Source organism: Camelus bactrianus, chromosome 11 (assembly GCF_048773025.1).
Source record: "Camelus bactrianus isolate YW-2024 breed Bactrian camel chromosome 11, ASM4877302v1, whole genome shotgun sequence".
Lineage (NCBI taxonomy): Eukaryota > Metazoa > Chordata > Mammalia > Artiodactyla > Camelidae > Camelus > Camelus bactrianus.
Window position 1 is genome coordinate 63,057,009 of NC_133549.1, and position 72,089 is coordinate 63,129,097.

The 72,089-nt window shown below is 33.7% G+C and overlaps 1 long non-coding RNA gene across 3 annotated transcripts; it reads right to left on the bottom strand.

Annotated features, from left to right (window-relative positions):
* Positions 1-29,717: 29,717 nt before the first annotated feature.
* On the bottom strand, positions 29,718-53,373 carry LOC141579143 (uncharacterized). Of its 3 annotated transcripts, XR_012510273.1 has the most exons (4): positions 49,518-53,373; positions 37,952-38,202; positions 36,344-36,409; positions 29,718-32,300 (listed from the first exon to the last, which is right to left on the bottom strand). It is a non-coding gene; the product is annotated as an uncharacterized LOC141579143 (long non-coding RNA). The 3 variants fall into 3 exon arrangements; XR_012510272.1 differs by having other exon boundaries at positions 29,718-36,409; XR_012510271.1 differs by lacking the exons at positions 29,718-32,300; positions 36,344-36,409 and having other exon boundaries at positions 37,434-38,202.
* Positions 53,374-72,089: the final 18,716 nt, after the last annotated feature.

A 72,089-nucleotide genomic window follows, 5' to 3' on the forward strand; every position in this document is an offset into this window, starting at 1 on the left:
ACATGTTCTGCATGATACCATTTTTGGAACTTTTTTGAGATATGCTTTTTGCCTTACTGCAAAATAAATTTTCATAAGTTTGTTTATGGGCAAGGTAATACTTGGGCAAAGATAACTCCATTTGACAATCACAGACCAATGGTTCTAATACGAAATATAACCTACCCTTCTCTGCTCTCTGATTTCATGCTCTGAAAGCAACCCTGTGTGTGCGTTTCCTTCCTCAGCAGATATGACTATGGGGAGTTACCAGTCCTGCTGCCATAAGTATTCCAACCTGTTTGGTAGTATTGCTTTTGTCCTTGCAACCGATAAATTGAACTTGTAGTTTATATGTCAGTCTCTTGTGAATCTTATGATTTGCAGCCAATAGAAACTTACCTCAGAGATCAAATCCATTTTCTGGAGTGGCAAATTCAAGGATCAAAACCCTTGAGTCTCAAGCAATTTTGTGTCCCTAGAAAGTTTCATCTTTTTGTCACTGTGCCACACTATTGGTCAGAGAATTCCTTCCTTGAAAACTGCAGGAACAGTGATACTAGCCCTACACACTGTGGCTCTATGGCACATTCTCCGGAAAAAAATGTGTAATTAATGAAGTGGCATATATGAGCCGAACAAATAAAAGTCCTCAAGATGTAATACACATTGTTCAGTCTTTATTCTTATAAGACATTGGCTGCAATGTGGATTAATACACAGGGGAGGAAATGTATCCTCTTTCTTTACTTTTTATTTTTTACTTTCCTTTTTTGTTGTCTGTTATTTTCCTCATTCATTTATTCTCATTTTAATTGGCCTTCCTTGTTGATAATTGAGAAAAGTGAGATTTAAGATTGGGTTATGAAGGAAAAGCAGTAGAAAATAATCATATGCTGTTTAAAAAATTATAATGTATCACACTAATTCTTCAGATAAAGAATGTTGAAACCTGAGAAATAATTTAATGTCATTCAAAGATAATTGGTGGGAACTAAGATAATTTCTAATTAATAATTGACAGTTAAATAGAAGCAGATAAAGTAAAAAAAGTGAACTAACTCTGAAATAAGATTGATTATTTTTCTAAAGAAGCATATTTTGACTTCCAAAGACTAAATTCTGTCAGAATTTTTCATCTTTGATTAAACCTACAATTGAATTCTCTTGTAGATTTAAGGAGAATGATTACATAAATATAATGCTGGTTCTTGATGAATCTACTTTTCAAATTCCTTGCTCTACACTAATTGTCTTATGTTTGCCTAAGGATTATATTTGGATGTTATCACAGTAGTCTTGCTTATTCTGGTATTCATACATCGTCCATTTATTCATATATATTAATGCTATGAATCAAATAAACTGTGTCATTGCTATAGGCAAAATTATATGAATAAAGGAAATCTCAAAGGAGGCTTTCTCAAATCACATTATTATTCAGTGTCTGTCTCATCCTCCATTTTTCTGTAGGTAAATATTAAAAATGTAACTTTGAAGGTAATTCCTTACCTCATAGGATTGTTTTCCCAACAATTCTCAGGTCAGATGTTACAGAATTCACATTTTCTAATCTCTCCTTTTTTGCTAATTTCTTTATATTTACATATTTCCTTTGTGAAATACTGCATACAACATGGGATTATCATTTAGTATGCCTAGACTAAATTTTTGGTGATTACTCAGTCATTTTATTCATTAAGTACTATTATATAGTCTTGTTGATGACAATACTGTTTAATTGTTCAGTTGTTACTAGTGACCAACTATATAATGTGTTATATTCATTATTACATGTTCACTTATACATAAAGTTAATAAATCATATGTGGTGATATTTAAATTTGGAAGACCAATTTTACTTATCATGAGATCTAAGCATGTAGTCAACAATGTTGTTAACTGAGATAAAGTAAGCATAATGATTATAAACTTAAGTATTTAAACAGGTAATCATTCTCCAGAACTAATATTGTCAAATTCACTGTTGATAGTAATAATGCACACGTCAGACTCATATAGTGTATCTATATATACATATGGAGAAAGAGATACAGATAGATAATTATTGGCTGATCTATTATTCATACATTTTTCTAATCTATAAATTTTGTTTGTGATGCCAAAGTCAATACTTACAGAACTTTCATGGTCATTAATGGCCATGCGCAAAGTAGTAAAAATATGTCACCTAAGTTACAAGCTCCCAGCTGAGGTCAAACAAGGTGGTGCTCTGCCTTAGTTTTACAGCTTTCATGTTGTAAACAAATGTTTTTCTCATGGTTTGCTTAGTGCCACACTTTTCACATTTTTGTGCTTTTTTTAATTGATGGTTTTACTGTTTAAAATGGCCCACAAGCATAGTGCTAAAGTACTCTCCAGTGTTCTGAGCACAAGAAGCTGTTACGTGCCTTCTGGAGAAATACTTGTGTTAGGTAAACTTAGTTCAAGTATGAGGTATAGAGCCAAGTTGGCTGTGAGCCAGATGATGAGCATAAACATAATTTATTTAAAGAAAACTTTCAGTTGGAGCAGAGCTAAGAATAAATGGTACAACAAAATTGCCTACTTGCTTAGGCATAGTGCATTAACTCTTCCAGACCACTAAGAGACCTCTTAGTAAATTACTGTTCTGAAAAACTCCAATTGTGGGATAATACAGCTCTGCTGATTAGAATGGTCCAATAAATACATAGGCCTGAATCCTAGGACTCTATTGGGAAGTGTTGGTCACTTAATAGAACATGAAATGATACCATTTTCCAGGGTATTACTTACTAACATAATCAGATTTTTCACATTTTCAGGGCAATGTGAGAGCAGGTAAGAATTGAGGAGGGAACAAGGTATAATCGTATCTTCAAAATTGAAAATATTTTATTTAAACTCCTTTATAAAATTCCTAATATACTAGGAAACACCTAAGTGAGATGCCCCTTTAGGGTATTATTAGCAATGGCAGATAAGGAGGCTGGTTTTGCATCTTACAGTTTTTTTGATGCTATAAAACACCCTTCATGTTGGCATACATATTTTTTTCTTCTCTGAGAACATGGATTTCTTTGGTCCAATGCCTGTTTTTATTTTTTGTGGTTTTTCTGGAGTAAAATACACATAACAAAAGTTACCATTTGTTATATTTAGTACCTTCACAATAGTGTGTAACAATTACCTCTCTTGACTTTGAAAACATTTTAATCATCCCAAAAGGAAATCTCAGACCCATTATGTAGTCATTCTACTTTCCTCCCTCTTACTAGCTCCTGGAAACCACTAATTTGCTTTCTATTTCCATGATAGTCTATTCTGGATATTTCTTAGAAATGAAATCATTTAATATGTGGCCTTTTGTGTCTGGCTTTTTTTCACTTAGTATATTTTCAAGATTCATCCAAATAGTAGCATGTATGAGTACTTCATTCCTTTGTATTGCCAGATAATATTCCATTGTATTTATTATTTCGTCAATTGATGAACACTTGGGTGGTTTCCACTTTTGGAAATTGAGAATAGTGTTGCTATGAACACTTCTGTGTAAGTTTTTGTTTGAGTACTTGTTTACTGTTCTTTTAGATATATATATATACCCAGGAGTGGAATCATACGGTTATATAGTAATTCTATGTTTAACTTTTGAAGAACTGCTAAACTATATTCTACACTGCTTGTACCATTTTGAATTCTATCAGCAAAGCACAAGAGTTTGAATTTCTCCATAATTTTGGTAAACACTTTTTCTTTTACAAAAAGCAATTCTAATGGGTATAAATTGACATCCCATTGTGGTTTGATTTGTATTTCCCTAATGACTAATGATTTTCATGTGCTTGTTTGTTACTTATACATCTTCTTGGGAGAAACATTTATTTATATCCTTCATCCATTTTTAAAATTGGGTTGCTTTTCTTTTTGTTATAGAGTTGTAATATAGAGTTCTAGAGTTGGGTTGCTTTTCTTTTTGTTATAGAGTTGTTATAGAGTTCTTTTTATCTTCTGGATACTGATTCCTTATCATATATATGATTTGCAAATATATTCTCCCATTCTGTATCTTTTCACTCTGTTTATAGTGTCCTTTAGTGCTTAGAATTTTTTAATTTTATTAGAGCTAAATATATTTCTTTTTATTTTCTTGTTTGTATTTTTGGTGTCATGTATAATTAGCCATTACCAATTCCAAAGTTACGAATATTTACCCCTACTGTTTTCTTCAAAAAGTTTTAGGATTTTAGCTATCATATTCAAGGCTTTGATCTATTTTGAGTTAACTTTTGCATATGGTTTGAAGTAAGGATCCAACTTCATTCTCTTGCATGTGTACATTCATTAGTCCCAGCACTACTTGTTGAAAAGACAGTTCCTTTCTCAGTAAATGGTCTTTGCACCCTTGCCAAAAATTATTGATCATAAATGTACGGGTTTGTTTCTGTACTGGCACTTCTTTTCTGTTGATCTATAATTAAATCCTTATGCAAATATCAAACTGTTATAATTATTATAGCTTTATAGAAACTTTTGAAATTGGAAAGTGTGAGTCCACTGACATGGTCCTTTTCAAAATTGTTTTAGCTATTTGGGGACCTGTGCAATTCCATACAAATTTTATAATAGGCTTTTCCATCATCACACCAAAAAAAAGCTGTTGGGATTTTGATGGAGAATGCGTTGAAAACATAGAAAGCTTTGAGTGATAGCACCATTTTAACAATAGTATATCTTCCAATTCATAAGCACAGATGTCTTTTCATTTATGTATTCTCATTTCTTTCAATAATATTTTGTAATTTTCAGTGTACATGTTTTGTACCTCCATAGATAAAATTATTCTAAGTGTTTTATCCTGTTTGATGCTATTATAAAAGAATTGCTTTCACTGTGTATAGAAGTACATCTAAATTTTTCATGTGAGCTTGATGAATTCTTCTATTAGCTCTAATAGTTTTTTGGTGTATTCTTTAAGGTTTTCTATAAATAAGGCCATGTCTTTTGAAAATAGGAAATTTTTACTTTTTCCTTTCCAACTTGGATACTGTTTATTTCTTTTTCTTGCCTGATTTCTCTCACTAGAACTTCAAGTAGAGTACTGAGAAACAGTGGTGAAAGTGCAGTGCTTGGCTTGGTCCTGATATTAAGGCACCACTTTCAGTCTTTTCCCATTTAGTAGTATGTTAGCTCTGGGTTGTTAACAAATGCTGTTTATCATGTCAGGAAAACTCCTGTATATTTCTACTCTCCTCTGTTTTTATCATGAAAGGATGCTGGATTTTGTTAAATGCTTTCTGTGTCAATTGAGAAAATTATGTCAGTTTTCCCTTCATTCTGTTAATATGGTGTATTACATTTATTGATTTTCATGTCTTGAAACACTCTTGCATTCTTGAGATAAATCCCATTTGGCCATAATGAAAAATCCTTTTAATATTTTGCATTTGGCTTACTACTATTTTGTTGAGAATTTTTGCATCTATCTTCAGATATGGTCTGTTATTTCCTTTTCTTATGGTATATCTGGCTTGGTGTCAGAATAATTTTGACCTTATAGACTGATTTAGGGAATGTTTCCTCCCTTTCAATTGTAAGAAGAATTTTGAGAAGCATGAATGTTAATTCTTTTTAAAATCTCCAGCAGAAGTCACCAGTGAAGAAATCTAGTCCTGATCTTTTTTTTGTCAGGAGGTTTTGATTAATGAATCTATGCTTTTATAAGTCTGTTAGGATTTTCTGATTATTCTTGAGTTAGTATTTGTATGTCTCTAGGAATTTTCCCATTTCATTTAATTTTTCTAATTTGTTAGCATACAGTTGTTTTTGGTATTCTTTTAAATTTTTTTTTGTTTTTGTAAGACCAATAGTAATATTTTCACTTTCATTTCCAATTTTAGTTACTTCTATCTCCCCCACCCCTTTTTTAATAATCAATCTACTTAAATGTTTGTCAATTTTGTTTCTCTTTCCTAAGAACCAACTTTTAGTTTCATTGCTTCTATTGTTTTTTTATTGTCTGTTTCATTTATCTTCACTCTAATCTTTATTATATCCTTCCTTCTGCTAGCTTTTGATTTAGTTTGTTCTTTTTCTAGTTCTTTAAGACATAGAGTCAAGTTATTGATTTTCCATCTTTCTTCTTTTTTAATGTGAGCATTTATAGCTATAAATTTCCTTCTGAGCACTCCTCAGAGGTGCTGAAGAGTGGTTGAGGGAAAGTATTCTACAGTCTTATGATTAAATCTCAGTCTTCAAGAGGCTTTTTCCAGGGGCTGTGACCTTCACAAGTTTCTCTTACCTTTTCTTTTCTTTTCTTTTTTTTTTTTTCCTCTTCCCTCCATCTTAAGTGAAACAAGAAGGTTAGAGCTGGGTGATTTTGACACCTGTCATCTCTGTGTTTGACTCCATATTTTGTTGATTCAAAAGATCTTCACAGATTCACTTACGGCTCTCTTGAAACTGACTCCTTGTTTTAGACTGAGTGCCCCGAATTTTACTTGATACATGTTGGACAGGCAGAAAAACATCCAGAGAAGACCAGTGTCCAATAAATTTGGGAAAAGAGAATTTTGGAAGATAGGAAATATGAGCTTTGACAAATATAATGGAAATATAAAGAAAATCTTGTGCAAGAGGCTGGGTCACTCACACAGTCTCTCTCTCTCTCTCACACACACACACACACACATACACACACACAAAATGTTTTTGAGGACCTTCTAGAGAGTATAGCTGAGATACACAGATGGTATTATTGCTGTTTAGTTTGATTTAATATGTGTCTGTTTTCTTAATGTTTTTAGACTTGAAGTAATTAATTTTCTCCCTTTTGAATGTGTATATATCCACAGTATTCACTAATTTATCTTATTTCTTTAAAAATAAAAACAGTAAAAGAAAAATAATGTCTCAAAAAAGAAAGTTAAAAAATAAACAAAATATCCTATCATAATTCAGGGTAAATGGTAATTTTGCTTTTATTTTAAAGTTTTGTAAAAATTACTTGTGAAGATATCTTTGCATTGAAAAGTGACTTTAATTTTTTTCAAAAGCAGCATCATTTCAACTGAGAACATACTATGGAAACCTGCATAAACACAGTCAAAATGCACTTTATGGAAATTTTTATTCAAATATCAACATCGGAAAACATTAAATTACACTTCTCTTTAGAGTTGGCATATTTCTAAGCCTTTACAGAGACCCATAAATGTAATCTCACAATGTATGTCAAAAATTGAAATTTTAGTAGTAAAAGGAATTTTAGAAAACACCATGATCTATTATTATAAATCTAAATTTGTTCAGCCCTTATTTGACATTTATGTTCATCAATGACTAGGTTCAAACTCAAACTACAAAAAATATCCCTGAATTCCAGGACATAAAAAGAAGCAAAGTTCTGTAGCTATTCTCATAAGGATGCTAGGATGACAGGTAAAGATAGGTTATAACTGATGCTAATTGGTGCTCCTGACTGCTATGGCATGTCTTCTTTATAATGATGTGCAGAATAGCTTTGTACTTTCAAAATATTAAAGACATGTTTTGTATGAAATGAACCCACTGATATCTATAACTGAATGACATGTCTTAGCAGCAAATAGAATTAGCATTTGGAAAAATACATTATTGCTTTTGAAAAATATTCAGATAATATAGAAATTCTGTAGATTATATGTAATTTACTCTTTTAAAGTGAATTTTTATTACAGTGTTAATTAAAAGATAAGCATAAATGGTAAAGCCTATTGTATCTGAAGTATGACTATTCAGTCACAACTATTCTCTACGATGTGTGTAGTTCCTTCAAGTTTTCTTTTTGTAGTTATAGGTAAACATTTGAAATATTAAATATGATTTTAGTGCTGCTTTTTTCTCCTATTATCTTCAACTAATAAGCATTTTACCAGTGCATTCCAATAACATTACCCAATCAGAATGAATATTTTCAGTGGTGGCATACAATACTGTAAGTGGATTCATCGTCATATACTTAACTTCTCCCCTATGTTTGGAAATGCAGGTTATTTCCAAATTCTGCTGTTATTAAAAAATGCTCCATTTGATATCTTAGTGCTTATAGATATTTCTAATTCATAATTATTTCTAGAATAAACAGCTGTAAAATTTCTGGGATAGACACAAACATTTTAAGTGTCTTGATACACAGATACATGTTGCCAAACTGCTTTATAAAAAGATAAATCCCCTTGCCACTCTCAAAATAAGATTTTAAGAATACATACCAGCCTAGGTAACTTTTTTTATTGAAGTACAGTCAATTACAATGTGTCAATTTCTGGTATGTAGCACAATGTCCCAATCATGCATATACATACATATGTTTGTTTTCATATTCTTTTTCATTAAAGGTTATTACAGGATATTAAACATAGTTTCCTGTGCTATACAGAAGAAACTTTTTTTAAATCAATTTTTATTTATAGTGGCTAACATTTGTAAATCTCAAACTCCCAAATGTATTCCTTCCCACCCCCTTTTCCTGCTAACCATAAAATTGTTTACTATGTCTGCAAGTGTGTTTCTGCTTTGTAGATGAGTTCATAATGTCCTTTTATTTTCTTTCTTTTTTTTTAGATTCCACATATGAGTGATATCACGTGGTATTTTTCTTTCTCTTTCTGGCTTACTTCACTTAGAATGATGATCTCTATGTCCATCCATGTTGCTGCAAATGGCATTATTTTATTATCTTCTTGGCTTAGTCTTATCCCATTGTATAAATACACCACAACTTCTTTATCCAGTCATCTGTCGATGGATATTTAGGTTGCTTCCATGTCTTGGCTATTGTATATAGTGCTGCTATGAACATTGGGGTGCATTTATCTTTTTGAATTAGAGTTCCCTCTGGATATATACTCAGAGGTGGGATTGCTGGATCATAGGGTAACTCTATTTTTAGTTTTTTGAGGAATCTCCATACTGTTTTCCATAATGGCTGCACCAAACTACATTCGCATCAGTGATATAGGAGGGTTCCCTTTTCTCCACACCCTCTCCTGCAATTATCATTCATGGACTTTTGAATGATTACCAATCTGACTGGTGTGAGGTGATACCTCATTGTAGGTTTGATTTGCATTTCTCTGATAATTAGTGATATGGAGCATTTTTTCATATGCTATTAGCCATTTTGTTTCAAACTATTTCTCTCCTTACTAAGGAGGCATACAATTTTTATACATTTTATACATATAATATATGTATCCCAAAGGTCAGTACATTGTCTTTATTCACTTTTTAATTATGGTCACAATGTTGCATCTTATTGCTATGTACATGTTTCTTATTTAATAAAATATAAATGTATGTCATAATGGCAATAAATATATCCCCTATTTTTGATCTCTGGCTTTTGGTTACTATTTTATATATGCAAGTTTTAAATTTAACAAAGTTACAATCTGTCTATCCTGTTACTTGAATAAAAATTAATCTACTCAAAATAATCATATTTTTATCCATTTAAAATACTTTGGTATGTGTTGTAAGATAGGACTCTGTATCATTTTTCCAAGTAGTTAACTAATTGTCTCTACACTACTTAATATAAATTTTATTCCTCCATTTGTGCTTTCTCTTTTATCATAAAATAAGCTGACATGTAATAAGTCCTAATCCTGGCTGTCAACTCTGTTTTATTTCTCTGTTCCTCTAATTTTATGTTGTTTCATACTATTAAAATTAGGTCTAAGGTGGCTAGTGCCCTCTCATTGATATTCTATATTAGATTTCTTTTTGTTAGTTTTGTTTGCTTATTTTTCCTGATAAGTATCAAAATTATTTGGTCAAAATCCCCAAATAAATTCTACATTTTTTAGTAGAATTAAATTAAATTTATTAATGAATAGGAGTTAAATTTGTCCAAGTGTAGCTTCTAATAAATTAAGAAAGCTAATATGAATATATCACTGAATTACAAGGATTAGTGATCAAAACCAATTTGGTCAATATTTCTTCATTGCTGTTCTCCAGAATCTATAAATATTACTGCTAATCTATATAATTCAGCATTTCTTATTTATCAAGTGTTACCACTCAGTCCCTGAGAATATTTCAATATATAGAATTTCACCAGTCATCCCATGATTTCACTAGTCATGCTGCTGGACACAGATGTAGTACTGAATGTTCAGGCATACTGAGAACCTTGTAAAAACATTAATGAGCAAAGTGCAAGGTACACAGTACAAGGCTTACTTTTTCTGTCATAAGAATGTTATATATTTTCCCATATTTTGGCAATCATGGGAGGAGGCAAATGGACTGTAAAAATTTGGAAGGGGAGGAAAGACTCTTTTCTTTTTTTTTCTAAACATCATTAAGAATGTCAATTTCTGAGCTAGCTGGGAGAACTTCTTCCTTTAGTTGCATTAGTGTATATATATCAAGATCCTTCTCCAAAAAGTAAGATCTGAATTCTACACACTATTCAAGCCCCTCAAAAGTAGCCTTGATATTATTGAAAACTTTATCTTCTTAATATTTACGTGTATTTTTTCCATGAGAGATATTATGCATGCATTCTCCTTTATGCCAGAAAAAAATAAAAAGGGCAGTTGAGATAGCTTTCTGTTTTATTTATTTAATTATAGTCCATTTGATTTCACATAAGATATGAGAATTCTTGAATGAGTTAAAATAATTTAGGAGGAAAAATTAGGTAGAAATGAGAGTCAGGAAAAATAAAAAAAGAATAAGTGACCAAAAGTGAGAAGCTGTATAAAATTTTCATATATATAAAGTTATAGAGAATTGAAGTTGAACTGCAAATCTGGCTTAAATAAAATAGATGCACTTTCAGCTAGGTGACTCATTTTTTTCATCAGGCCCACGCATACTGATTTCTCAGAGGAAAAACATGATTTCCCAGACTTTTGTTAAGGAAAAAGTTTCAGACATGGATCTCATAGTGGAGGCAAAACTGATGATGTGAAAAGTGTTGGCAGCTATAATCCTTACACGAATGGAGTAACAGAGGTGTATAGGTGGTTGGTTGTTACAACAGTCCTCAATACTGGTCAGTGTGATGGTGCTAAAGTGTAGGTCTGTTATCACCCTTAAGGGTAAGGAGCGGAACAGCGTGGCCAGAGCACCCAGCTTTCTGGTCATTTGGCTTGATTGAAGAAAATAACAAAAGAATATAGAGTAGATGAATTATGAATTGCCTTATATATTTAACAATTCTTTCAACCTGATCTTAAACAAAAAAATGAACATCAAACATTTTGAAATCACAATCTTTGGCCTGGTTCTTGTTGTTCATTAAAAGGAATGTATATACTTTACAAGTTATCTGGGTGAATAGCATGGCCCATGTCCTCTGGTGAAAGTAGACAGTAGCTGTTGAGTGAGGGTCTGTTCATCCTATTCCTGAAGAGGAGGGCTGAGGATTTTTTCCTTCAAAGAATGAGCTCGTTCCCCGACTTGTTCCAGTTAGAGTTGATCTTGTTTATTGGAACTCCATTCTGATTACATTTTCTGATTGATTAATTGGTTCTAATATCGACAACATGTTTCTATTTTAAATACTTTTCATTAGACAAATATTTTATCCCAATATTAAATTACCAGTGGGTATTTTGTTTTCCTCTTAATTTGTTTTCTGAAAATGTTACCTGAACCGATTGTGACCTACCCCAAAGTCTCACCTATAACCCACTCTTCAGCATCTTATGACTGAGGTCTTTACTTAAATGTCACTTCCTGAGACAGAAGTTCCTGGGCCCCCTTTTCCAGTGTATCAACCCACAATCTCTCTATACCATCACTGGCTTTTATATTCTTGACAGCACTTTAATATTTATCCTCCAATAGAATGCAAAACATGTGAGAGCAAGAGCTTTTAGAATCCAAAACAGACTCTAACACACAATAGTGTATCAATGAGTATTTGGAGTATTTGTAGGATCAATGAATCAGAGAAAGCTGAATGAGTACATGAATAAAATGGTTAATGTAAACAAAATGTTGCTGACTTCTTAATTATAATAATGAATGATAATTGCAAGTAAACGTATTTTAGCACTCTAAAATATTACCTGTTTTCTCTAATAATTGTAAGATATGAGTATTGGATTTTATTACAATTTTAAGAATAAGATTGATGCATCACTTATTTTATCTGACCTTTGAAAATCATATATTTTACTAGTATATATCCCAATTTTCCTTGCATATTTTGGTAAACTCTACTTAGAGGATCATCTTTAAGTAACTCTTCATTGTATATGTTATTATTTCAGCAAGGTTTTTCACAACTACACTTTTCACAATTTTTAATTAGTTTATATTAAACATAAACAGATTAATTTAGTTTTTGCCTTTCAGAAATATTAAAATTTTCCTTTCTTGACCACTTTTTCTTTTATTTTGGGTGTGAGCTATAAAATGGTCCAAGCAAAGAATGATCTGTTATATTTAGGCAATCAAAATGTTATCCCTTAATTTAGACAATTTGACTGACATCACAGTTAATATTAGATGATATATATAAAATATTTTTCAAAATACCTGTTTTAAAATTGATATTTAAATTTATAGAGAGCAATTTTAAATCAAATGAAAATTAACTTCATAGCTGAAGAAATATTGTGTGTGATTTTTTGTAGGTGTGTGTGTGTGCTTGAGTGTCTGTTATATGACTTACCTTTCAATGCATTCAAGTAAAATTTGGAATGTCTATAACTAAAAGAAAATTAAAATAATAGATATTGAGACACAACTAGCACAACTGTATAATTTCTGTAAGATTATACGTAGATCCCTCAACCTGGGATGCATATTTCTTTGTGCTAGATGCAGTCTTATTTCTTCATGTATCTGTGATAACACCAAGAGAGCCTTTAGACAGATGACACGTAAATTATAACTGAAAGAAACCAGCCACTCTGCTTTTGTATTGAAGGGTGACATAGCCCTTAGGTTTCAGTGTAAATAATTTATTTTGGTACGTTCCACAGGATCTATTTTATTTTTCAAGCATCTCAATCTCTTGTACTATTGTAATGCCAATAAGTTGCACTAAATATTATGACAAAATTAAAAAAACCCTTTCTTTGAACATTGCAATTTGGAAATAATCTTTCATTACACACTTGGTGTATCAGTTAAAAGTGCCAACTGAGAAAGTTTTAAATGGCAGTAACTTCTCTCCCATCTACTGAACCTAATAATACACATATGGAAAGCACAGGGAATTAAAATGATGTGAAAAATACTGGAAATTTGCCTGCCTGCTGCTACTTCTCTCTGTAGCATTGGAAAGAAGGTTAACCTCTTTGCTTCCATTTCCTCTTTCACTTATGTGATGTGAGAGGGAGATAGCTGCTATTTGTAAAGAGCTTTGAAGCTGAAAACTAGTGTGCAACTAAAGTGCTTCAATTAGATTTCAAATGATGTAAACACAGCCTACTGTAAAACATCTCCCCAAACACCTGCTCTCTCTTTTCAAATCAATGTGTTTTTCTTCAGGGCATGAGTTTATTTGAATTCCTTTTTTAAATATATGCTTCATACACCAATTTTTAGAATTCTGTTCTACCAAATAAATTCATTCACATCTTGTATATCTATGTTTTGAAATGACTAAACTTTTCTCTCTCGTATAATTTGTCTCCCCAAAGAATAAATGAGTAAAAAGTGTAGACTCTATGAAACAACTGACTAAACTAATAATGAGCTAAAAATTCAGATGTTGTTTAGTCCTAACTAAGTTGCCTTTTACATGTGAGGAGATCTAATAAATAGAAGAAATTTATGCAGTATAATCTTTGAACTGTGAAATAATCACTAAATGTAAAATACGTTATAACAATTACTGATTAAAATTCTCGAAAATTAGTATTTCACTTTCTTCTTTATGAAGTACATTAGCTTTTTGGCATTTTCAAGTTTCCAATATTAAAGTTTCAAAGTGAATTCAAGTTTGTAGGATGTTTGTGGTATTTTAAGGCAACTTCTCTTGCCCACTGTGAGGCTTTTGTGAGCAAATGGGAAAAGATTTCTGCATTTTAGAAGAGTACATATTTACTAGTGTTTTATTTAATTTATAACAGCTTCTATTTTAGTGGAAAAAGTAGCTCAATTTGTATCTACTTAGTAGTACATAAATTGATGTCAATATTTGTAGATGTTATACTAGCAAAACTCACAGTTCTAGTTCATCCTGTAGAATCTGTTAAAACTATAACTTCTTTTTTGAAAAAAAAATTTACCTGAATCATTATGTCAAAATGTCCTACTAAAAATGTTTCTAGAATTTAATCCCCATTTTTTGGGTTCTTCATGTATGTCTTAATCTTCCCAGAAGAAGGCCTTCTGATTCTTGCCTTCTTGCCTTGTCAGTATTGACTCTGCAACACAATCCTTGAGACATTGTCACCTTGCTTCTCAGAGCTGTCCCTCATTAGTGACTGTTGCTAGCCCTCACACTATTTTTGATTGTTTCAGGGGTAATGAGAGTGTGAGTTTGTGGTGAGATTGTGCACTACTCTCCCCATTACCTAAAAAACTGTTGTAGACCTAACTTCCTATAAAACAAATTTGGATATGCAATTAACATGACCTTACAAAGGATTTGAGGGTAAACAGAAACACACCACACACACACACAAAATACAACCTAAAGTTGCTGCATAAACCCTCATCCCTTTAAGAGGTCTTACTTTTATTTACCTGTGGTGCTCCTTACATGTGACTCCTAGGCCTGGAAATCTGGATAAATTGGCCCAGGGTCCTAGATAGAGGTAAGATTTTTATTTTAAGCAGATTTTAAAGGCTTGCTTCCAAAAGTCCTTATTTTTTTTTCCCCTTAAATTTTTTCAAAAATGGTTGGCACCAGGATCATACATTCCATGAAGGCAAATCTCCATCCTCCCATGATGCATACTTGCTGTATGGCTCTGACAGAATATCATAACATACTCCAAAGTTGAAACTCCACATGGTCTGGATTATTCACTAGCCTATAGCAACCATCGTATAGCAGTTTGAAGATTTGGATATAGTGTTTTATGTTTTCAAGGTGGAAATTACAAATAAAAAATTGCATCATGTGTACACTATAGACATCTGTGAATAGTGGAAGAACATAAAAGTATGCAAAGTAGGATCAACTTCAGGGTTACTGCTGTTTTCATACTAAAACACTGATTTATCTGTCCTCAATGTCTGCAGCCATCAGATAGCTGATAATTTACTAATTCTTACTAGATACGTACAATACTGTTTTCGCCATTTAGAAAATCTTGATAACGTAGCTTTATGGATATTTAACCTAAATAATAAAACTATGTGAGTGTTTTTTAAAAGCTTAATAGGAGTTTCAAGGTATTGGTGTTAATGATTTCATTCAAGAAACCTAGAAGGACATGTGTGCGTGTTCTGTGTGTATGTGTGTGTATGTGTGTGCACGTAGAACACATGCTAAGCAAGTATATGTCAGGACAAGAAAGATCCATACACTTTAACTTCCTAAAGAAAGGCTGAAATTTCTTTGTGTAATTTGTGTATTGTACGTAACAATAGATGTCAGAAAGATACTTCAATTAACATTCTTATCTAAAAATCTTTGAATGATACTTTTTTTTTTTACGAAACGCTGGAAGGTTGCTACAGCTCATAGAGAAATACAGTATTTTCCAACAAAATGTGAAACTGCAGGTGTAAGTGGTCAGCTTCTAGATCAGAGTATAATTGAAAACCATTTTTTCTCTCAATTCTTAAGAGGCTTCTTCAAAACTGTTGTGTGCAAGACAGTCACTGTGTTTGAAAGATTAAAAACACAGCCTCCTCTTTGAAAGAAAGCTCAGTATGGTGGGGGGACTGGTGGGAGAACAACACTGAGATTAGGCATAAACCTGAATAACTATATGTATAATATGTAAAACATTCCAAAGTATTAGAAAGTTTTTGCGTGAAGAAATTACTACTTTCTGTTGTTGGGACTCAAGAAAGGATTAAGGGAATATTTGGATTGTGAGTTCGGGGCACTATTTGAAAGGAGTTATATTTAAATGAGGTGAGGTGAATTAGATTTAAAAGATGGGGCTGAGAATGGAGTTTAATTTTTATCTTTTACTCTAGAGATAATTACAACAAAAATAATTATATCTACAACTCCTGGAGTTGAACTAAGTGCTAAGGGTTAAGCTCAGCAATTGGGAGGCATTATTTCATATAGTTATAACTAATTCCTTAGAGGAAGGCTTTGCTTGCTATTATACCCATTTAATAGCTGAGGGACCTGAAATTTAAAGAAACTGAATAATGTCCTCAAGGACTCGCAACTAGTGAGCGGTGGACTTGAGTTCCAGAAGCAAAACAAAATCTTTGTAAATTTAAAAACCATGCTCTAAATTAAAACTGTACCATTTCCTCAGATAATCAGGGCCCGTACATGGCTTTGGTTATTGAAACAACATAGGCCAGCTTGGTCCCAAACAGCAGATTCAGAGGAAGGAAATGGAAAGATAAAAGTTCGTAAGTAGGATATACTGGATCTGACTGCCGTAAAGTGTTTTTAACACGGATGAGCTCAAATATGTACCCCCAATAAAAATGATAGTTATAAAACAGACTATGTGAAGGATGGATTTTCAGTCAATAACATTAACTAGCTTTATGTAATTATGTATAATGCTTTAAGGCTTTATCTATTGATGCTATGATACTGTAACAAGATATTTAAAATTATTGTATCTCAAATTTTTAATTTTATATTTTGTATGCTTTATAATGCACATGAAATATTAGCTCAGTCATGTAAAGGAACTGAGTACTCCAAGTTATTTTACCAATAGACAGAATATAATCAAAATAATTCGAAGATCACTGATTAAGGAGTCTAACAAAAACAAGGGTCCACATCTAAAAGTTAAAACAAAAATATGACCATAGTAATTAATTTAAAGAACTTTTCTACTTTCTTTCAGCAGAGTAATATTTTAGTATTTGCCTTCACTTCTATCTCCAAGAGCAGATTTCTTTTTCTCAGTAGCTTACTAGGAGACCTATTTCTCATATATAGATTTGCAGTAATTTAACTTTCTTCCCCATGACAGATTAAAGCAAAATGCATTTCTGTCAAACTCATGCAAAACACTTTACTTCCTTCTCCTTTTATTTTTCCCATTATCTTTCAAACGAGTTGATTCTTGAATTCCAATCATATATACTGTATCATTATTTTAAATGTTTATTTTAAAATGTGATGCAAAATAAATATTCTTCCACTGAGTGGCCTTGGAACCCTTGTTGAAAATCAAATGACCATGGAAATACAGATTTATCTTTGGACCCTCCGTTTTATTCAATTGATCTATATGTCTAGCTACATGACAGTACCACACTGTTTTGATTGCATACCTCTGCAGTAACTTTCAAAATCAGGAAATGTGAGTCCTCTAACTGTTCTTTTTTTTTTTTTAATATTGCTTTAGTTATGCAGGTTTCCTTGCATTTTTAAAAGAATTTTAATATCAACTTGTCAATTTCTGAAAAGAGGCAAGATTTTGATGGGTTATGTTGACTCTATGGATCAATTTAAAGAATATTGCCATATTAACAATATCAAATATTTCAATCCATAAATGTGGGAGGTTTTCCCCATAGTTTGATCTTTAATTTCTTTCAACAATATTTTGCAGTTTTCACAGTACAAATTTATATTTCTTCTGTTACACTTGTCCCTAAGTATTTTATTCTGTTTGATACTACAAGTTGAATTTTAAAATTTTATTTTCAGATTGTTTATGGCTAATATAGATATACAATTATTATTTTTTGTGCACTGATCTTCTACTCTGCAACTTCACAGAGCTTACTTTTTTCTAATAGTTTTCTTACTACATTCTTCAGGCTTTTTGTATGCAACATAATCTTATCTGCAAGTAATTGTTTAACTCCTTCCTATCCAATTTATATGCCTTTTATTTACTTTTCTTGCCAGATTGCTCTGGCTGGAAACTCCGGTATAATGTTGAATTGAAGTAGTGAACAGATGTTGTAAAAACAGAAATCCTTGTCTTCTTTTTGATTGCAGAGGGAAAAGATTTGCTCTTTCACATTAGGTATAGTATTAGCTCTATATTTTAATAAATGACCATTATCATATTGATGCCCTTGATCTGATATATAAATATGCATTTTATTCCTAATTTGTTCAGTGTTTTAATCATAAAAAAGTGTTTGATTGTTTTCAAGTTTTTTTCTGCCTTTGAGATCATCGTGTGCTTTTTGTACTTTTATCTGCTTGTGCCATGTGTTACATTCATTATTTTTATCTGTTAAAATAACCTTGCATTCTTGGGATAAATCCCACTTGCTCATGGTGTATAATCCTTTTAAATGTTTCTGAGTTTGGTATTTTGCTAAGAACTTTTGTATCTATGTTTTTATATAAGTTGTTGTTATTTTTTTTTCCCCATGATGTGTTTGTTTGGTATTGATATAAAGAAAATACTGGACTCAGAGAATGAACTGATGTAGATTTCTATCTCTTCCTTTTTTTTTGAGGAAGAGTGTGTAAAAAAAAAAAAAATCATGTGAATCTTACTTAAATATTTTGTAGAATTCACCAGTGAAGCCATTTGGTCCTTTTCTTTTGGAACTTTACTTTGTGGGATGTTTTTCATTACTAATTTAATCTCTTTCCTTGTAATAGATCCATTCAGATCTTCACTTCCCTTTTGTGTCAGTTTCCATAATTTATCTCTGTAGAAATTTGCCCATTTCATCTAAATTATCTACTTTTGACATATGTTCATAGTATTCCCTTATGATTTTTCTGTTTCTGTAAGGTTGATAGTGATGTCCTCTCTTTCATTCCCAATTTTGGTATTTTGAGCCTTCTCTTTTTTCTCTAGGTCAATCTAACTAAAAGTTTGTTAATTTGTAGATCTTGTCAAAGATTGAATTTTTTGTTTCATTGATTTTCTCGCATGATTTTCAACTCTAATTATCACTCCGGTGTTTGTTATTCCCTTCCTTCTGCTTATTTTATATTTAGTTTACTCTTCTATCTTCAATGTATTAAAATGGAAGGTTAGGGGATTGATTTTGGATCTTCTTTTTAATATAGGCATTTATACTTACAAATTCCTTTCTAAGCACTGCTTTAGCTGCGTACCATATGTTTATTATGTTTATCTTCATTTTTATTCATCTCAAAGTATTTTCTAACATGTTTTGTGATTTCTTCCTTGACTTATTTGTTACTTGGGAGTATGTTGATTGCTTTCCACATATTTGCAAATTTCCCAAAGTTCTTTCTGTGACTCATACCTGGTTTCATTCCACGGTGGTCAGAGAACATCCTTTATATGATGTCAATCCTTTTAAATTTATTATTTTTTATGGTCTAACATACAGTCTATCCTGGAGAATGTTCCATATGCACTTGAAAAAAAAGTATATTATGCTGTTGCTGTGTTGAGTGTTATAAGAAGGCTTGCTAGGTCTTGCTAGTTTACAATGCTGTTCAAGTATTTCATTTATTTCTATGTAGTTTCTATTCATTATTGAAAGTGGGGTATTGAAATCTTGAGCAATTATTATTGAATTATATATATCTCAACTAGATTCTGTCAATTTTTGCTTCATGTAATTTCAGGCTTTGTTGTAGGTGCTTGATTATAATTGTTTATAATTTAAAATTATTAATTGTTTATGTTTCTAATTATAAATATTATTACATTTGTATTTGTTAAATATTCCTTTTGTATTAACTTATTTACTACTCAAATGTCCTTCTTTATCTCTAGTACTATTATATGTTTAAAAGTCATTTTGCCTGATATTAGCAATGCCACTTCACCTCACTTACGGTTGTTGTTTCCATAGTGTATGTTTATCCATCCTTTTTTTTTAGCTTGCTTGTATTTTTGATAGCAATCATGTCTTTTGTAGACAACATATTGAACTTTGTGTTTGTGTGTTTTTTAAATTCAGTCTCTCTTTTCTTTGATTTGATTGTTTAATCCATTCACATTTATTACTATTATTGAAATAGTTGAATTTTCACCTGCTGTTTTATTTAATTGTATCTTATTTCTTTTTGTTCCTTTGTTGCTCTTTTATGTTGTTTTTCTTTTGTGTTGCTTCACTGGAGTGTTTTTTAGTGTACTTATTTTAATTACTTAGTATTTACCAATATATTTAAAACAATTTTTAGTGATAGTTCTGAAGCTAACAGTATACAACTCAGTTTGTCAGAACCTCCTTCATATTTATACCTCCTTCATTCCAATGAGATATAGAAACATTATTCATATAGTTCTGTTACCTCATTCACATTTTTGTGTTATTACAGTTATGTATATGACATCTATTTATAATACAAGCCAACAATATATAGTTATAATTACTTTCTATAGTTTTATGTGTTTTAAAGAAGCTGAAAAAAGAAAGAATAGAAGGTTTATGCTTATGGGTTTAGTTGTATTAACCTTTGTATTTAGAATTCTGGATTCTCTTCACTTACTTCTATATCAGTTTTAAGGTCCAGGCTTTGGGTATTACACAACTGCAATGTCGACTATGATCTTCTCTTGATATCTTTCTCATGTTTTATTCTGTGGTGAAGAATAGCAACATGTGCCTTTTTTTTCTCCCTTATGAATAAAAATATTACTGAGAATTTATAATTTAGAGCACAATACACATTTTATAACACATTGATTTATCTTTTGACCAGAGACAACATGTTTTATCAAGGTTCCTATAACAGTTTATTCATGTTACTCTTTAATAATTCATCGGAGGAAATTCTATGCCCATGATTTTTTAACACTACATCTCTTGTATAGAGTCTGGGTCTTCTCATCAGAATTAATTCTACAAATTTCTAATTGGATTGGATGTTACTTGGATTTATTGTTTCTAACCTTTAGTCTCACTTGGAATTCTGATAATGCAACTACCCCCTCTAATGGGACACAGGAAAATGTAGCTGGAAAAAGAATAGGGCAGCTTTAATACTCCCAGAAACAAACCTGGAAAAGATTATATAATACTAGCATGTTTACATTAAAATGACATGTTACTAAAAAAAATTAGAAACTTCAGCAAATCAGAGCAACATGAAATTGTTGAATAGCAGGTGGTTCAGCCATTATGCTAGTGAGATCCATTTCCTTTGCTAACTGCTCTGAATACATTTCTTCTGCAAAGAGGAAACAGTAGGATACTGATTGCCTCTCATCCTTTCTGGCCTTGTATCGTACGTTCAAAAGAAAACTGTCCTTTTAACTATAATTTATAATGCATTGTGTAATTTACTGCTACAGTGAACATGCAGAAAGTATCTGTTTAATTTGGAATTTGGGGACTGCTGAGCTTGGACCAATTAGTGTGGTGAAACAGAAATCTTTTACTTTTGCTGAAACTCCACATTCCACACTCAATACTTGAGCAAACATTTCTGGTATGTCAGCTTAACCATATGTCATTTCCTTTGTAAGTTGAATTCTATTATTCACAGTTTTGATTTCCGTTTATGAAAACAAGCTCTTTGTAATGACTCATATATATCTCCACTTGTGCTTCAGGTATTCCATAATAATAATAAGCCATTTCCTTCTTTTACAGAAGATAAAAAATTTAGTAACATTGAACAATGGTTTTGGCTTCTTAACATTCTAAGCTAATAAATGATGGGGGTGCTATATGTTTGTGTGTGTGTATCTCTCTCCCTTTATGTGCATGCATATATATGTGTATATTATATGAAAATACTTGTATTAATATTTTTGTGTGATCTGTGAGTAATCACTAATCCTATTTTAAGCTGACCTACTCTTTAATATATGTGGCTGAATACCTAAGGGATGTTGCTTAGGATTTATCTTAATTATTTCTACTCAATTAATCTATGAAGCCACAGAATTTAGGTCACCAGTAACTTAACAAAGCCATGAAAAAAACATTATATGGGCACCTACTAATTACCTGAACCCTAAGCATCAAGATCTAGTCAAACAATACTGGAAACCACAAGATCCCAAATCATTAGGTAAATCAAGGTTGATATTAAGTACTGTTGTTTCCCATTTATCTCCCAGGAAGTCAAGGCCCCTACGTATACTTCTAAAAGTTGTATTAGGGAGTTCTAGTCATATCATAGTTTGTGAACTTCGACCACCTTCGGTTTAACTCCAGCTGTGACTCTGCTCTCAGGAGAGCCACTGGACCAGCTTCAGGCAGAGTTAATTCCACTTCTCTGAGGGGATCTGTTGTCCATAGAATAGAGACATTCGGTCTTCTCTCCTTTCCTGTTTTCATCTCCTCTTCTGATGCTTTCCTGCTCTACCTTCATGTGCATCATTTCCCAATCATCAGACACCTCTCCTGATGGGCCTTTATTTCACTATTTTTTGTCACCATCATAACAGGTTGGGATATCAGGAGATGTCTTACCCAGGAAGCAACAGTTTTTCAGTCTGTTTTCAGCTGTTTTCTTTGAGATATTTGGCTAATTTAACATTTGGCTCCATTCCCAGCTGGTTAGTGAAGATAAGTCTCTCCTATTCCTGGTAAATTTTTCACTTGTTAACCAGTGTTATCTACCTTGCTCTCAGTTCTATGAATGTTCATTGTTTTACTCAAATTGAGCAAACTATAGATGCATGTAATTTAAATATACCTTCTAACAACCATAGAGGGTAGATATTAATATCCCAATTTTATAAATATAGAAACTAAATTTTATAATTCACTCAAAGTCAAGTTACTGATAAATGATGGAATTCTAGCCCTGTTCTATCTTATTTCACTATCTAAACTCTTTCTTCTAGTTAACAGTTCCTCAATATTTGAATTAGTGTCCTTAATGCTCCCTTTTCCATCTCCCTGACTCTTATACTTTTGATCTTGTTGGTAAGCTTGCATAGTAATATCTAGATTTAACTTTTTTTTTTCTTTGTGAGATATGTATTTTCATTATTTTTCTTCTAACTTGTGTATAAATACCACAGTTTGTTTGTTAAGAGTGCTGGATTACAAAAACTCAAGAGTCAGTAACATCTGAAACATTTTTGTTTTAATTAATAAGATTTGGAACAGTACCACAATAGGTGAGCATACAAAAAGGAGTAATGTTATGACACTGATTTTCATTAGGAGATATCATTCCAGGAGCTAGATCTGACTGGCTCGCTGATACATTCTGCTTGCAGATCAGTGTTGCCCAGCTTGATGAAAAGTCCACTTTAAGCCCCAAGTCCCTGAATGCTAAATTGCATCCTGTTTCTTACAGTTTAAAGAATTTTTAGTTAAGGATATTGGCATTTCACAGCAATGAGAGATCTGAAATCTTTACAAATAAAATATACCCCACATGACAAAATCATTTACATAAGGATTGGGAAGCACCTCTGCTTTGACAGTTAATTTTACCCTGTTTGTTAGAAGAGATTTCCCAGGAAAAAAAGAATCTTCAGAGCAATAGCTGAGTTCAGATCTCATTTAGAGTGTGCATGATCACCCCCGTATTCGTTGTAGCATTATTCTCAATAACCAAGATATGGAAACAGCCTAATGTCCTTTGATGGATAAATGGACATCTCTCTCTCTCTCTCTCTATATATATATATATATAAAAATAATATATTATATTTTATATAATATAAAAGTTTATATATATAAATATAAATAAATATATTAAAATAAATATATAATCATTTATATAGTATATATAATAATATATATAAATACTGTGTATATAAATAATAATATATGTTATATATAAATAATAATAAATATATATATATATATAAAATGGAATATCATTCAGCTATATAAAATAAGAAAATCCTGCTATTTGTAATAATGTGGTTGAATTTGGAGGGCATTATGCTAAGTGAAGTAAGCCAGACAGAGAAAGACAGACACTGTATAATCTCATTCTTACTTGGGACCTATTTTTTGAAAAAAAAAAAAAAAAAAAAAAAAAAAGCAAATTTCATAGAAATAGAGAATAGAGAGGTGGTTGCCACATGCTGGTGGAAGAGGAAATGGAGGGAGGATTTGTAGGTCTCACAAAGTAGAAGCTTTCTGTATATGAAGTTCTGGGTATCAAATGCACAGCATGGTGACTATAGTTAATGGTATGATATTATATACTTGAAAGATGCTGAGAACAGATCTTAAGCATTCTCATGACACAAAACAGTAGGAGTTAACTCTGTGAGGTGATAAGATTATTAGATTATCTTGATATTGGTAATTATTCCACAGCATATGCATATATCAATTCAACACATTGTATACTTTAAATACATTCAATTATATTTGTCAAGTTTTCCTCAATAAAAGTGGAAAAAAAGAAGAAAAAAGAAGAGAAGAAATAGACATAAGTAAGCTGGTATAACTGAAAACCAAAGAAAATAGCCCACACAACTTATGTCAATTAGTTTGAATGTCAATGTGATAAATATTTGGGGGAAAATAAATATTACTGTTACTCACTCAAGAAATGTCAGGAAAAAAATCAAGTTAATTGAAAACTCAATTAAAGATCTCTCTGTAATATTCAAGGAGCATGCAGTTAATACACTTTTTAATTTGTCTCAGTGCAGAAAAATATTGGAAAACTTCGATATAATTTTATCACTAAATTATGTTTATAATACAATGATTAATGTTAGCCCCCAGAAGAAGTATATTGGGGGGCCCACAACTGGTGTATTACATTAAGAATATGCAGATTATGATCTGCTGAATGAGGAGGCACAAGCCACCCACACATGGTTGGGAGGTAGCCCCCTGAGCATCTAGGCTCCCACTTTAGGGGAGTAAAATCTATAGAATCAATTGAATTGAAGTCACATTTTTAAGTACACCCATACAAAGGAAATTGTCACAAAGTCCCACAAGCAAGGAGACTCAATGAGCTGAGGCTTTCCTCCCAGATCAGAAATAAGCAGAAGATAAAGAGCAGAGTAGCAAGCAATAATGGTCGGGGCAGAGGTCACCAACTCTTCCCAGGCTTACTTCTAAGTGGTTACTCCTTTAAACAGTGCCCAGGAAAAGAAAAGCAAGAATTTATGGCGGGCATTCTTAACTCATGTCCTTATCTAAATGTCCAGACTCTGGGAGTGAGCAGGGTTATCAGATAGTAAAATATCTAGGCAGCAACTCAGCAAAACCAAAGATATTTCCCTTAAAAGTTGTTTCTTTCATCACAAAAAGTTTGTACCAATTTCATTTACTAAATTGAATTTTAAAAAATCATAAATAAAATATTAACAAATAACAGTCAACCATTCTTTAATACTTTATACTATTTTAGAAGGCATTACCCCCCTAAGAGTTGCAAGGATGGAACAAATTAAGAATTATTTGTAAAATTTACCACATTGTCAAATGTAGTTATTTGAATAGGGAGTGACTATGGGAACGCGTGGGAGAAGGAGGATGTAATGAGGTATTCACGAGTAGTACCAAATGACAGACTGCATGGACAAGAAATATGTAGGTGTCATTTTACCAGCCGACACCCCTGTGGCTAGGAGTAGGCTTTACCTTTGTTTCATTCAGCCTTTGTTTCAGGCTTTACCTTTGTTACTAAGAACCTACCCCAAATTTTAACATGAAACTAATTTATTATTTATCATGATTCTGCCATGTGTGCCTGGCTCAGCTGGGTAGTTTATCTGGGTAGTTTATGGAATCTGTTTGGGGATAGACCTTCCAGGATGGCTGTATTAGTTCTCTAGAGCTGCTATAACAAAATGCCACAGACTGGGTGGCTTGAACAACATAAATTTGTTTTTTCACTATTCTGGAGGCTAGAAGTACAAGATAAAGATGCCAGCAGATTTGGTTTCACCTGAGACCTCTCTCTTAGGTGTGCAGACAAGTCACCTTCCCTCTGTGTCCTCATAGAGCTTTTTCTTCCTGCTTATGCATTTCTTCCAGTTTCATTGGATTGCAGTCTTACTCTTATGAACTCATTTAAGCTTAATTGCCTTTTTAAAGGCCATTTTCTAAATATAGTCATGCTGCACGGTTGAGGGTAGTTAGAGCTTCAACAAATTATTTCAGGGGTGGTGGTGGAGCACACGATTCAGTCCATAACAGTGACTTTCTTATCTGTAATCCTCACTTTGGATGGTTGGAACATCTGGAGGCTGGCTGGACACTCTTCTTTCTCCAAAAAGTTTCTCACTGTGGCAAGCTTGGGATTTCTACAGCTTGATGGTCTCAGGGTAGTAAGACATCCTATATGGGGCTGGTTTTCAAGAACAGGAGCTTTCGGGGTCTCTTTCTTGAAGGTTAGGCCAGAAACTGATACAGTATTATTTCTGTCACATTGTGACAATCAAGGTAAGTCACAGTTGAGCCCAGATTCAGAGTGGTAAGAGGGGAGAAATGGTGCAAGGGCTTGCACACATAAGGAAGGAATGAATTGCTTTTTAATATTTTTTATTTATTTTTGACAAATAAATATAATATCTTTAAGGTATACAATGTGATGTTTTGATATATGCATACATTGCAAAATGATAACCACAAGCAAACTAATTAACATATCCATCACATCCTGTAGTTATCTTTTTTTTTTAAGGGGGGTAATAACATGTGAGATCTACTCTCAACAAATTTCAAGTATACAATACAGTATTTTTAACTAATCACCATGCTGTGCTATAGCCCTCCAGAACTCATTCATCTTACAGCTGGAAGTTTGTACTCTCTGATTAACATCTCCCCTTTCCCCTCTACACCCAGGAAGGATTTTATGATTTCTTTCTCTAGAGGCTTTCTATCACAAACCTAAAAAGAATTAGTGTTCCCAGTGTCAATCAACCTATGAAGATTAATCCTGGTGCGGGGAATAAATTTCATGAAAGGGACATTGTACAAACTCAAGAGAGAAGCCTCTTTCTCCTGGGCAATAGAATAAATGTAGTTTAGATTCCAAGCCCTCTAGATGCCCAAAGCAGTTCTAGGGCTGCTAGAAAGAGTTGGCTAAAATTACGTAAGAGACTCCAGGCTTGGTCAGAAGTTTAACTTTACTCTTGTGCTGTAATTCCCATTCATCGTTCACACTCTTTCATTAAACTCTGATTACAGTTACACACTGATATTGGCTCTGCTCTCTGGAAATAGGAGATGGTCTGTGTCTGTCATTGAGATGAAATAATACAAAGGGCATTGATTGCTCTTTGCCCAAAGACTAGGGAGGAAGTATTAAGGATGATCAGTAACAGGAGACAGCCCAACCAAGGAATTGCAACAAGGCAAGTATCTATAATAGAGACAGTAACAAGGCAACATCAAGTGACAGTTCCTATTCTCATGAGAAGCAGAAACCTAGGAAATAATGTTGATGAATGCTTGTGCCATGGTGATTGGATACAGGAAGACATCGTACAAGCCCCCTTTCTCATCTCAGTCACTCGTGTGTTCTAGTGTATCTGGTTCCATTCATGTATCTGGTCTCATTTACATCTCTCATATCTTCTAGTGCACGTAGGGTAAAAAGAAATCATAGAATAATATAAGAAGCCCTACGTATTTTTGAGTCCATGGTTGGACATAATATTAATGAAAAATTCTTCACAAAACAGAATATGTTTCTTTTCTGATTAAGACACCTTCCCTCAGATTATTAGTGTAATCCAATAGCCAACAAAATTTAAAAACCATAGTATTCCTATCTTATTTCTCAATTCCCATCATACCTAACCCTCGGTCACATCACTGGCCATTCCCTGAGAGAACTTTATTCTTTCATATTTTCATTCCTTTGTCTGTTGTCTTTCTCTGACCCTGGACTCTCCTGTCTTTTCTGTGTTCACTCAGAAATCATGTACTGAGATTCAGTGTAAGCCTAACTCCTCAATGAAACATTTCCTGATAATTCTTAGCTCCTGACAAATCTGCCTTACTATATTGTGAACTACTTGATTGCATGGGTCACATCTTACATACATCTCCCAGGAAAAATAACAGTAAATATCTTTAAATGATGGAAAGAATGATATAATATCACACTCAGATTTTTAAATGTAGAGCTCCTCACTGGCTCTCAATACTGTGAAATTCTGATTTTGAAGAAACTTGGCAAAACCACAAATTAATCTCCATATGCTCTTCTTGGGATTCATATGCATATTGAATCCCAGTGGAAAACCTCAGTATTCATAGGTTCTTAAAATAAATGTGAAAAGTAATTCTAATAATAATCTTTCATGGTGTGTGTTTTGGTCAAATAAAAGAAACCATAGCAAATATGCTGTAGAAATGCTGTGGTTCAAAATGTCACTTTAGATCTTTTCCTAGGCAAAGATAAATATGATTCTAACAGTGTTTGGACAGTAACTGTGTTTTTATTGATGTAGGTTGACATTTTCCTTTTATAAACTAAAAACTAATACTTTCAGGGACTGAAAAGACATGTAAGTGATATAGTAGTGGAGTTATATTAATATATAAGAAAAGAGACATGTATAACATCATCTAAAAGCGCAGAGTTTTCATAATGTTTTCCTCTTGATGTGCGGCCGTAAAAGGATTTTTAATGTTCATAGTATAACAAGCTATTTTTCCTCTTGACAGTAAAGAAAAATAATAAAATATTTGATTCTTCTTTTGAGTGTTATTTCTGATACAAGTGATCAGGTAGATATCAATGTATTTCTCTATATAATCAGATTGCTTCATTGCAATCATCAGAAATTGACTTTGCTTAAACATAGGAGAAACATTTTGGAAGAATATCAGGTTTTACAGAATGACATTATAGGCTGGATAATCAGGAGTAGAAAAGGAAGAGACTTCACCACCACTGTCTATGTTATTGCCACTGACACAGTTTAGACATTGATGTGAATAATTTCTCAACTTTCCTATACCTTTGGCTCAATTCTGAGGACTCCAGGTCTCCAGTTGACCCTGCCTGATGGGGAGCAGGATTAGAAACATCGTGCCTCTTTTTCACTTCTTGTAGGAAGTGGGACCTAGGTAAGGAAGATTTCCCAAAACATAGAAAAGAGTACTGGGAAATTGGAAGCCTTCATGTGTACAAATATCCAGTACACATCTTTACTACCTCAGGAGATAGAACACATTGCACGTCTTGGCACTTTTCAGTGCTCATATTTGGCACTCTCCATGCTAATCTAGTATAAAAAGTGAAGATTGTGAGAAGACTCATTCTTTTATGTTTGAACTTAATTTGCATAATATACATCAATGTGTTTTGGGAATAAAATAAAAATATGCTGTTGAAGAGTATGGGATCTTCATTTATACTAATCTGACTGTTTGTACAGGATGAGAATTGACAATTACAGAGCCGACATAATAAAAAATCAACAGAAGTTAAGATTTTTACTTAGTGTACCCAAACTGAGTCATTTATAGACTAGGCGGGGACTCCAGAGATTATGTCATTTGTTTGATGAGAGATTAAAACCCTGCACACTGCGACCCTGTGTGAACTATTATTCGTAGTGTGATAATAGCAAAATAAATGCCAATGGTTAAAATTTAGAACATAAAGACCCTTCTTATGGAACTACTGAAGGTAAATCAAGTCACCAAGAATACTATCATGTGGTGTCAATAGAATGGAGACTATTAAGGAGCATGAAGATTCTATCAGAGTACCTTCACTGGAGTTCCAGTGGCATGATAATTCTTGAAATGGTGAACAACAGTCACAGATATTACGTATCACAAATTCTTATTTTTTAATTTTATTTTTTATTGACGTGTAGTTGATTTACAATGTATGTTTCAGTGTATAGCAAAGTCACTCCATTATACATATACATATACATACATATATTTTCAGATTCTTTTACATTATAGCTTATTACAAGAAATTCAATATAGTTCCCTATCCTAAACAGTAGGCCCATGTTGTTTATCTATTTTATATATAGTGTTATGTATCTGTTAATCCTAAACTCCTTATTTATCCCTTCCCCTCATCTCCCCTTTGGTAGCCATAGTTTATTTTCTATGTCCATGAGTCTATTTCTGGTTTGTAAATAAAATTTTATCTTTTTTTAGATTCCACATATAAGTGACATATGATATTTGCCTTTCTCTGTCACCACTTCTATTAAAAAGCCATTAGTCTAGATTGGCAAGAACTATTTAAACTTAGAATAGAAGAAATTACAAACAGAGGTATAGGCATATTAAAATATACACTTGAAACTGATATATTTCAAAGTAAACATCATGCCAAAATTAAAGACAAATAATGTGGTACTTAAATATTTTAATAAATATGACAAAGGATTAATATTCTTAATGCATTAAAAATAATTACAAATTGATAACCTTTGAGATCTCAGTATAAAGATGGCTATAGGACATAATTAAAGTCAAGAAAGAAGATGCTTAAATAGCTTACACATTCCCCAATATTTTTGTAATAAAATAAATGCAATTAAAATCATATTTCACTTAGAAAAGTGTCAATTTTTAAATGATAATATACATTGTTCAAAAAGTACCATAATTAAAAGGGTACTTTTGCTCACTCTTATAGGATCCTAAGGTATAATAAGTTTTTTGAAGGGCAATATGGCTTTAGGTATCAAAGTAACTATGCATAAACTTGAGCTCAATAAATTATAAGGGTTAGACTTAAATCACAATGTAAAAATTACTGTTTATAGCTGCATTATCTCTCTTAATGAAAAAACAAAAACTAAATGGTTAACAAGAAATAAGTGAAATAAACTATATTCAGATAAAATATTTCCTCAGTTTCTGTTATGGGACAGTATCAGTTTAAAAAAAACCAACTCTTTGAACTACTCATGCCAAGTGTTACTAAGGCAATCTTCTAAATGAATAATTAAAGTACATTTTTAAATTGATAAACATTTGATAGTTTGGAAATGTTCCCACAGTTTCTGGGGAGTTAATTATTATGCCTATTTGAACAAATATTTCTTTTGATAAATGAAACAGTTTATTTTCAGTATTAAAACTAAAACCCTATTCCTTTAATCTTCCTAGACAAAACAGAATTAAACAAGTGAAGTACTCTAACTGTTGCTGAAGACAGTCAAAAATCCACAGTCAAAAATTTCTGCACTATGATTCAAAATATGAAAATGCTGGATCCCTTATTGCAAGGGAAGAAGTACTTTGGTCATTAAACTTTCCCTGGGAATGGGTTTTCAAAAACTGTAGAATCAATGACTAACAGAGGTCATTTTGCCTAAATGCAGTGTTTAGATTAGAAGTTTTATTATTAATAGAAACAAAGTGAAGTTTGAACAATGATATATTTTATGGTCATCATAGATTTATTTGATTAAATCACATCAAGCTTTGTCTTAATCTTTGGGAGGCAGAATTGGGCATGTTTTCTATCTGAAGTGGACAAGAAAAGATTAGAAAGAGTGCTCCCAAGTCCAATATGATGACTTGAGGTGAGTTGGTTAGCCAGTAATTCACATACCTCTCTACAAACTTACAATAAATCAAAGATCTGGGAAAAAAGGATTCTGATACTACATAAGAGCCAGTTAGGAATGTCTTCATTTCTAAGTAAAGGATCCATGTCTCTCTGGGCTGCATGTGACTTTTCCATGATAGATTTGATGGGACCATGATTTTGATGTGTCCTTTACGACTATGAGCCAGAGAATTCAAATATGCTCAGAAACAACATCAGTGCATCTATTAAATGAATCAAGAAATAAGTGATAATAATGTGAACTGTATTCTCTTTGAGTTTTAAAGAAAGTGAAAATGGCATTTGATATTTTGTGAGAAAACTGCTTAAAAGAAGTTTGAATGCTAAAAATGCTTGAACATATCATTTAGAAGCAAGAGAAAAAACGTTTTCACAAAAACTGTATGAAAAATGATTCAGGGTAAAAAAAATTACACTGATTTTAAGAGGCTGAGGGTCAGCTATGGATCTTATTTATCGTAGGACAGATGAAAGCAGGGTTCAGTTCTTCCTTGGGATTGGCTTCCTAAATGTGCATTCTGTGCCCAACCTGACGTGGTCCTCAAAGCCTTTGTCTCTTCCATTATTCATTTATCTTCTTGCAATATTTATCGTTTATTTTTTTCTCTTCTGTTAATGACTTTTAAGCTTGGAAATCATAGAAGTTCACAATGAGAGTTAAATGTTTAATGTTTAATCAAATGCTTTGTCTCTAAGACTTCACTTTTTTCATTGGTAACCTTTCTGACGTGAAAGTAAATATTAAAATATGCATATTTTTTATTTCAATAGAAAGTCAGTGGAACTTTTATAGTGAAGGCCTTTTAGAATCCAGAAGTGTGATGTTGTCTTTCTCAGAAATCTTCAATTTCATAACCTAGTAGTTTAATGTAAATAATTATTGGAACTTTCTGAAACCATGGGTGACTTTTTTGTTCCATTAGTGGTGTTGATTTTTCTTTTTTTAATTTTTAAAGTCAGATTTACTGAGATGTAATTTTATACAGTAAAATACAATCATTTTAATAATACCAATTTTGACAAATTTATATTCCTGCATAATGACCATCTCAGTCAAGACACAATATCTCCATCTATTCAAAATATTTGCTTGTACCCCTCCCAGGCAATCATCTCTTCCCAACAATGGCTCCAGGCAACACTGACCATCCTTTTGTTACTATACATTCAATTTGTATTTTCTAGAGTTTCAGGTGAATGGAATTATACAGTAGATACTTTTTGGAGTCTGACTTCTTCCTCTCATAGTGTTTGTAATATTTACAATCCTCTTGTGTTCCTCAGCAATTTGTTTCCAGTTATTTCAAGAAGTAATCTATTCTTTGACTATAACACAATTGTTTATCCATTTAACTCTGGGTGGATTTGAGCTATTTATAGTTTGGGACTATAACTTATAAACTGCTAGGATCAATCACGTGAAGTCTTTGTGTTGATGCATGACTTCATTTCTCCTGGAAACACATCTAGGAGTGAAATTACTGGGTCATTTGATACGTATGGGTTTAAATTCATAAGAAACTCCAAACTGGTTTCCAAAGTCATTGTATAATTTTGTATTTCTACGAGCAATATATAAGAATTCCAGTTACTTGTGTTACCAACAAGGGGTTCTTGGTCTCTTTCATCAACGAACCCTGATAAGAGGCCAGACAAGAAATTCAGGCAAGGCTTTATTGGGCTGCAGCAGAAGAAAAAGGTTTCCTTGCTTATGTCTTAAGTCGAGGCAAGCTAGTCCCTTAAATGGGGTGAAGGTAGGGATGGGTCCAGGGGTCAGGCCGGAGGGGTGGCTTAGGTGGTCTGCTCACCCTGTTGGTGGTGTCATGTGCAGGGTCATGCGTAGTGTTCTGCTTCTGTTCCAGTCCTGGTACTCTGCTTTTGCTCCTAGCACCTCAGAAACAGCAGTTGGGTTTTTGGTATTTTTGTACCTTGTTCCTGACTGGCTCCAGTTGTGTGTGCATGCAGTTATTTTTAGTCCCTTGTAGTTTCTTTGTATCCTGTCACTCAGTCCCAGCGAAAACATTACAGCCGAGGGTCCCATGTCCCAGGTCCCCAGCCTATCTCACTATATCCTTGTCCAAACCTGGTCTTGCCAGTTCTTATAAACTTAGAAAATCTAATGGGTATGTAGTACTCTCTGTGATTTAGTTTGAACTTCCATAGTGGTTAGGTATCTTTTCACATGCTTATCTATATATCTTCTTTCATGAAGTGTCTAGTTCTTTAAACAATTTGTCCATATTTTTAATTAAACATTAACAATTTGCGTTAGTTTCAAGTGTACAGCAAAGTGATTCCGTTATATACTTTCATTATAGATTATTATAAGATATTGACAATAGTTCCCTGTGCTATACAGTACATCCTTGTTGCTCATCTATTTTATGTATGGTAGCATGTATCTGTTAATCCCATACTCCTAATTTGTCCCTTCCTGCCCTCCTCTCCCCTTTGGTAACCATAAGTTTGTTTTCTATATCTGTGAGTTTGTTTCTGTTTTGTATATAGACTTATTTGTATCATTTTTTAGATTCCACATATAAGTGATATCATATAGTATTTTTATTTCTCTGTTTGACTTACTTCACTAAGTATAATATTCTTTAGGTCTATCCATGTTACTGTAAATGGCAATACCTCCATTTTTGTGGCTGAGTAATATTTCATTGTATATATAAACCACATCTTCTTAAGCCAACTGTCTGTTGATGGGAACTTGGGTTGTGAAGGCACAGCATATTTAATACAAAAATGTGTATTCTGCTATTTATAACAACTGACAGAAAATAAAAGAATAGTGTAATTGAGCACAATTTAGTCTAATCTGTATGCTAATAGTAATAAATCTTAAGGAGCAAAGATTGTTTTTCCCTTAGTAGATGGAAAGAAATACCAAGACATATAATGAAAGCTAGATAATATAAAATATGATGTTTTTTATCATTTATTCATTTCTATTGTTTTTGAAAATTTCTTGCATTCGCTATACAAGGAAGAAGTAAGTGCTTAGAAAGAAAGGGACCTCAAGCTTGAAGAATTAGCATAATACAGAAGTAAGTCTGAGGTAAGAACCATGAAATAAGATTCAGATCAGGGAATAGAACAATTCTAACTAAAATACACTCTGAAGAATAAATGTAATAAAAGCAATTTTAATCTGTGATCCTTTTTGAAGCTTAAGTCCGCATTCAGTCTCTTACTACTGGAAAAAAGGAGGGGGTAAGAAAGTACAAAGGAAGAGATTACTGGAAACTGCAGATTTAGTTGATGAGAATGTGGCATGAGGAGCCATGCACAGGAGCTTTCCAAAATTTCAACCATATTGTGTATGTGTGCGAGTATATGTTTGTATAACTCATACTTTATTAAGTTCAAGATAATTGTGACTTGCAGGATTGCTAAGGGTCTGAGAAGGAGAAAATGTGTCTGAGAACACCTACCCTAAGATCTGACATAGATGATTAATATTAAAAGCCAGTTTCTGGTGTTGGTTTCATTAGTGTTGGCAGCAAAACTTTTCCCTGTAATTGAACAGTTTTCTCTTTTATGTGTTTAAAAAGCTGGAAAAACAGAACCTACAAGATAGCATTAAGGGGGAAAAAAGGATGATAGAGCAGCTTGCCCCCAAGAAATCCTTAAATCTCAAAAAAAAGGATGATTGTTGTTTTTTGTTGCTGCTGCTGTTGTGTGTGTGTTACAGGGAAACAGCATATGTATCAGCAGGGGATAGTTAGGTTGGGCAGGGGCCCTGAGGGGATGAGTGATGTTAGAGCATTTTATTTTTATTGTCTGGAAATTTTGTCTCTGGGATGGAGCTTCAAAAGTGGAACCCCATCCCTTCAGGGTTTTCTCCTTATAGCTATCCTGAAGAAAACCTTTATTTAAGGATGTTTTTGCCATGCTGGGTTAAAAGAACTGCAGAAGGCTCCACATAGGTGACAGGGAGATTAAACAGGAGGATAATATGGTCCAAAAACACTGTTAACAAGAAAACCCAGCCCCAGAAGAATCACATGAAGTGTTTTACAGTCCTTTTTATTTTTAGTTTTTAGGTAAAAAGATGGATAGGTAAGCATCTAATGAGGCTTTAATTAAATGGGTGGAAGGGGGGGAGATGTATAAGAAAGAAAATGTAATCAGTCTGGTGTGTATCTCAATTGTGAATACTACAAATGATTATGTGTTTCATAATAATGAAAATATATAACATAATTTACCCCCAAATTTTGACATAAACACATTGGAAGAACACCTAACATGTGGCTTTAAATGTGGAGGGAGTTTTTTTTTACAAGAGTTCTAAACCCTCGTTTTACTTACTGGAAAGTCAATAGGTACTATGTATAATTGAAAATCAACACATTGTATTATTATAAGTATGTAATTTAAACATATAGTGGCAAATACCTCCCAAAATAGAAATGTGTTTCTCTCTGTGGATAAGAATAGGGGATTGGAGGGTGGTAGATGAGGACTGCTGACTTGAATTATGTCTTATCATACAGTGAATTTAAACAATAAAAACATATTTTTAATCAAGAAAGAAAGAAATGATAAATATAATTTTTAAAAATTGTCTAGATTTTATCATAAACTTAGAATAATGTTTGGACACTGTGACTAAATAATTAAATTACTTCAAAGGTAAAATCTCTACTTGTCTATATCTTAAGTAAGACAGTGGGAAGAAAGACAAAGAATAGGAAAGAATAAAGACCACGTTGCATTTGTGTGTATGAATGTGATGCCTCTAGCACTTACTTCTGACAGCACACATGTAGCTAAATATGCACGCATACATCTAAAGACACGAGGCATTTCTAATGCCGTGTGCATATGTAACATATTCACATAAAACTTAATTGGTGTGCTGTTCGACAAGTGAGTATCAGATTTTACCTTATGTGTTTCCACGTCCAGGCTTCAAGACCTTATTGTGCCATTTATTCCTTTAAGCAATTCCTACTGAGAGAAATATGCAGTTTGATTCGGTAGTGAACAGCATAAAGAGCTTAAATGGCATGTATTCAGAACTTTTTAGCCTATGTACAGAAACCTTCTTGTAGAACAATGTTTCTTAGATATTCTTCAGAAAAATAATATCACAGGGTGCTCCTTCAGAAGAGTAATTCCATGACAAATACTTTTGGAAACAACCTATTATATTCCATTTAGAATTTTGATCAATATAGCCATAATGTTCCTTTCAGTTTGACTAAACTTTAGACAGGTCTCTTCCTGACTGTAGTCCCGCAACTTCCTTTTTCTTAGAACGTCTACTATAGAAAACTTGCAATTGTAAGTTATTTTCTGTCCCTTTGAGATATAAATCTTTTCTCAGTCTCTTACCAGTTTTACAACCAGTAATGGCTAACTCAATCATCTGGGACCTATCCCTGTGGAATGACGTAATCATCAGAAAGAGAGCCCCAGTCTCCCTGTCTCTGTGAAGGGTAAGAACCTGAGTTACATAAGTACCATTAACAAACACAGATGGCCCGATCACAGTCTGCAAGCTCCCCTCTAAAGTCCTCTAGGACTTTTCCATTAGCTCACCTCAGTACTTCAAAACTCCTACTTTTTGTTTCAACAGAACTGAATTTGGTCTCTCCCCTATTTCAGTAGTCTTGAATAGTCTTCCTTGCCTGTTTAACTCCATCTGTTGCAATATTTCAAAAATACATTTTATTTTAAATGATTTCAGAAATACTGCAGGAAAGAAACCAACCTACTTAAGGTCCCTAACCTAATGTTCCCAATTCATATCACAATGAAAACTCTTCTTATTACTTAATATGTATTCCACTCTACCAGTAGTTTTCCAAGTGTGGACCTTTTGAATCAGAAACTCTGGGGATAGGGCCCAGTAACCTGTGGGTTAACAAGCCTACCAGGTAATGCTAATGCATGCACATTAAACCAACACCCTCCAACACATATGCTGGGAAATTCCATCTTAGGTAACAGCAATAAAGAAACAAAGACCAGCTAAGAAAGACCATTTCTCTATTTATTGATTTATCACATCTTAATAGTTGAAATTAAGGCTTAGACAAATTTCTGTCCTAAGACTTGGATTGCAGAGCAAACAAATGTATTTATAATTTACTTATGACTACAGGCTTAGTTTGGGTTTCCTGTTAGCGGTCCTCTCTGCCACACACCCTTCTATCCCGCTCCACGCAATATATAAATAAGTTTTTATTTGTTATTATTCTAGAACTAATATGAAAGATTTATGATCAAGAATCTGGAGGTTTATTTGCACACATTATTGTCAATGCTGGGAAGTTTTCTCTTGTCATATTTTCTGACATTCTATAAAAATACAAAGCACTTCTCCAGCACCTACTGCCTTCTTTCTTCTTTAAACCTTCATATAACTTTCTGTTTGAAAACATTTATTTTACATTTCTAGTTCAGCTTATATCACTGCTTATCTTTGTATATCTATTTATATTCCCCTGTCGGAATCAATGTAATTAATTTTTATGAATTCTGAATTACCTGTATTTTGCAGTCCTCTTCATTTGCCACCAATCAACTGAAGACTCATGGAATTTGACCATTTTTTTTCTTTTTTCTTTTCTTTTTTTTTTTTTTTTTTTTGAGGATGATATTGAAGATGCTCATATTGTTAGGTCAGCAATCATATGTCTAACTGCCATTACTAAACCAAACATTGTTTCTTGTGCTTAATGTATTTATTTCCAAATGCAAATATAAATTGCATGTTACAGTCAGAAGTCGCATGGAGTCTGCAGAGAAAGCAAAACTCTGAATTAGAGGTGATAGCCCTTACAGAAGCTTATCTTGTTTTTTGTTTATTTTAGCTGTGGAGAAATGTCACTAACTACCCATATTACACAAGGCTGATTTTCTCCCCTTTTTACAAACACATTTTTAACTTATGTATTTAGTCAATAGTTTTATCATTGAGCCTGGAAATGCCAAGGCTGTAAAAGTGGGAAGCTATAATGCTTACGGACCAAGGCACACAAGTTATAGTCATGAAGAAAGATAAAGTCCACCCTTTATAATGACATTTGTGAATTTGTACATGTGCAAAAGTGTAATAAGCCTGAGCAATTCTTCCAGATACACATATTTAATCTTCAAAGACATATATATATATATGTTTGTATGTATGTATATATGTGTGGGTGTTTGTGTATGTGTGTATATATATATATATATACTGTATATTTCCATGCATTTTCATTAATTAATATTGATCACTTTTTTTGCATTGTCCCATCATGTATCTGCTGAAATCTACAGACTCCAGTTGGTTTTGTTAGAGCATTTTGTTGTTGTTGTTACCAATTTGTCACCACATTACAGGTGAGAACAACACCAAATAGAACTGTCAATGAATGAAATTTGAATTTTGTATCCCACTGGAAAGGACTGTTGGTTGAAAAAGGCTACTCATTCCCATTTTCCCAAAAAAATTAATGAGAGGAAATGGATATCAAGTGCTTATGGTTTTTTCTGGATTCTTCACCTAGAAAATATTTAGTCAACAAGCAAAGCATTTGTCATAGATTGCTTAGGGTAAATTTTGCTCTGAGGCAGAGAACTGTCTACGTGAGACCCATTAGAATTCTTGACATAGCCTCTGTCTTGAGAAACATCTTTGAACTTAAAGGCTGAAGATCTTATTTATAACTATAAGTCTACTTCATATTTGTGTATATATATCTTCTCTGCTTTTCTACTTCTCTTTGTGTTTTGAAGGTGCCCTGTGCACCATTTAAAAAACTATTGGGGGCCCCACCTAGGTTAATGAAGTAGTGGAACCAAATATGCTGATGTCGTGGAGACACTGATTGGCAGTGACTGTGTTAGCAAAACACTTTTCTCTCTCCTCTAAGTTCTCTATAATAACATTGGCTGTTCTATTAGTCACATAACTGCGTGGAGGAAAAACCTTCTCAGTTTCTAATTGCACTTGTTTACTGTAAATTACTCCTATGAAAATATTCCCATGTATTTGCCTGTGCAACTGTGCATGTAATTGCATTTTGGCAAGAGTGCAAAAATACATACGTTTTGAAAATGAAGTCTAAGGGGTGCTTTTACAAAAGATGACATTTTTAGCTTGACTCTTAGTTGAAATTTCTTTTGTACTCATAAAACTGACAAGCTGACAGTCTTGTCATCTCAGCTTCTCCAGCCACAAGATAGGTACCAAACAGATGCTTCTAGGTTTTTTCTGACATTGAACCTTTTCTGGACATGCTGCATTTAAGGATAAAGAGAAATTTCTTGTAAAACCTCACATCTTGCTGTGGGCCTGCTTCTGTACCTCTCACAGCCAATCAACCCAGGAGTCATATGCAAATATATTCTAAAAAGTACCACTGATGCTGTAACAGGGAGGTGAACTGGAGATATTTTCCAGAATAATGGTAGAAAGCTGAGCAGGAGGATGGCTGTCTGCATCTGCTTATCAATAACCTATCAAAAGGTGGCAACCCAGGCAATCAGCTCACTCCTGAGCAGATGACAGCTGTCTGGAGTTTCATGCCATAATTACTGAAAAAGAAAATTTCTAAAGTAAAAAAGTAGGTTTGATAAATACATAGTCACCACAAGACTGCAGAAAAATTACCTTTTTTTTTTTATAACTACAGTATCATAAATATGCCATACACGTTCTTTCTCAGAATAAGAAGTACTTATTATGAGGGTGCTGGGACTTTGTATAATCTTTATTTTCCCAGATAGAGATCATTAGGAATTTCACAGATTAAGACAGTGATCTGGCAATAATAAATGGAAATAGTAGTGGAAGGAGAAAACTGGAATAAGTCATGGTGTTTCTCTTTTTCTGCCTTAAGTTTCATTCTGCTTTTGGCACTATTGACCTCCCCCTCTACAATCTAATCCCAAATTTCCTTGGCAAATGTTTCTGCTACAGTGTCCTGATCTAGGCAAGTATACTGTAAATATAACTTTATTCTAAATATGCCCCTCCTTCTGCTCTAGGTGACTTTCTTTATTTTGCACTCTCATTTTAGAAGCCCTTCCTGTTGCATGACTGTCAAGCATGACTGCGCAGAGAGCGCTCCTGCTCGGGGCTTGCTGCACGCTCTGTTTCTGTTTGTACTTTATGGAATGAGTGTCTTTCACTCTATCTAACTATCTGTAAGTAAATGGCTCAGGCCTTTCAGGAAGTGGGTCCCAGACTTAAGCTTCTTTACCTTCTCTATTATGCTTTGTACAAAGAGAAGTATCCATATGTCTTAGTAAAGTGTTCTATAATAGGTTTACAGGCAGTGAGATTTAATAGCTAACTATTAGGAGAGATTTCTCTATCTGATTAAAACTCATGACCACTCATCACTATCAATGAGGGATTCTAACAAAGGCTACACTTGCTGACATTTAAAAAAGTGAGGCAAGTGTGATAAAAAGATTGGGGACAACTGGTTTAGTATAAAGAATATTGACATCATGGGTCAATTTGAGGGACTGGCAACTAGAGCAGTAGTTATAAAATGGGACAATCAGTGTCAAAATCAAAATAGGGATTATTTAAAAAAATTTTTTTATTGAGGTATTGTCAGTTCACAATGTTGTATCAATTTCTGGTGTACAGCACAATTCATCAGTCATACATGAATATACATATATTCATTTTCATGTTCTTTTTCACCATAAGCTACTACAAGATACTGAATATATTTCCCTGTGTTATACAGTATAAACTTGTTTATCTATTTTATATATACCAGTCAGTATCTACAAATCTCAAACTCCCAGTTTATCCTTTCCCAGCCGCCTCACCCCTGGCAACCACAAGTCCGTATTCTATGTCTGTGAGTCTGTTTCTGTTTTGTAAATAAGTTCATTTGTCTTTTTTTTTTTTTTTTTAGATTCAACATATAAATGAGTGATATGATACGGTGTTTTTCTTTCTCTTTCTGGCTTACTTCACTTAGAATGATGATCTCTAGGTCCACCCATGTTGCTGCAAATGGCATTATTTTGTCATTTTTATGGCTGAGCAGTATTCCATTGTATAAATATACCACAACTTCTTTATCCAGTCATCTGTCAATGGACATTTAGGTTGTTTTCATGTTTTGGCTATTGTAAATAGTGCTGCTGTGAACACTGGGGTACATGTATCATTTTGAATTAGAGTTCCCTCTGGATATATGCCCAGGAGTGGGATTGCTGGGTCATATGGTAAGTCTATTTTAGTCTTCTAAGGAATCTCCATACTGTTTTCCACAATGGCTGCACCAAACTAAAATAGGTATTATTTTAATGCACATTTTTTTCCTCCTTGAAAAAATATGAAAAAATATTTGAACATTTAGGAAGAAGAATATCAGAGGTGAGGGGAGTAGACATGTGTAGTTATCCAACTTTCATCCTAATGATTCACTGTAGAAAGACATTTCAGGACAATGGAGGAAATATGAATATGAACTGAGTATCAGATGATATTAAGGCACTATTGTAACTTCGGGATATCATAATGATACTGTAGTTATGAGAGATGCCCTTTTATTCTAAGACAGTGACTCTCAATCATCTCTGCTCATTAGATCACCTGGGAAACTTTAGAGCGAATAGTGCACAAGTCCCTTCCCAAAAGCAAATAAATCAGAGTGACCGACTGTGGGGCTTGGATATTTTTGTTTTTAATTCTCAGATGATTCTCATGTGCATCAAGGGTAGAGAATGATGTCTCTAGGATGTGAAAATGGAATTTTCTTGATTAAGCTTAGGAAGCAGTAGACTGAGAGATCCTTCAGATATTCCCCTTTTCTTCTTTCTTCTTCACTGGGCAGATACCATTAAAGCCCAGAAGGTTATTCCAGATGCCATGTGACACACAGGCCTCCATTTGGTATGAGATATGTGTGTGTTGTTGGGGGAGGGAGTATGGATGGAGAGCAGAAGGTGGTGTCCTTCTATACTGCCTTGTGTTTCAGGGAAGGGAGGAGAGCTCTCAACTGTAAGTATGACTTCACTTATGGATCACTCTACCTAAGCCTCACACAGCTGGATAGCCGAACTAGAAAACACTGATCAATCTGTTTTATTTCTCTGAGGATGTAAATATGATGTTTATTTTTATATTTACTTATATCTTATATCATTTATTTTCTATAATTAATATGGTAAATATGATGTCTTCCTCTGGGCTAACAAGGGCAGGTTTATTTGCACTTCATTGTAAAAAATTCTATTTTTCTGAACTAAGGTTCCTCAGCTGTGATGAAACTCACTGTGAGTACATTCATCTAGGCCCCTCTGTGTGACTCCTGAACTTGGTGGCAAGAGGGATAGATGGGAACATCAGTTTACGGGTTTTTGCTTTGAGTAATAAATTCTTTTGTCTCTGATCCAAGTGTCTCATGTCTTCTGAAAGTATCCATAAAACTGTGGTAGGCTAAGTTTATAGCTTATAAGTAGTGTAAAATTTTAGACCCTTCATGGTTCTTGACAGTCAGCATAACTAGTTTAATATCCTTATCTACTAATTCTAAAGCTGGTGTCAGTTCTAGGCTGGTTTTCATTGATTCATTGTTTCATTTGGGGTTGCAACTGCTTTATTCTTAGTGTCTCTGGTAACTTTTGGTTGACCGTCAGGCATTGTAATCGTTATCTCATTGGGTGCCAAATAATTGTATATCCCTGTACATACTGAGCTTTGTTCTGGGATGCTGCTAAGTTACTTGAGATATATATTTTTAAATCAGTAATTACAAAAGATATTCATGCGCCAAAAAATTACTTAGATACTTAAGTAAAAAAATAACCATATGAATCATACCATTTAAATAACAATTCAAATATATAAAAGACAAAATACCCAAGAATTATACAGTATGTGTTTTCAGTTTGGGGCAGTTGCAGCCGACTGATTACACCCAGGGCAAGAAGGAAGTGAAACTTAAATGGCTGCAATAAATGAAGCCCATTTGGGCTAAAATGAGAGCCAGATGTCCCATCTCCTTTGAGCCTAAGAACATTAGCAAGTGTCTTAGGAGTTTCGCTTAAGGTTGAAAATGTTGTCTGTATGATAAAGAAAGATATAGGGGAGAGATAAAGACTTTAGAAAGCAATTAGTTAAGATGGAATATTTGATTTTTATATTCTACAAAAGTTTTTTCCACCTGGTTTACAATCTCCTCAAATGTTGATGAATTCTTTGAAATAACAAATAAGACAGTATTTGTCTTTAGTTCTTGAATTAGGCATCAAAGAAACCCACCCCTTTGAAGTCCAAATAGGAAATGAAAAACTGTAAGAAAAACCTAGTTTCCCTGGGCTCCGACTTACTGCCTGTAGTCACATTTCTCCTTTCTCCTGTCTGGTGCCCCCACTGCACTTAAAGCCTTGTCTCTGCCATTACACTCACCATATTGTACTGATACTTATTAGTTTCCTTTCATATTAGACGTACAGCTCTTTAAGGGAACTGGCAAACACTTGTACATAATAGATACTTAACAAATGTTAGCTCTTCTGAATTTTTTTATTCTTTTACTAAGTTTGTATCAATATTATACATCCAAATAATCACTTCATCTAGCCCCATCCATTCATTTCCTAAGAGGCAGCTCTCCTCATACAAGCAGATCTCTTGGCCATTCTGGAATTAGACGTTTTTACTGAGTCTCTCTCATGACCATCTCTCAGTTATACCATTTTGTTTCAACCAGTAGATCTTGTATCAGCTCTTAAATCATTTAAAATGTTGGCCTACTGTTGGGAAAACATATAAAAACTCCTTCCATGTGACAGATAAGTACTGGATATAGTATAAATACTAAATGAACACAAATTTCATATGTGGAATTAAGTCATACCATCCGTTTATTAGTTAGGACTGCATCTAATTTTTCTCTACTAAACATTCATTTTTATAGACAATTTCATGGGAAATTTAAGAAAAATGGGCCATATAATATTCAAAGAAGTTTGTCTCCACCTTTTGCACATATGCATTGTATCATACCTAAAATTATTTGTTGCTTTCTTAAACTGTGTAGAAAAATAACTTTCCAGAGGTCAGAAGAACCTTGGTAAGTATAATAAGCTTTTAAATTAACTTAGTAATATAAACAGAGAAGTACCTCCCAACAATAATTTAATTACACACAAGGGATGTGGGTGTTACAGTTGTAGTTTTAACTACACCCCGGTGATCTGCTTTGCCTGGGTCAGATTACCATCCTTTTAAGATAAGCTAGCCATCTGCTGGTTGTTGAGCATCAGCCCTTTCAACACTTACGGGATTTGTTTCTGCATTTAGTATCTATTTTGAGCCATGCATATATTTTTGAATTGACATTGTATTCAACTTCATATTTTAAATATAAAAGGTTACATGAGAAAGCACTGGCTGGAATGTTTTTAAAAGATACAAATATCTCAGTGCCATTCATTTGCCATCTTCAGAATCATCATCCACAGCAACAACAACAAAAACAACAAGAAAATGGCTTTTTCTTCTCTTTGGTTTTGTGTTCCAAATATATGTTCTTTCTTTGCAGTAGTTATAAAATGGAAGAGATGAAGGAGGTCTATGCTATGAACATTCTACTTTAGCTTTCAAGAAATAATGGTAGAAAAAGTTTTTTGCTGTACTCAATTTTGTTTCATAAAGAAAATGCAAATACTTGAATAAAAACTATCTGAACAAGACTTGTTACAAATGTCAGAAAAAATTTCAAAAATAACAAATAGATTCCATTTGCTTTTTTAGAAAAGATGGCATTTAGGTATTTGAAATCATTTCTATTGTTTCTGCTATCTAGTATTTATCAGAAATAAAGTGGAATCTACTAAATCATTACTTTCAGACATAGTCGATATGTAAATAAACTTAAGAAGGAGATACAGTAAATATTTTAATCACTGTTTTTTAAGACCTCAGCCCCACATCCCCAGTGAGACCTCTTCCCATATATAACCTTTATGCCATTCCTTTGAAATGGATGGTTTACATTGTGGGCATTTTCAAAATCTTTCCTGCTAACGCTTATGCTTTTCTCTTCCAATTTTCTTTTTCAATTAATGGAACTTGCACACAAAAAATAAAATCAAACCCATTATCTGAATTCTTTTGCTATTGCAGTAAATACCATATAAGGCTGTTGATTATCTTTTTTCTGAATCATGAGGAAATAAATCAAGTAAATTTTTTTTTCAATTTTATAAATCTGTATTATATTAGCATGGTGCTTAACTGACATTATTATTCATTGTAGTATCTAACATTAATATTTTCCCCATTTAACCATTTTATTAGATAGAACAATTATATTTTTCGTATAGTGCATGGATTTTTATTGCTTTATATGTTATTATGAAAGTGCAATTTAAATTTTATTAAGCTCTAAGATGTACTTATTGAGGTAGGAGTATAGCAGAAACGCAGCAAATGTTCAATTCAGTAGGGTCTGTGTTCAGGACTTAATATGACAGGATCTTAATTCCTGACTTCTTGGTGTTCATAATCCAACTAGGATGAATAAATACTTCTGTGCATAATTTAATCACAGGATAGAGTGTAATAAATGCTCAATAAAAGTATATTTTCATACAATAGGAGTTTGGAGTGGTGGAGATGCTTCTGAGTGAAGGGACCTAGAAAGGCTTCTCAGGGGAACTACAGATTGAACTTATCTGGAATTATCTATAATTCAAGACCTTTAAAATAAGATATAGAATAGAAATAGGATTGAGGGACCTTCTGGGCAGAGTGAACCAACACATATAAGCAGAGTAATAAAATTGAGATTAATGATGTTTTTCTTTTATCAAACAGAATTCTCTATTTCATCATTTCCCAGCTTTGTGTTTAAGGTATTGTTGCTTCATTTCTATGAGCTCCTCTAGTTTTTCTCCTCCTATTACTTTGATAGTAAAGGGTTATTTCGTATAAGGCAATTAGCACAGTGACTGGCATATAATCAGCATTCAGTAACTATTCACTTGTATTTATCCTGGTTATTATTTTGTTAAATTCAAAAATATATAAAAATGTAAAAATTGTTACCAAAGTAAATTCACAGGGATTTTAATATTTGTCAGGGCAAATCTTCAGCTAAACTTACACTAACATTATTAACTGTACATTATTCACATTTTTTTTTCTTTACTGAGTTGAACAATAGTAAGTGACATATTTCCCCTATTGAATTCTTCCTTTCTCAGTATTGAATTTTCAACATTTCTACATAGTTTTAATTTTCATGCTAATTTGCTAAGAATATATATTGAATCAGTGGGCTAGATAAGGAAATTAATAAAAGCCAAAAATATAGTGGTTGAAAAAGTGTCGTGGCATAGAACATTAAAAAAAAAAAAAATCAATTCTTGGGGGAGGGGAATAGCTCAATGGTAAAGCATATGCTTAGCATGCATGAGGTCCTGGGGTGAATCCCCAGTACGTCCATTAAATTTTTTTTTAATTAAAAAACAATCAGTTCTTAACTGGGAACCATGTATCATAACACTTTTATGTTGCATTTGGGGGGAACTTTAGTGTCTGAAAATGGACAAGGGATTAAAATGCCTAAGAATGGTTTATGGGATATTGAAATTGTCTAGGTTATTTGGTTATTTCTACACTGGCAAAGTGAGGTACAGACTTCAAATCCTCTTCTTCATGTCAGCTATCCCTCACTGGAAAGAAAATAATAAATTTCCTGTGTGTTTGTTGAAACAACCACTAAGTTGCTCCTACTAAGGTCTCCTTCTAGAGAGAGTTAGGGAAAGAGACAGTGTTTATCGCATCATTATCGTCTGTAGTCAAGTGGGATTTGTTATAAGTCAGCGTGCTAGTTCATAAATTGTCTCCTAAACTCTAGTTATATTTGTCCTCTGTCTCTGCAAATGAAAACTCTATTTACATCTAAATCCTCTGGAAACTGACATTGAATAAAAACTGGCAAAATCAATCTAACTCTTACAAATTTATTTACTACTCTCTGAAGTGGTAGCATTTACGACATACCACTCATTTGGTAATTTAGGCAGTGTTACATTTGTTGTGCTTTTGTTCTATATAGTTAATTAGCATTTCCTGTATAGAACTCCTTTCCCCTAAGTCTAGAATAAACACACCTAACAACAGGAGCAAGAACAACATCAACATTAACAACTCACTGGAGGGCACAGGCCACCCGTTGTTCCTCAGAGCTCTCTTACAGCAGGTAGAGCAACGCCGTCTTTGTGTCATCACATGTAGACATCAGATACATTAACTCAGAGCGCTGTTGTTGCTAGTGTTTAAAAAAGCTTAGATTTCCCCCTACCCCACTTTCACCTCTTTCTGTTCCCCGATAGCCTGACACGATTGTGGGGTACGATTTGATTTCTGTGACGGTCCTATAATTCTGATTTGATAGCCGTCACAAGTGTACACTGTACTTTTATTCCCAAATAGAAGTTGTGTTTAGGAATATAACAGAGAACCTCACAAGAACGTCTAACTTGTTTTCCTTAATCTCCTCGAAAGCTCATGATCGGGTTGCTTGCACGTAACTGCCGGGCTCTCTACTTAGAGTGTTGTAAGCTGTTGATTCTTTCTTCTTTAGTACGTGGATAATCGGTATAATAAAACGTAATAGCTCCCAATTATATAAATACATGTTGAGGGACTTTTTACAATGCTTATTTTTGACACAATCCACTCTACTAGATCCTTCAAAGCTGTTAGACTCTATTGTTTTACAGTCTAGTTGAGGGTGCTTCTTAACACATAAATTTCCAACTCTGACATTCATATTAGCGACAAAATGTAACATAAAACTTTTTTTGTTGTTGCAGTTACAGCTCACAATGAAAATAATTTATGTCCTCCTTTCATTTCACTAATTTGTGGTTTCTCTTTTATAGTCCTTAAATCTGTGTATATATATATATATATACACAGAGATTAAAATGCCAGCAAACAAAACTAGGTGCCTATTCATAACTCTTTTAAGTATTAAGCAAATTTTTATACAGTACAATCGTTTAGCAATCATGTTTAAGTGTACTTTAATCAAAAGCATATGGCTTTTAATTTAAGCTAAGTTAAAGTACAATTATTTAAAAATATTTGTATAGTTATCTGGCAGTAATGCTTTTAAAAATAATTACATAATTTACATTAATTCTGTAAAATGCAATATATGATATAAAAAGCACGCATGAAACAAAAGTTGTGCTTGACCAATTGTTTAAGAAGGACACAGCAATCAAATTCCATGTCAGCTTAAGAAGTCATTGGAGTGACCTCATCTAGTGATTATTTTGTCACTTTAGTTCAGATCAACAGAGCTCTGAGATAACGAATAATATTACCTTTGAATCGTATTTTTAAACATGTCTAATTGTTTGGTTAATTTTGAGAGATTCACGTTGTCTAAGAAATAGGCTGTCCATCAATTTTCTCGACATTTCTTGTGTTAGCATGCCAGTATGACGCTCTCCTTCCTGGAACAGGGTTTACACCTTCATTCTAAAGGTGTTTAAATAGTTTTCTTAATTCCTCAGTTATATTCCTTGCCCTCACTTTCCACCACCCCCACCACACCTTACCATCTGGAAACCAAAATATACCTATTAATAATATATGTGTCCTATAGCATTTGCAGTTTATTTAATAGAAGTTCTCAATTCTATTGGTCTCAATGATATTTCAAATTAATTTTTATTTATTCAGCTACAAATTGGGGGGTTTCCTATGACTGTAATTCCAAAGAAAGGTTTTGTAAGTTTACAGACTTGGATTTTAATCCCAATTCTGCCACTGAGAAGTAAAATCTCTTACACATAATGATCCTTAAACTTAGAGTTTCAATCTGTAAAATGGAGGTTAAAATATCTATTAAATCAAGATGTTGCAAGAATTCACTGAAATCCCATATTTAAAACACCTAGCTCCATGTTCCCCTGTCTGGGAAAACATCCTTAGTTCCTTTTATATTTCACTTAAACTTTGCTGTTTAGATACATCATTTAAAACAATGCTACTAAATTTCTCTTTATAACTCTTGTGTTTATGTGTTTGTTTCCTTATTCAGGGATGCCAAATTATATTACTTACATTACTCATTTTCCATGAGAAGGCAGGCTTCACAGCTGTAGAAGATTTTTCTGTTCCTCCGCAGAGAAGCTCAGACAGTTTTCCACCCATTTAACAACAAATAGATGATAATTAGATCTTGTCCCAAGATAAGGCCTTCTTGTTAAAATCTCTCATTTAGAGGTTAATTTGTGTTTATGGAATTTTGGCTCCATAGTCTCAAAAATCACAACACATTACTCTGTCACCCTACCACTGTTCTTTTGTTTTATGGCTTAAAATCAGAGTAAGAAGTGTGCTTATGTATACAGCCCTGGACCTATATTTTGCAAGTGAGAAAGTTCAGAAATCTGGAAGGGACATAACCTAAGTCAAGGAGAAAGGGACATAAACACATTTGGAGTAGGTGACGCCCTATTTAATGCCTTTTATTCGCCATACAATTTGGCTTCACTGGAGACATTTTCTGTTTTATGAATAAATACCCCCATCCCATGCATACAGATGCACTCTCTCTGTCCCGCTGCTGAGAAAGGAGCTTCTGAAACCTCATGATCAAATGAAGTATAAAAGACAAAAACAAACAAAGAAACAAACAACTGCCATGCCTGTCTGCTGCAGACTTTGCTGGCATCTCTTTGGATCAGATCTGGCCCAAAGCGAGGAATGAGTCCTATAGCCACAGGCACTACAGGGCCTCACTGGTGTTTTATGGGTGGATTTGAATTCCAGCACGGGTGGAAACTAGTGCCGTCGTCCAGTCTCACAGCCAACCAACAACAGGGACGAGCCGTGGTGGACTTCATTCTGCTTTCAGATTGACAGCTTGGGAATCTTTCTCTTAAATGGAAACTTTAGTAAAGGTATTCATTTCCTTTGTGTTTTTGTAAAAAAACAAACACAACAACTTAGGGCTGTTACAGTGACTTACTTATAATAAGCTCTTTTTTTTCTGAAGATATGACTTCATTTCTATTTAAAGAATATTTACATGAATTAAAGACAGTGGAAAATAAAGAAATGAAGGCTCTGCATCTCCCCAACAATCACTAAGTTAGGGGGAAAACTAAGGCTCCAACATGGGTCATGTAACTCTCAGGACAGTGCTCTGTCCACACACCATTTTACTTACATGAGTTTTCTATTAAATACACTGATTACACCCAAGTGTACTTTTTGTGCTTAGTTGGAATGGTGGTGGTGGATGGTAGTGACATCAGAACTGAGTAATATCCTTCAAACACCTCATCTTTATTGGCGGCTTAGACCAGGGTTGATAAACTTTTTTTGTGAAAGGCCAGGTAATAAATATTTTAGAGTTATGGACCATATGGTCTCTGTCACAGCCACCCAACTCAGCTGTCTTAGCACGCGTGCGTGTGCGTGCTCGCGCGCACACACACACACACACACTCACACACACAACAGCAATAGACAATGCCTGATGAATGGCCACTGTTGTGTTCCAAAGTCTGTTTTTGTGGACACTGAAATTTAAATGTCATATAATTTTCACATACCATGAAATATTCTTTTTTGGAATTTTTTTATCATTTAGAAATGTAAAAATGTTGTCTATATGGTTACAGGGTGGGGGGAAGTGAGTGGGGAGGGATAAATTGGGAGTTCAAGATTTGCAGATACTAGCTACTATACATAACATAGCTAAACAACAAGTTTATACTGTGTAGCACAGTGAACTATATTCAGTCATCTTGCAGTCACCTACAAAGAAAAAGAATATGAAAACAAATATATATATATATGACTGCAACATTATGCTGTACACCAGAAAGTGACACAACATTATAAACTGACTATACTTCAATAAAAATAAATATCCATTAAAGTAATGTAAAAATGACTCACAGGCTGTACGAAAAGAGACGATGAGCCTAATTTGGTCTGCAGGCTATAGCTGGCCCATTTCTACCTCAGACCTGCTTCAGGAGCATTTATTGCCTAAGGGAGCATTTCTTAAAAGATATGCTTCACAACAGCAGTGCCCTCTCAGCTGTTATCTCATGTCGCTCAAAAGAGATTTTTGTCTGATTAAATCATTTGAAGAATTTGCCAACAATTTTATTCTTTAATAAAGGTTTAGCATACTAGACACTCCAAAATATATTCCAGGAAAATACTATTTCTTGAATTTCTTAAGTCATAAATCATCTTTCTACATTTATTTATTACAAATTTATTCAGTACTTAATAAGTGCCAGGTCAATTCTGGGATAAACAAGTGACAAGAGAGAAATAACTGCTCTTATGGGTATCAAAGACTAGTATTTGATATAGACCTTGAATAAATGCTTAATTGATTATAATTTCAATAAGAATCATAAAGGTAGAAGTAAGAAAGTACTATGAATGTATATAAAACAGTGATCTATGACAGTCTGGAGGATCAGGAAAGCCTCCTGACATTGAAAGGAGTGACAGTTAAGCTAAAACCTGAAAGATGAGTATTTTACCAGAGTAAGAGTAGAAGAGTGAGCAAGTGGAAATAGCTCATCAGGTGGAAGCATCTGTATCACAGAGTTTAGGATATTTGAAAACTAATCAAGCAGTGTGCATAGAGGACAAGGGGAAGTTTGGGCACAATTATTGAGTGATAAGTAAAAAAATGACAGCAGTATCACAAGGGTCAGGGGAAGGATTGGGGAATACTCCGTTACAGGGTGACTGCACCATACATAGTGTCACAGCACTTTTTGAAGATGGAATTAGGTTATTTTAAAATTTAAAATGTATATGGTAAACTCTAGGGCAACCGCTTTTTTTTAAAGGAATATAATTGATATTATATTATTAAGAGAGGAGATAAAATTGAATCATTGAGTAAAATACTCAATGAAACCAGAGAAAGCAGAAAAAGAAGCCTCTGGCAACAATACAAAATAGTTACAGGCATGGATGATATTAATTCAAACATAGTAATAATAAACTTAAATGTGAACAGCCTAAGTGCATCAATTAAAAGAGAAATTTGTCAGAATACATTAAAAAGCCCAAGTATAAAATAATATATTTCTTGTCAGCAAGAAATCTAATTTAAAGTCTTGGATAAATAAAAATAAAGGGATGGAAAAAGACATATAATTCTAACTCTAATCAAAATTTAATGTAATAGCCATATGAATTTCAGACAAAGCATAATTGAGAATAAGTAAAATTATGAAAGATAAAGAAAGGTGCTACTTAAAGGACTCAGTTCTCAAAGAGACATACAAATCCATAACATATATGCAATTAATGACAGAGTATAAAAATGCATGAGGCAAAAACTGATAGATCTCTGAGGAAAAACAGACAAATCCACTATTATTAATGGTCAACTCAAGTAGGTAGAAACTCAGTAAGCATAAACGTGACCTGACCAGCAATAACAATCAAATTGATATAATCATGATGTATAGGATACTCCATCCAATTAAAGCAGGATATACATTCTTCTGTAGCTTGCATGAAATATTCACCAAGGTAAAACATACTCTGGGGCATAAAATACACATTCACATATTTAAAAGAAAGTATGTTTTCATACTGCAGTTGAATTAAACTAAAAATCAATAACAAATATAGCTGGGAAATCCCAAAATAATTTGGAAAATAAATAACACTCATCTAACCTAAACCTATGGATTAAAAAAAAGTCTCAAGAGAAATTTTTAAAAATGTTTTCGACTAAATAAAATTGCAGTATGATTCATCAAAATTTGTGGGCTAGAGTAAAAGGAGTGCTGAAAAAGAAATGTATAGCTTTAAATACACATATCAGAAATGAAATACAAATAAAATCAATAACCAAAGTTTCTACATCAGAAAATTGGAGGAAAAAAGAACAAATTAAATTTAAATCAAGGGGGAAAAAAAACTCTAGAGCAGAAATTATTGAAATCGGAAAAAAAGGAAAATAATATAGAAAATCATGATACCAAAATCCAGTTCTTTGAAAAAAAAAATCAGTAAAATTGATGAACTTTTAGCCTGGCTAAACAAAGAGAGAGAGAGAGAGAATAGAGAAAAATTACTAATACCATAAATGAAAGAAGGGACATTTTAATGTCCTGTTCCAATGGACATTAAAAGACTAATAAATAACAAATCAGCACATTTGTAATATGCTACACAATGTTACATGTCAGTTATATCTCAATAAAGAAAGAATGAGAATTTTCAGGACTTAATAATGTGAGAAATGAGAGAGAAAGACATATAAAGAAATGGCATTCAGGTTCCTGCCCTCTTGAAGAACTAGCATTTGTTCCAAGGAACATATTTCAAGACTGCTGGAGCTAAGATGAATCATGGTCTTCTTACGCCTAGTTAATGTTCTGTTCCTAGTATTTTAATATTGAATATATTGATACTGATTTAAAAAACCCATTATATAGTAAGCCCTTGAATTTGATAGGAATGTCTTTCAACAATTCTCAAATGATCAAATATAATTTCTCCCATTAAGTGCAATAAGAAAAATTTAAATTTAGGGAACAGAAAATTCAAGATACGTCTTTAGTTCCTGATGGGCAATTATGAAGAATATAAAGTCCCATCGATATGGGGATGCTAGGCAGTGATTAAGCTCTTGCTGTTTTCCCTGCACACATGATTCATATCTGCACCTAAATAAAGTAAGTTACTTTGGGTTATACATTTTCAAGTTTTCATGTGACTGGTCAGAAATAAAAATATTAAATTATCCAGTCCAAATAACCTTTGCAGCAGTTAACATTTTGGAGAGGTAAACATTTAAATTAGGTTATATTGGAATTGATTATGACCTCAAAGTCTCAGTTGTTTCAGAGACTGTGAGAAAGACTTAAACTCTCAAATTATGTGAATTATTCTGGCTCACTCTAAAATTTGGGGGGGATGACCTGCACGCCAATTTAAGTGCTGACTTACCTTCCTTCGATGGAGAATAAAATGGAATCTTAAAATATATTAACCAGATTTTTAGTCTCTCAGTGGGTAACCTGCTTCATTTATGACACTGACTCTTCTCTCAATATTGCGCCAGTGTATTAATTCCTATCAGCTGAGAAGTTAGGCTCAATATTTATCCCTATATGGCAATTTCTATTAGTGATTATTAAAGGCCTAGAATGAGCAAAAACATTATGTTGGATTTTGAAAGAGGTTCCAATTCCACCATGTGCATTCTTTGTACAAAATGTCTTGAGTAATTCATGCCACTTGCCTGGAGGCAAACGTATCTCAGTCCTAGTGAATAAAGCTCTGAATGAATTAGCCCAATTCCATTATGTTAAGCCTGAGAAATGTTGCCTTTAACCATTGAAAGATTTATAATTTGTTAAGCCCTCATGATCATACAATTTAGTCCCTTGAAATGGATCTCAGCTTGATTAATTAAATAGGGAAAATATGCCTTTCTTGCAGTTAAATAGAGAAAACACATGGTTTAGAATGCCTAAATTGCTGGTATTTGTGTGTTTGTGCACAGACAGGGATAAACTATTGACTATTGCAGTGACAGTTTTTCTGAAGAATACTTTCATGTGCTCAACTGCTCATTGAGAAAATGTTATTTGTGAAAATACCTGAAAATATACTATGCACACGTACAAGGGAACTGTAACCATAAACTTACCGTCTCTGGGAATCATCCACTGGGATCCCTGGTGAAGGTTCTCTCCCTGTGGCTCAGATATCTGTGGTTTTATATTAGCCCAATTCTCTACACTGAAGAAGAAGATGGAAGCCGAAGGAAGATGAATGCCGAGGAAAGGAGGGAACCTTTACAAGAAGGTTTGGGTACTTTTACCCTCGTTAAGTGGAACTTTACTGGGCTTGGGACTGTCTGTCACTCCCAGAACCACCACCCGTAGACAAAGTTCAAATCTCTGAAGCTTCAAAAGATTAAATCTTAACTCACAATTGCCTGATTGCTCTTGAAGTGCATAAAAACGTACCAAATGGCCTATAAAAGTAGCTATTTGGCCAAGGCAATTAAGCTCAGAGAAAATCTGAGGCTCTAGAAATGTTTCTGAGGGCCGAGTCCTTTACTCTTTGTCTTTAGTGTGGTAGTTTTTTCCTCTGTTAATGCTTCTATTGTTGTAATTGGAACTAGTATTTTATGTTGATGAGAAGGGACAGAGGAAAACAAGAAGCTAACCTATAAGAACAACACGAGTTTTCTTTAAAAATGTCAAATTCAGGGTCTCATCTAATCCCCATGTTATTATTATCTCTGCTATCTCAACCTAATATTTCTTCCTCATAATAATCACTTCCTCCTCAAGAACCCACACACAGAATACACAAGGGCAGAAACCCACAAGGGTGTGGTCTCCATTGTGGTTTTGTGGACTGTACAATACAAGACCCTTTTAGAAATAAACATTCAGCAGAAGAGAAGTAATCATGAAATTAATAAAGACAAGAAGGAATAGCATGAACTCCTATCATGTTCTTCTTAGGACCTGAAGCAAGTCACTTCATTTCTGATTTTATTTTATTCTTCTTTAAAGTAGATATAAACTATGCATCTGTAAAAATTTGACTCAAAAAGACCTACATTTTTCCATACCTTTTTCCCTTGTAATGTGTTTTTTTCTGAAGATGACTGATTTGCACCATTGCAAAGGAATCTAGTCATGATTTTTAAAAATTCTAGCCATTGAATTTGAGCTTGCATTTTGCCTCAGCATGAAATTATGTCCATCTCACTTTTCTCATTTTGCAACAAGCTCAAATATACTTCTCTGTCAACACAGAAAAAAATCATTAAGAATAAAGCTAAATTGGAGGTTACTCTTCATTGTTTCAGAGCAAATGCACACAGATCCTGTCCCTGGAAGACCCATATACTTGCCAAAAGTAAACTGTCGTAAGTTGTGTGCTCATTTACTCTAAACTCATGTGATGACTTTAAAATAATGAAATAAATGAAGCATTTAATTTAAATGATACTTCATCTGTTAATAGTATTTGTGCCAATTTTAAGTAGCTTTTGGTAGTGTTAATGTAATTTGATTTCTGAGCAATTAAGCAATGCATTTAGTATTGGCAAAATGATTAACTGGAAATTTTAGACAATGTGCCAAAAAAATTAACTTTTCCTTCTTATGTGATTTATTTTTGAAGTATTAAAGAAGAATAGATTCAGGCATGGAATAGATCTTAGAGGTCATATAGTCCAACTGCCAATCTGATGCATAAACCAGGTCTACATTTTCTCAAGAAATTAGTTGCTTAAAAATTATTGCAACATACATTATTACCTTCTCAGGAAAATCAGTCTATTGTTGAAAGACCTAAACATTAAAAAAGAAAAAAAAATCCCTTATTTTCTTTCACCTAAAATTTTGAAGAAATTCTATTTGGTGCTGAAAATGCAAGGTTCATTTAGGCGAAGATCCTGTTCCCAGAGAACTTTCAGTCCAGTAGAAAATTAACAGGTGAAGCAGATAATCATGACTCAGGACGCTAAATGTTTGATAGGGGTGTCTGTAGGACACAGTGGGAATACAGAGGAGAGCAGTTAACAAAGCTTCAGGGTTGAATAAAGGCTTGTCTGAGAGCGAGGCCTGATCTGACTCTTGATGAAGGAAGAATGCCTGTGATAATCTAGTTGGATATTTGCAGCAGACAATTGAGTATATAGGCTGAAGCTGGAAGGTTTGGAGATGTAGATCTGGGAGGCGTTAGCAGACAAATGGAACTGAAAGTCATAAAGGGGACCAAAATGGCCCAGTGAATGTGCAGAGAATGAAGAGGAGCACACCAAGAATGGGCAGAGAGAGGAGAGAACTGTGAAGGAGAAGGAATGGTCAGTGGTCTCTTACGCAAAGCTATGTAACATACAGAGCAAGAAATAGATATTGAGAGTAGCATCCGTCAGGGACCCTGAATGTTATTGGGAAATTGTCCAAAAGCAAACCATCAATTTCATGGAATAAATTGAGAGGCTAGTCTAGGTACAAATGAATTGCTTATCAAAAAGACTAGATTAATTCATGTTTGAAATGTAAACTTCAAAAGCAAAATAAAGGAAGAAGTCCAAATTACACAGTAAATAATTTTGTCAGTGGAAAAGAAAGTGATAAAGCAGGTGGGTAGGGAGGATGAGCCTAAGTCCCTGAGTCCAAAAGCATATTGTTAATTCTAATGTACAGCATGATGACTCTAGTTAATAAAACAGTATTTTACAGTTAAAATTTGCTAAGAGAGTAGATCTTAAGTGTTTTCACCAAAATGAAAACAAAAACAGTGACCATGTGAGATGATAAATGAGTTAATCAACTTGATTGTGTGTAATCATTTGACAGTGTACGTATGTATGTATCAAATCATCACAATGTACATTTTAAAATATTCTGTTTCTATGTCATTTATTGGCCTCAGTGTGGTGTAAGCCCTAACAACTGACTTCTTTTTCTCTGTCATGCAAATACCTGGCTTAAGCTTTGATTGCTGGGGCATTCACTTCAAAGACAGCTCTCTGAATAAACACAGTGCCAACCACGTGGCTAGAAAAAGAGCCAGGCTGTGCCCCCTGTACTCTCCCCCTACCCCACAATCAGACTTCTTTGTTTTAGAGATCTGGTTGATTTTAACAACTCACTATTTGGGCCTCTTCTTTTTCTCTTTCCAAGCTTTAAATTTCCACTCTTAATTTAAATTCACCAGTAAAAATTGAGCCCACTAAACTCTTACCAAAAACAAAGAAAAAAAAATAGCATTGCTTACTAACCAGTTCTACAAGGATTAAGTCATTAGTCATTGTAGTCACTAACCAACAGTGCACCCTGAGAAGCGTGCAGGATGAAAACTAGGATGAAGCACTCTGTGCTTCAGAAAAAACAGGCCATATGGATAGTTAGATGCCTATCTGAGGAAAAAATTTTAATGAACCTGGATTCTTGCACCTCCCCATACATAGAAGAGCACTAAAATCGTCAACTTGGGATATACGTTCTTCGTGGCTAACAGAAACCTTTTACCAAGATGTATGCTAGACTGCACATATAACCTAGCCAAAAATTATATATACGTTGGTTTCTCCTCTACCTCTTGAGAGTAATTTCCTCAGAGCTACCAAGTGGCTGTCTCCTGGGCAATAGTCCTAGGGAAGACTCTGAATAAAACCTAAACTCACAACTCTTATGTTGTGTGTTTTTCTGTAAGTTGACATCCCAGACCCCACCATTCACCCCAAATAAAAACAGAACCCCAGACCTGCATTCTTTCTCTCTATCTCTTTCTCTTTCTCTGTGACTTCATTGTGTGGCTCCAGGTATGCCACATAATTTCCAGAACCTGGAAATAAGAAACCTTGTCTCTTTAAAAGCTTTCTGATGGTTATTGCTCAGGGTGTCTTGTAATGATAGTAAGAACAACAGGGGTTGGTAGAGCCACTGCACTGGTTATTGATGGGCTGGGACTGTAGGCAGGTAGGGTTAGGGATCCTTGGAAAAAGAGGGAAAAGACATAGCTTTTTTGACATAGAAGAAGCAATTTTAGGCCCCAAGCCATTCTGTGATCTATGCTTGACCACAATATTTGCTCAGGTACATTTCTTACAGAACTTCCTGAGATATGTTGAAACTACAGAAGAATAAACCTCAGTAGTTAATGATTTTAAAGGAACAAAGAATGCAAGAACAAACAGCTATTACCAGGCCAGAAAAATAGCTTGACTGTACCAGAGACAAGAGATCAGTGATAAAGTTTCCTATCTCTGTTTCAAAGGTAAATATTAGCCTGATGCCCATTCCTGAGCTGTTTTGCGGGTTTGGATCCCCTTGAGCACTCAACCACCAGACTAACTGGGGAGAACCTGAGAACTGATGATGCCAGCCCTTGCTGGTCCTTGTGACTTCAATCAGAGCCTGGACTCTGTCAACCTAAAACGACCTTTGCCCCAACTCTGTGATTAAAACTCCTCTCCACCGCGCAAGCACACCTAGGACTCTGTTTCTGTACCCTGAAAGACAATACCTGCCCTTCATGTACATGCATGCAATCTTAGCTCAAAGGTTTCCTGATCTTGCTATTCGGAGAAACACTGCTTTGGGAAATATCCCTGTGTTCTCCTTACTTGTTGCAAGTAATAAAATTCTTCCTTCTCTTGCTTCTTAACTTGGTGGTGCCCTATGGCTAGATACCCACAAAGAGGTGAATGCAGTTTTCAAGTAACAAGACCAGCACAAAACACCTGGGCCTCTTAGAGACGTGACTGAAAAAGGAACTATATGCTAGTTATGGCTGATGGCAGAGGTCTAGAGCTGGTGGGGGCCCCCCTTGGGGACAAGATATCAAGATATCTTTTGCTAAAGAAAGCACTTTTAGGCTTTTTGTGTTGCAACATTCTAATCTGCATCTAAAACTGTCACTCTGAGCAGGTTAAAACTTTTGTAATATCGGTCAAATAATTCACTTTTTTGCATTAATTTGTGTTTTGAACCTTACAATGTAAACAATATTAGAAACTGGATTCTAGAATTCCTTTTTGGGAGGGAATTCCTTTGCTTTCAGAAATTCATCAGTGAGTGATTAAGATAGAAAATGATACCCTGAATGCCTGAGAGATGGCTGCCAGTAAAGCAACAGAGAAAATGGCTGATAAATAAATGAAGAGATGCACTTTAGCTTGCTGACTTGTTTTTGTTTTCTCCTAGGAGGAGAGGTAGTGTTGAGATTAGAAAAGATGATAGAAAAAGAGAGATTTTGGGGCAGGGTTGGGGTGGGGGTGGGGGCTAGAAAAGAATAGGCAATTGGATGCTGTGGAAAGCTGAAGAGAGTCATCACTGAATACATGTGAGTAAAGAGTATTTCATAGAATAGAAATTTCTAATAAACTGGTTTTTTTTTTCTTTTATGTGCAATGTATGTTGTAAATCCCATGCAACCATTATGTAATTGATTTATTCCCAGAGGCTAATGAAGGTGAAAAGGCTGAGCATTTTTTGTCTTTTAGACATGGCACAGAAATCCATGGAAGGAACTGCTCAGAGGGAGAGACATAGCTTTGATGGAAAATACATAATTTAGGGATGAAGTGTCAGGTTCCCTCCCACAAGGTTTTGACTTGGGGCTGAGCTATAGGTGAAAGGTTAAAGTTCATTTGATTTTACCAATAGCTGATTAAGGCTATTTTATCCTAGTTCATAGGTAGATTACATAATAAAGAGTACATTACATTTCTAGGTCAGTTTAAATATAGAGTTTGATTATTTGCAAAAGACCAAAGAATTGCTAGGTTTTGGCTGGTTAAATGCACTTGAAGGGTGATTGGTTCATGACAACCAGCACATATTTATCTAACTGTGGGCTGCAATAACCTACCTTGCAGCAAAGTGTGGTAGTGCCAGTTTTATATTTTACAAGACACAATTTACATCTTTTAGATTTTCTTTTTTTGTTTGAAAGAACCATTTTATAGTATCAATTTCAATGGATTCCATAATTAAATTCCTCTGAGAAAAATTCCTCCAAGATAAATGGCTGAAAATATGTTTACTTATATCATATAGATTATAAAAATTATACTGTGAAAATGGAGCAGAAACATGTGCATTGTCAAATTCTCATTGTCTTATTAGACCAAGAACAAATTGGTTAGAATCTAGCATCAGGCTGCTGGTCTACTAAAATTCCTAGTATTATTCAAGCTGTAGTTTGTGACCTCTGTTTCATCAACCCAGTTGCTTTTTTTTTTTTTTTAAGCAATTATTTTAGAAACATAATTTAGCAATTATATTCTTTGTCTCTTTAGGTTGATGTCATTCAAAGTACCAACACTTCTCAAATGTCTAAAGCAGAAATACTGAAGGTATACCTTAGTATTATTGTTTTCATTAATGTTTCTATTTCCAAGAAGATTCCTATATGGTGTTAAGCTCTGTGCACACAGCTTAATTATAAGGACTGAGAGTAGAGGCTGACAATCTTTTCCAGCAATTTCTTGATTAAGAAGGCACTTAAACCAATAAATGACTGCAAAACAATTTATCTAAACAAAGAGTTCAAATGCAGTTTTCACTTTGCTATATCTATCAGCCCTAAACTATTATATTACAAATGCCCAAGTGTGATGTTTTTTCCCCTTTAAAATCAGTAAGTTAACAAGAGCTAAATTTGATTGATCAATAGTTTTCCTGGTTATCTGGTTTTTTTTTTTTTGAGAAGATGACAGTCATCATACTTTAATAGGTTATTTATGTCTCCATGTCTGTTACATTATTTGTAAATAGAAATCTTTGTATGGTTTTTGTGATGATTACATGAAATAATTTAAGTAATACACTAATGACAATTCCAAGAACATAGCGACTGCTCAGTAAAGATTGCTTCTTATTAATCAAAAGTGTTAAGAGCAATCCACTGTTGTTACAAATACATAGACATGAAATAAGTTTGATTTTTTAAGACAAAAAACTTTGTTTTCCCTATAGAAAATTATGTTAAATACAAATGATGTTAAACTATTTCTTAACTTCTTTTACTTTAATCTGATTAATTAAACCAGGTGAGGTAGCTTGATATTTTATGGAATCCTAGGTGGTTTCCTCAGTTAGGTGGTAAATTTATTTTATTTTATTTTTTTAATTTAAGTATAGTCAGCTTACAATGTGTCAGTTTCTGGGGTACAGCATAATATTTCAGTCATACATATATGTACATAGATTTGTTTTCATATTCTTTTTCATTATAGGTAACTACAAGATATTGAATATAATTATCTGTGCTTTATAGAGGGAATTTGTTGTTTATTTTATATATAGTAGTTAATATTTGCATATCTTAAGCTCCCAATTTATCCCAACCCATCCCCTCTTCCCCCGGTAACCATGTCTGCGGATAAATTTAACAAGGAATGAAACACTAACAGGTATACTCTCTACCATCCTTTATGTGCTATGCCACAGGGAAAGGAGTGTAGATATTTCCTGGAGAGAAATAAACCTACGGGAATATGAAAACACGAATCCAGTTGGAGGTCAATCACCTTTAGAGCATTAAAGAACAGAATGAGAAAGAGTAAGTGATAATCAGTAAAGGAAAATATGTTTTTCCCCTGGTAAAATTCACCTATAAAATTAACTCAGCATTACCTTTTTATTGCACTTTTAAAATGTGGCCAACATGTTTTTATTTCTGAATTAAAAGTGCTTTTATTCACAGGTTTATGGAACAAACCCAAGACAACAATAGCTTTTCCCGAACATGTGAGAGTGTCTAAATTTGGTTGTCTTAAACCTGAATGGCCATTTTTTTTTCGGCTTCAGTATATTTTCACATTTATCCAAGTCAAAACCGTCTTTAGATTGTGAGGAAATACATTGCAGGAAACTTGTTAAGCTGAAGCCATCTCACCTGTTAACTTCGAATTCAAAATAAAAAGATGCTTCACAAAATTCTCATAACGACCAATAGTGCAAACATCCTTATCCTATAGTTGCATTAGCGAATTTACTACATAACGTATCATAAAAATTTCTGTAAAGGCCTTTGGTTTTCTTTTATTTAAAATTTTTACTGTGAGTCATATTAGAAACTTTGCTGAGTCCTATAAAACAAGTTACCTCAGTTTTTAACTTAGCTAAATTTCTATCTTTAATGTGAATGGGAGATGTTTGCATTTTCAGGAGCTCTTATTTCAACCATTCTATGAATCTCATTTCTTTTATTTCTAAAGGACTGAGTGGTGTTTTCTTTCATATCACAGACATATCAATAGGGAACTTTCCAATTCTTAAACTATTTAAAAATAAACAGACAAATGAAATATCTTTGGGTGAGGATGGGTAAGACTTATCTCTTAGTCATCAGCTGTCTTCTTCCTTTTTCTTCTTTCCCACACCATTTCCCTTTTTCTCTTTTATTTCCTCTTAGGGCCACATTTTGACAAAGAAACCTAGACTTTTCTCATTTCATAAGAGTTTCATAAGGTTAAAAATAAATTTTATGGAAAATAAAGCCACAATGAATATTCTGTTTATGCATAATCAGATAATTTCCCTCATTAAGCCAGTGTTTGTCAAACTCTGGGTCATGATATCAATGTAAACAGCATTAAATATGTAATAACTAAATTAAATATATCATGCTAAGTGAATGGATCATACATAGAAACATTAACAAACTTTTACTTGATTATCTGTTGTGAGCTCTCATTTGCCTTCATGAGAATCCTGGAACTAAACTTTATAGAATCCCCTTCCACACATTGTCTTTGTTTAGAGCCTTCAACTAAGAAGCACTCAGGTGAGAATCAGAAGACAGAATAGAAGTCATTGCTTTCTGGTAACAATTCAGACAGACTCACTCACGGGCAGAAACTAAGCACTTGAGCATTAGCTCCTCTAAGGATGTGGACAAATAAAATCTGTAGCAGTGGTGGCCCCTCTTGCATCTTCTCTAAGGATGTGGCAAATAAAATCTGTAGCAGTGGTGGCCCCTCTTGCACGCCTGGAGTTTCACATTGTTGAAACTGTGGGTAATCAGTCAAATCCACTTCACCTGCCTTCATTAATCAAGGTCGTTTCAATTGTTGCTACAAAAGTCCTGCATGTCCTTCAAGAGGCACACAGCTGGAGGTGGGGGGGGGGGGGGAGATGTTTACCTGAGTTGTTCTCGAGAAATTTGGAGTCAGCTGGGCCTAGTTTGAGCCACGCTGGTTAAGATCAAAGACCCACAGGCCTGTTGCTTAGTTACGGCTGCGTGCAACCATGGTTACCACTCCTTTCTCCAATCATCTTGCCCCGCGCTCCCCACACTCAGGGCGCTCCCGACACTCCCCGCGCTCCCGACTTTCCGCAGGCTCCCTTCTGCTCTCCTCGCTGCTTCCCTTCTTCGCTCCTTGCTCTTTCGCTCCTCTTGTTCCGTTTGCTGACTATGCTCCCCGGGCTCTCCACGCTAGGCTCCCGAGACTTCGAACGCTCCTTTCACTCCCTACACTGCAGAACTTCTTGCTTCTTTATTCTTTACCCCATAAAGTCCTCCAGCTTCTTACTTTCGGGAGCCGCAGAACTTCTTGCTTCTTTTTTCTTTACCCCATAAATGCCTCCAGCCCCTTACTTTTGGGAAGTCAAGGGTTGCAGTGTTTTGTCTGCTGCACCGTGGCCAAAACGAACCCAGTTCATAAACATTGTTTCTGGACTGGTGGAGCTAAGATTTACCGTAATCTTCATTTTATCGTGAAGTTGAGACTGCAGCATCTTCGTCTAACGTCCGGAGACTCATTATGGCTTCCAGGTGAGTTCCAATGCGTCTTAACTTCTAGATAATGCTTTAAAATTTACAAACAAAAACCACTTTATACCACCAGTACTTCCAAAGGTTTGTGTACAAAAAATACTATTTCTTTGCGTAAAACTTTCTAATAGCTTTCTAGTTTGTTTATAATATAGAACTAAATCTTTACATGGTCTGTGGTATTTTGCATGATCAGTCCTAACCTTTTCCTGTCACTTTATACTCTATATTAATGGCTTTCTTTTGGTTTCTCTAATATTTCATGTTCTTTTTCCACCTCAAAGTTCTCAAATTGTTATTTTATTTTGTCTGGAAAGCTGTTCTTCTCCTCAATTTACCTCATCAATTGCTATCATCATTCAGAACACAAATAATACATTTTTTCTTCAAATAAGAATTTTATGATTACCACAGATCAAACCAAGTTCCCAAAGTTAGGGGCTCTCATGGAACCCTCTAATTCACTTTCACAGCACTTTTGACAGTTACAATTAAATAACCAACTTCATAATTATGTAGAAGCCTCGCTCTGTTTATTACTCTATCCCTAGTGTCTATTACAGTGCTAACCCAAATCAGACTCTTAATACATACTTCAGTGAATTAAAAAGTGTAAAATCCCATTATAGCAGCTTTATAGTGTGTAATGATTCAAATTTATTCCTTAGCAAAATCAGAATTAAAATATATCAAGAAACTTTCAAGCTGATAATGAATGGTTGACACTATTTTCAAGTTTCTAGGGATGACTCAGTCGTGGTAGAAAAAGTATTTTAACAAGTCTTATGGTAAAGTGGCTTTGGGGTATCCATTTAACAAATCCATAGAGATATCTGTTTTATTTTTGTATTTTAACATTAATTTTAAATAACTTTAGATTTCAAAAATGCTGCAGAAATTATACACAGAATCTCGATATTCCCATCACTTGGCTTCCCTAAAAGTTAGCATTTTATATAATGAGAGTGTAATTATCTAAACAAGGACAAAAAGTTGATACAACTTTATTAACCAAACTACAGAGCTTTTTCAAATTTTACCAACTGTTTCACCAATGTTCTTAGCTGGGCTTGAATCTAATCCAGGATCCTACATTGTATTTAATTGTCATGTCCCTTTAGTCTTCCCTAGTCTGTGGCATTTCTCAGTCTCTTTTTCATCCAGGATGTGAACACTTTTGAAGAATACTGTCCAGTTATTTTGTAGAATGTCCCATAATTTGGGTTTAACTGATTTTTTTTTCATAACTTAATTCAGGTGATGTGTTTTCAGCAGGAATGTCCCTGAGTGATGATCTGAGTTGTGACCTCAGTAAATCACATCAGGAGGCATATGACATCAATACGCATCATTATTGGTGGTTCTGACTTTAATGATTTGGTTAAGGTGATGTGTGTCAAGTTTCTCCACTGTAAAGTTACTATTTTGCCTTTTATCATTAAGTATTGTGGGAAGATATTTTGTGATTATGCAGCTATTCTGTTACTCGTTTTTTTGCTTACTGACTTTAGAATATAATGCTGATTCTTGTTTGAAACAATTACCGTACTATTTGCCTAAGATACTTTTCTATTTCTATATTTAGTATATTGGATTTTTACTATTAAGAGTTTTCTCCTCTCAATTCAATTATTTATAATAGTATTATGGGTGTTTATTTTATTGTATTTATATTAGAATGAAAGCCTGAGTATTTTGTTTATGTTGTTTTGGATTTGGCCATTGGGAGCCCCTTCAAGTTGTTGCCTGTTGATATAACACCATTTTTTGAGCATTTCTTATTTTCTGTTACTATAGGAAGTTCCAGATCATCTTGTGTTTTCTCTGTCCCAGCAGTCTTTATATTAGTAATATTTAGAAAATAAGATATGAATACTAGATAGTCTCATTATCGTGAGTGTATGTTGTGCTTCCAAGCCCTCTAAGCAGATACACACACATATACATATACATAAATCTATCTGAATATTGACCTACTTATATGTACATTATAAGACATTAATTCATACTGATACCTCTGATTCCACAGGGTTTATTCTGACCTCTTCTTTATTTATTTAAAACTCCTTTATAGAAAATGAGAAATCTGACTCTCATTGTCCTCAAGGTATTTTCTTATTTACTTAATCCTGGAATACTTTATATTTTGTGTTCAGTACTTTCAAAATTGTTAACCTATATAACCCTGTAAAAAAATATATTGGCTAAGGGAGTAAAGTATTTTGTTTACTTTTTGTTTTCACCTTCCAGTATACAGTCAAAATTCCGTTTTCAAAGTGACTTAGATGAATATTTTCTTTTTAACATTCTTCAGTGTGATTATGTTTTTATGCATTTTATGCATTTGTAATGCAGTTACACTCATTTGTCGATAATGAAGTCTAGAAAGAGGAGAGAGAAATCAGAACACAGGAAATATTTCAGAAGATACTAGTTGATAATTGTACAAGATTAATGACAAATATCACACCACAGACTAAAGACACTCAGATTATCAAAGCAAGATGATCACAAAAGCACCAAAAGAACAAAAACTAAACCAAAAAAACCCAGCTAGATATATCTTATTCAAACTGGTGAAAAACAAATTAAAACAAAAAATCTTAGGAACAACCAAAAGAAACACATATAAATAAAAAATAGAATAGTTAAAATAGATTGTTAGTCAAAAACTATTCAAACCAGAAGAAAATGGAGTAAATATTTAAAGTACCAAAATAAACAAAGCTTCTAAGAAGAGTTCTGTACTAAGTGAAAATAACGTTATAAAAAATAAAGGAGAAATGAATTTTTTCCTATAAACAAAAACAGATAATTGCCAGCAGACCTCCACTAAAGAAATGTTGAAGGATTCTTCAGGTGAAAGTAACACATTTAAGTCAAACCTAGACCTATCCAAAGAAGTGAAGGTGATACAAAATAGCATAGATGAAGGTAAATAAAACTTTTACATTGTTTTTTATATTTAAAGTTCTAAAAGATAACTATCCAAAGCAAAAGTAGTAGCTATATACTGTGTTCTTACAGCATATGAAAAATTTAAATGTATGACCAAATATCACATATGATTGATGGAAAATTTAAATTATAGGTTGTAAGAACCTGACAGGATAACTTAAGGTAGAAATTAAAGATATATAGTATATAAATTGAACTACATATATATATATATATATATATATATTTTAAAGATATATATTGTATTAGAGTAGCCAGTTTTTTAAAAGATGTATAGAGAGTGAACCAATGCTGAAAATAAAATGTAGGCATAAAAAAAAGAGAAAAAGACTAAAAAAATAAACAACAGATAGAATAAATAGAAAACAGCTTTAAAAAAAAGATTTTAATACACCAATATTAAGAATTAGGTTAAATATAATTGGTCTAAACATATAAATTAAAAAACAGAGATAGGCAAATTGGATAAAACAAGACCCAACTACATGTTGTCAACAATAAAAACACTTTAAACATAAACCCAAACATAGATTTTTTAAAATGGGAAAAATATGCAAAATTTCAAAAACCTAATTAAAAAAAAGCTACTGTACCTATATTAATATCAGACAAAGAAGCTTTAGAACAAGGAATATTGCCAACTACAAAGAATGACATTACATAATTATAAAGGAGTCAATTTACAAAGCCGTTCGTGGAGCAAGAAGAATTCAACATTCTTGTAAAGCACGTGAAACATTCACCAAGACAGGAAATTTTCTAGAACGTAAAGTACAAATTCAGAAGAATTAAAGCTATGCAACATACAGTAACAAAAATAATTTATAAATCAATTAGAAAAACACATAGGAATTTCCAATTATTTGAAAATTAAAGAGGAAATCAAGACAAGAACTGAAAAATATTTTGAATCAAATGTGAATGAATGCACTGCACATTAAAATATATGCATTGTAACTGAGGCAATGCTTGTAGAAATACATATAGCATTAAAAGCCTATATTAGAAAATTATAATCTAAACTTCCACTTAAAAACACAAAAACCAGAAAAGTCTGATATTAGATTTACCTTACAAATTTCAATTTGTATTTCCTCTTTCACTGCGGATTTGAAGTGTAGGATTTTATTTTTTTGCTGCTTTTAAATTTTACTATGGAAGAAAATTTTAATTTATGATTTTACATGTAATTTTTAGCTTTATTGGATTGTATTCAAAGACTGTGTAATATTCTATATTACAGAACTTAGTGATATTTTCTTTGTGTCCTAACACATAATCAGTTTTTTAAGTGTTCTGTGGACACAAGAAAAGTTGTATTCTGTAGATTACAACATACAACTTCTGTATATTCACATACTCTGATTTCCACCTTTGAGTCTTGGGTCTATACATATATTTAAGTGTTTACATCAGTCTTTTTGCTGAAGTTTGTATGAAGCATATCCTCTAGTAGTTTCTTTAAGAAAGACTCAGGAGTACACAATTTCCCCAGTTGTTTTACATTTAAAATCCATTTTTCTAAAGCCTTGAGTAAATGATTTAATTCTTGTAAAATGCTTAAAATGGTATCAGACACATAGGCAAGTGCTTTACTGACAGGCCCTTTCATGTTCTGTTACAGTGTAATTTTCTGGGACAGGTTGGGAAGTATTTGAGAAATAAATTGGGATCAAGAATCCAACATACCCTAAAATCCACAACTCTTCAGTAAAGTTGAATTAATGAGCCTCATTCTGACCTGAAGCCAAGTCTAAACATCCTACATCCCATTGAGATAAGAAACAGTTGGGTCTATTGCCTTAAATACCTGCCTTGTTTTATTACCACTTGAAAATATGGAAAGGAAAAGGATGGTAAATACGCTGAATTAGCTGTCTGCTTGCCATAGGGAGAGGAAGTCCATGTGTTCATTATGATTAGGTGCAGACAGACTAAGGGACTGTAAAGCTAAGCATGAACTGTGTGTGGCCTCTTGGGGCCCTGGAATTTGCATTTCTAAGAAGTTCCTGGGTGATGTGGTATTGTTGCCTAGGGGACCATGCGCTGAGAATGACTGCCCTGTAGAAACCTGAAGGTAAAGTGAGAATATACCCCTTCTCCACCCTCCAACTTTCCCTTTGTTTTGTTCTCTTTAACAGCCAAGCATGGTATTATTTAGAAACTTTGGTCTCACTAAGGCCATTCTTGTGGTTTCTAACAATGTTCCTTGGGATTTCTCTGTGATTATTGGTAGAGAATTTGGTTTATGCCCTATGAAAGATCCAAATTGTGTCAAGTCACATTGCACCACAGGTCAGTTATTCAGTGCCTTTTCTGTTATGTGTCTCGAAGTACACTGTGTTCAGTGTAACTCATTAGAGATTATACAATTGTTGTTGGTTAGTGGTTCTTGTGGCAGAAAGAATTCAGAAAAAAGACACAGAGATCAAGAAAGCAAAGCAAGGATTTATTAAGAGATGGATAGTACGCTCTCAAGAAAAGACCCAAGTGGGTAGCTGCCCTGAAATTCCTTGGGAAACTCGTTACATGGGTGTAAAAGTGAATGGGCAGAACATTCATTGGTAGGGAGGGATTTGGGGCTGTCTTTCCTGATCTTCATCCCAGCTGCACCTTCCCAAGTGGGGAGGAGGAATTTTTTTGTCCCTATTTAGTCTTGATCAGGAAGTTGGATGAGGTCATAATGAACAAAAGGTTACATTCGGATGGGGGTATCATAAGCAAAAAGTTACATTTGGATGTGGGTCATAATGATTGAAAGGTTACATTTGAATAGTGGGGATTCCTGTCCTGTCCCACCCTTCTGCCCCCAGGACACTTGTCAACCCAGAAGGAATGCTTTTTTATCAGTCCAGAGGATCCTGTTTTTTCTAGTCTGTCCAAGGATCCCCACTGTTCACAAGATATATGGTTTTCTGCCATTTGGCCCATGTCCCCCATTCTCTGCTCATATCTAGCTACCTGCCTGCTATAACACAATGACCTCAAGTATATAATGAAAAAAAACTCAAATTTTAACACTGTCTAACTCATGCTATTCAATTTCCACAGGAAAACTAAAGTTATAAAATTAAATCCCCTTAAGCTAAAGTTTAAAGACATGAAAGCCAAACATTCTCCCTACTCATTTGTTTGTTCAGTCTCTGCCAACATACCCTAACAGATGAAGGATCAGTTCTTTGTTTCATTTTTCTTGATTTTTTTTCCCCAATAAAATAAATTTGGCTTCTCTGAACACTCCAGATTTAAATTAATCCAATTTCAACCCAATCTTGGCTTGTCTTCCTTTTCTATAAAGTCTGTTAAAGGATTTAATACTTAAAGGGATAAAACCAAGATTCTCACAAAAATGAACACATGAAAGTTTGAAGTATGGTCAGTTATAATGTGGCAATTTCTGGTGTACAGCACAATGTCCTAGTCATGCATATACATACATATATTTGTTTTCATATAATCTTTCATTAAAGGTTATTACAAGATATTGAACATAGTTCCCTATGCTATACAGAAGAAACTTTTTAAAGTCTATTTTTGTATATAGTGGCTAACATTTGTTAATCTCACTCCCAAATTTATCCCCTCCCACCCCCTTTCCCCAGTAACTATAAGATTGTGTACTATGTGAGTCTGTTTCTATTTTGTGAATAAGTTCATAGTGTTCTTGTTTCTTTTTTTTTCTTTTTGGTTCCACTTGTGAGTGATATCATATGGTATTTTTCTCTCTTTCTGGCTTACTTCACTTAGAATGACAATCTCTGTGTCCATCCATGTTGCTGCAAATGGCATTATTTTATTACGTTTTATGGCTGAGTAGTAGTCCATTGTATAAATATACCACAACTTCTTTATCCAGTCATCTGTCAATGGATATTTAGGTTGTTTCCATGTCTTGGCTGTTGTAAATAGTGCTGCTATGAACATTGGGTGCATGTATCTTTTCAAATTAGAGTTCCCTCTGGATATATACCCAGGAGTGGGATTGCTGGATCATGTGGTAAGTCTGTTTTTAATTTTTTGAGGAATCTCCATACTGTTGTCCATAATGGCTGCACAAAGTTCCCCAGTGAAGCCATCTGGTCCTAGACTTTTGTTTGCAGGGACTTTTTTTTATTGCTAATTCTATTTCATTTCTAGTGATTGGTCTTTTCAAGTAGTCTGTTTCTTCTTGATTCAGTCTTGGTGTACTGTATTTTTCCAGAAGCTTGTCCATTTCTTCTGTGTTGTCCAATTTGTTTCCATATGGTTGTTCATACACATGAAAGTTTTTATTTCATTCACACTAATGAGAGAAATAGGCAGTTATTACAACTAGTTCAAAGGGGAATCCAAAGAACAAACATGTTTATAGATCAGAAATATTGAAATAAACTTGTAAATGAATGTAAAATTAGCTTTTCCAAGGTA